The sequence below is a fragment of the Oncorhynchus keta genome, chromosome 10, assembly GCF_023373465.1.
Source record: "Oncorhynchus keta strain PuntledgeMale-10-30-2019 chromosome 10, Oket_V2, whole genome shotgun sequence".
In the NCBI taxonomy this organism is placed as follows: Eukaryota; Metazoa; Chordata; class Actinopteri; order Salmoniformes; family Salmonidae; genus Oncorhynchus; species Oncorhynchus keta.
In genome coordinates, this window is record NC_068430.1 from 77,100,159 (window position 1) to 77,172,247 (window position 72,089).

Sequence of the window (72,089 nt, forward strand, 5' to 3'; positions counted from 1 at the left end):
GTCTAAAACGGAACCTTGAGGAACACCGAAATTTACAGTTGATTTGTCAGAGGACAAACCATTCACAGAGACAAACTGATATCTTTCCGACAGATAAGATCTAAACCAGGCCAGAAGTTGTCCGTGTAGACCAATTTGGGTTTCCAATCTCTCCAAAAGAATGTGGTGATCGATGGTATCGAAAGCAGCACTAAGGTCTAAGAGCACGAAGACAGATGTAGAGCCTCGGTCTGACGCCATTAAAAGGTTTTTACCACCATCACAAGTGCAGTCTCAGTGCTATGATGGGGTCTAAAATCAGACTGAAGCATTTCGTATACATTGTTTGTCTTCAGGAAGGCAGTGAGTTGCTGCGCAACAGCTTTTTCTAACATTTTTGAGAGGAATGGAAGATTTGATATAGGCCGATAGTTTTTTATATTTTCTGGGTCAAGGTTTGGCTTTTTCAAGAGAGGCTTTATTACTGCCACTTTTAGTGAGTTTGGTACACATCCGGTGGATAGAGAGCCGTTTATTATGTTCAACATAGGAGGGTCAAGAACAGGAAGCAGCTAATTCAGTAGTGTAGTTGGAATAGGGTCCAGTATGCAGCTTGAAGGTTTAAGGCCATGATTATTTTCATCATTGTGTCAAGAGATATAGTACTAAAACACTTGAGTGTCTCTCTTGATCCTAGGTCCTGGCAGAGTTGTGCAGACTCAGGACTACTGAGCTTTGGAGGAATACGCAGATTTAAAGAGGAGTCTGTAATTTGCTTTCTAATGATCATGATCTTTTTCTCAAAGAAGTTCATGAATGTATTACTGCTGAAGTGAAAGCCATCCTCTCTTGGGGAATGCTGTTTTTTAGTTAGCCTTGTGACAGTATCAAAAATACATTTTGGATTGTTCTTATTTTCCTCAATTAAATCTTCACTTGAGGCCGCTGCATCCCAAATCACACCCTATTCCCTGCACCCTTTTCCCTACACCCAATTCCCATATGGGCCCTGGTCAAAATAGTGCACTATGTAGGAAATAGGGTCCCATTCAGCCATAGGCTACTGTTTTGTTACAGTCTACATGTACCTACAGTAGTCTGTCTGTAGGTTCAGCTCCTTCAGGGAGGATCTGTGTCCCAAATGGCATCCTCTTCTCTTCATAGTTCACTACTTTTGACCTGAGCCCTATGCAAAAGTAGTGCACTATATAGGGATTGGGGTGCCATTTGGGATTCAGCCTTCTGAATACTTTTTTTATTTAACCTTTATTTAACTTGGGAAGTCAGTTAAGAATAAATTCTTATTTTACAATGACGGTCTACCCCGGGAAAAAAACCCTCCCCTAACCCGGACGATGCTGGGCCAATTGTGCGCTGCCCTATGGGATTCCCGATCACGGCTGGTTGCGATACAGCCCGGGATCGAACCAGGGTCTGTAGTGATGCCTCCAGCACTGAGATGCAGTGCCTTAGACCGCTGCACCACTCAGGAGCCCTAACTGAAGTGGAACAGAACCAGGGTCTGTAGTGATGCCTCTAGCACTGAGATGCGGTGCCTTAGACCGCTGCACCACTCAGGAGCCCTAACTGAAGTGGAACAGAACCAGGGTCTGTAGTGATGCCTCCAGCACTGAGATGCAGTGCCTTAGACCGCTGCACCACTCAGGAGCCCTAACTGAAGTGGAACAGAACCAGGGTCTGTAGTGATGCCTCTAGCACTGAGATGCGGTGCCTTAGACCGCTGCACCACTCAGGAGCCCTAACTGAAGTGGAACAGAACCAGGGTCTGTAGTGATGCCTCTAGCACTGAGATGCGGTGCCTTAGACCGCTGCACCACTCAGGAGCCCTAACTGAAGTGGAACAGAACCAGGGTCTGTAGTGATGCCTCTAGCACTGAGATGCGGTGCCTTAGACCGCTGCACCACTCAGGAGCCCTAACTGAAGTGGAACAGAACCAGGGTCTGTAGTGATGCCTCTAGCACTGAGATGCAGTGCCTTAGACCGCTGCACCACTCAGGAGCCCTAACTGAAGTGGAACAGAACCAGGGTCTGTAGTGATGCCTCTAGCACTGAGATGCGGTGCCTTAGACCGCTGCACCACTCAGGAGCCCTAACTGAAGTGGAACAGAACCAGGGTCTGTAGTGATGCCTCTAGCACTGAGATGCAGTGCCTTAGACCGCTGCACCACTCAGGAGCCCTAACTGAAGTGGAACAGAACCAGGGTCTGTAGTGATGCCTCTAGCACTGAGATGCGGTGCCTTAGACCGCTGCACCACTCAGGAGCCCTAACTGAAGTGGAACAGAACCAGGGTCTGTAGTGATGCCTCCAGCACTGAGATGCAGGTGCCTTAGACCGCTGCACCACTCGGGAGCCCTAACTGAAGTGGAACAGAACCAGGGTCTGTAGTGATGCCTCCAGCACTGAGATGCGGTGCCTTAGACCGCTGCACCACTCAGGAGCCCTAACTGAAGTGGAACAGAACCAGGGTCTGTAGTGATGCCTCTAGCACTGAGATGCGGTGCCTTAGACCGCTGCACCACTCAGGAGCCCTAACTGAAGTGGAACAGAACCAGGGTCTGTAGTGATGCCTCTAGCACTGAGATGCGGTGCCTTAGACCGCTGCACCACTCAGGAGCCCTAACTGAAGTGGAACAGAACCAGGGTCTGTAGTGATGCCTCTAGCACTGAGATGCAGTGCCTTAGACCGCTGCACCACTCAGGAGCCCTAACTGAAGTGGAACAGAACCAGGGTCTGTAGTGATGCCTCTAGCACTGAGATGCGGTGCCTTAGACCGCTGCACCACTCAGGAGCCCTAACTGAAGTGGAACAGAACCAGGGTCTGTAGTGATGCCTCTAGCACTGAGATGCGGTGCCTTAGACCGCTGCACCACTCAGGAGCCCTAACTGAAGTGGAACAGAACCAGGGTCTGTAGTGATGCCTCCAGCACTGAGATGCAGTGCCTTAGACCGCTGCACCACTCAGGAGCCCTAACTGAAGTGGAACAGAACCAGGGTCTGTAGTGATGCCTCTAGCACTGAGATGCGGTGCCTTAGACCGCTGCACCACTCAGGAGCCCTAACTGAAGTGGAACAGAACCAGGGTCTGTAGTGATGCCTCCAGCACTGAGATGCGGTGCCTTAGACCGCTGCACCACTCAGGAGCCCTAACTGAAGTGGAACAGAACCAGGGTCTGTAGTGATGCCTCTAGCACTGAGATGCGGTGCCTTAGACCGCTGCACCACTCAGGAGCCCTAACTGAAGTGGAACAGAACCAGGGTCTGTAGTGATGCCTCTAGCACTGAGATGCGGTGCCTTAGACCGCTGCACCACTCAGGAGCCCTAACTGAAGTGGAACAGAACCAGGGTCTGTAGTGATGCCTCTAGCACTGAGATGCGGTGCCTTAGACCGCTGCACCACTCAGGAGCCCTAACTGAAGTGGAACAGAACCAGGGTCTGTAGTGATGCCTCTAGCACTGAGATGCGGTGCCTTAGACCGCTGCACCACTCAGGAGCCCTAACTGAAGTGGAACAGAACCAGGGTCTGTAGTGATGCCTCCAGCACTGAGATGCGGTGCCTTAGACCGCTGCACCACTCAGGAGCCCTAACTGAAGTGGAACAGAACCAGGGTCTGTAGTGATGCCTCTAGCACTGAGATGCGGTGCCTTAGACCGCTGCACCACTCAGGAGCCCTAACTGAAGTGGAACAGAACCAGGGTCTGTAGTGATGCCTCTAGCACTGAGATGCGGTGCCTTAGACCGCTGCACCACTCAGGAGCCCTAACTGAAGTGGAACAGAACCAGGGTCTGTAGTGATGCCTCTAGCACTGAGATGCGGTGCCTTAGACCGCTGCACCACTCAGGAGCCCTAACTGAAGTGGAACAGAACCAGGGTCTGTAGTGATGCCTCTAGCACTGAGATGCGGTGCCTTAGACCGCTGCACCACTCAGGAGCCCTAACTGAAGTGGAACAGAACCAGGGTCTGTAGTGATGCCTCTAGCACTGAGATGCGGTGCCTTAGACCGCTGCACCACTCAGGAGCCCTAACTGAAGTGGAACAGAACCAGGGTCTGTAGTGATGCCTCTAGCACTGAGATGCGGTGCCTTAGACCGCTGCACCACTCAGGAGCCCTAACTGAAGTGGAACAGAACCAGGGTCTGTAGTGATGCCTCTAGCACTGAGATGCGGTGCCTTAGACCGCTGCACCACTCAGGAGCCCTAACTGAAGTGGAACAGAACCAGGGTCTGTAGTGATGCCTCTAGCACTGAGATGCAGTGCCTTAGACCGCTGCACCACTCAGGAGCCCTAACTGAAGTGGAACAGAACCAGGGTCTGTAGTGATGCCTCTAGCACTGAGATGCGGTGCCTTAGACCGCTGCACCACTCAGGAGCCCTAACTGAAGTGGAACAGAACCAGGGTCTGTAGTGATGCCTCTAGCACTGAGATGCGGTGCCTTAGACCGCTGCACCACTCAGGAGCCCTAACTGAAGTGGAACAGAACCAGGGTCTGTAGTGATGCCTCTAGCACTGAGATGCGGTGCCTTAGACCGCTGCACCACTCAGGAGCCCTAACTGAAGTGGAACAGAACCAGGGTCTGTAGTGATGCCTCTAGCACTGAGATGCGGTGCCTTAGACCGCTGCACCACTCAGGAGCCCTAACTGAAGTGGAACAGAACCAGGGTCTGTAGTGATGCCTCTAGCACTGAGATGCGGTGCCTTAGACCGCTGCACCACTCAGGAGCCCTAACTGAAGTGGAACAGAACCAGGGTCTGTAGTGATGCCTCTAGCACTGAGATGCGGTGCCTTAGACCGCTGCACCACTCAGGAGCCCTAACTGAAGTGGAACAGAACCAGGGTCTGTAGTGATGCCTCTAGCACTGAGATGCGGTGCCTTAGACCGCTGCACCACTCAGGAGCCCTAACTGAAGTGGAACAGAACCAGGGTCTGTAGTGATGCCTCTAGCACTGAGATGCGGTGCCTTAGACCGCTGCACCACTCAGGAGCCCTAACTGAAGTGGAACAGAACCAGGGTCTGTAGTGATGCCTCTAGCACTGAGATGCGGTGCCTTAGACCGCTGCACCACTCAGGAGCCCTAACTGAAGTGGAACAGAACCAGGGTCTGTAGTGATGCCTCTAGCACTGAGATGCGGTGCCTTAGACCGCTGCACCACTCAGGAGCCCTAACTGAAGTGGAACAGAACCAGGGTCTGTAGTGATGCCTCTAGCACTGAGATGCGGTGCCTTAGACCGCTGCACCACTCAGGAGCCCTAACTGAAGTGGAACAGAACCAGGGTCTGTAGTGATGCCTCTAGCACTGAGATGCAGTGCCTTAGACCGCTGCACCACTCAGGAGCCCTAACTGAAGTGGAACAGAACCAGGGTCTGTAGTGATGCCTCTAGCACTGAGATGCGGTGCCTTAGACCGCTGCACCACTCAGGAGCCCTAACTGAAGTGGAACAGAACCAGGGTCTGTAGTGATGCCTCCAGCACTGAGATGCAGTGCCTTAGACCGCTGCACCACTCAGGAGCCCTAACTGAAGTGGAACAGAACCAGGGTCTGTAGTGATGCCTCTAGCACTGAGATGCGGTGCCTTAGACCGCTGCACCACTCAGGAGCCCTAACTGAAGTGGAACAGAACCAGGGTCTGTAGTGATGCCTCTAGCACTGAGATGCGGTGCCTTAGACCGCTGCACCACTCAGGAGCCCTAACTGAAGTGGAACAGAACCAGGGTCTGTAGTGATGCCTCTAGCACTGAGATGCGGTGCCTTAGACCGCTGCACCACTCAGGAGCCCTAACTGAAGTGGAACAGAACCAGGGTCTGTAGTGATGCCTCCAGCACTGAGATGCGGTGCCTTAGACCGCTGCACCACTCAGGAGCCCTAACTGAAGTGGAACAGAACCAGGGTCTGTAGTGATGCCTCTAGCACTGAGATGCAGTGCCTTAGACCGCTGCACCACTCAGGAGCCCTAACTGAAGTGGAACAGAACCAGGGTCTGTAGTGATGCCTCCAGCACTGAGATGCAGTGCCTTAGACCGCTGCACCACTCAGGAGCCCTAACTGAAGTGGAACAGAACCAGGGTCTGTAGTGATGCCTCTAGCACTGAGATGCAGTGCCTTAGACCGCTGCACCACTCAGGAGCCCTAACTGAAGTGGAACAGAACCAGGGTCTGTAGTGATGCCTCCAGCACTGAGATGCAGTGCCTTAGACCGCTGCACCACTCAGGAGCCCTAACTGAAGTGGAACAGAACCAGGGTCTGTAGTGATGCCTCCAGCACTGAGATGCAGTGCCTTAGACCGCTGCACCACTCAGGAGCCCTAACTGAAGTGGAACAGAACCAGGGTCTGTAGTGATGCCTCCAGCACTGAGATGCAGTGCCTTAGACCGCTGCACCACTCAGGAGCCCTAACTGAAGTGGAACAGAACCAGGGTCTGTAGTGATGCCTCCAGCACTGAGATGCGGTGCCTTAGACCGCTGCACCACTCAGGAGCCCTAACTGAAGTGGAACAGAACCAGGGTCTGTAGTGATGCCTCTAGCACTGAGATGCGGTGCCTTAGACCGCTGCACCACTCAGGAGCCCTAACTGAAGTGGAACAGAACCAGGGTCTGTAGTGATGCCTCCAGCACTGAGATGCGGTGCCTTAGACCGCTGCACCACTCAGGAGCCCTAACTGAAGTGGAACAGAACCAGGGTCTGTAGTGATGCCTCCAGCACTGAGATGCAGTGCCTTAGACCGCTGCACCACTCAGGAGCCCTAACTGAAGTGGAACAGAACCAGGGTCTGTAGTGATGCCTCCAGCACTGAGATGCGGTGCCTTAGACCGCTGCACCACTCAGGAGCCCTAACTGAAGTGGAACAGAACCAGGGTCTGTAGTGATGCCTCCAGCACTGAGATGCGGTGCCTTAGACCGCTGCACCACTCAGGAGCCCTAACTGAAGTGGAACAGAACCAGGGTCTGTAGTGATGCCTCCAGCACTGAGATGCAGTGCCTTAGACCGCTGCACCACTCAGGAGCCCTAACTGAAGTGGAACAGAACCAGGGTCTGTAGTGATGCCTCCAGCACTGAGATGCGGTGCCTTAGACCGCTGCACCACTCAGGAGCCCTAACTGAAGTGGAACAGAACCAGGGTCTGTAGTGATGCCTCTAGCACTGAGATGCGGTGCCTTAGACCGCTGCACCACTCAGGAGCCCTAACTGAAGTGGAACAGAACCAGGGTCTGTAGTGATGCCTCCAGCACTGAGATGCGGTGCCTTAGACCGCTGCACCACTCAGGAGCCCTAACTGAAGTGGAACAGAACCAGGGTCTGTAGTGATGCCTCCAGCACTGAGATGCGGTGCCTTAGACCGCTGCACCACTCAGGAGCCCTAACTGAAGTGGAACAGAACCAGGGTCTGTAGTGATGCCTCTAGCACTGAGATGCGGTGCCTTAGACCGCTGCACCACTCAGGAGCCCTAACTGAAGTGGAACAGAACCAGGGTCTGTAGTGATGCCTCTAGCACTGAGATGCGGTGCCTTAGACCGCTGCACCACTCAGGAGCCCTAACTGAAGTGGAACAGAACCAGGGTCTGTAGTGATGCCTCTAGCAACTAGCCTGAGATGCAGTGCCTTAGACCGCTGCACCACTCAGGAGCCCTAACTGAAGTGGAACAGAACCAGGGTCTGTAGTGATGCCTCTAGCACTGAGATGCAGTGCCTTAGACCGCTGCACCACTCAGGAGCCCTAACTGAAGTGGAACAGAACCAGGGTCTGTAGTGATGCCTCTAGCACTGAGATGCAGTGCCTTAGACCGCTGCACCACTCAGGAGCCCTAACTGAAGTGGAACAGAACCAGGGTCTGTAGTGATGCCTCTAGCACTGAGATGCAGTGCCTTAGACCGCTGCACCACTCAGGAGCCCTAACTGAAGTGGAACAGAACCAGGGTCTGTAGTGATGCCTCTAGCACTGAGATGCAGTGCCTTAGACCGCTGCACCACTCAGGAGCCCTAACTGAAGTGGAACAGAACCAGGGTCTGTAGTGATGCCTCTAGCACTGAGATGCGGTGCCTTAGACCGCTGCACCACTCAGGAGCCCTAACTGAAGTGGAACAGAACCAGGGTCTGTAGTGATGCCTCTAGCACTGAGATGCAGTGCCTTAGACCGCTGCACCACTCAGGAGCCCTAACTGAAGTGGAACAGAACCAGGGTCTGTAGTGATGCCTCTAGCACTGAGATGCAGTGCCTTAGACCGCTGCACCACTCAGGAGCCCTAACTGAAGTGGAACAGAACCAGGGTCTGTAGTGATGCCTCTAGCACTGAGATGCGGTGCCTTAGACCGCTGCACCACTCAGGAGCCCTAACTGAAGTGGAACAGAACCAGGGTCTGTAGTGATGCCTCTAGCACTGAGATGCGGTGCCTTAGACCGCTGCACCACTCAGGAGCCCTAACTGAAGTGGAACAGAACCAGGGTCTGTAGTGATGCCTCTAGCACTGAGATGCAGTGCCTTAGACCGCTGCACCACTCAGGAGCCCTAACTGAAGTGGAACAGAACCAGGGTCTGTAGTGATGCCTCTAGCACTGAGATGCAGTGCCTTAGACCGCTGCACCACTCAGGAGCCCTAACTGAAGTGGAACAGAACCAGGGTCTGTAGTGATGCCTCTAGCACTGAGATGCGGTGCCTTAGACCGCTGCACCACTCAGGAGCCCTAACTGAAGTGGAACAGAACCAGGGTCTGTAGTGATGCCTCTAGCACTGAGATGCGGTGCCTTAGACCGCTGCACCACTCAGGAGCCCTAACTGAAGTGGAACAGAACCAGGGTCTGTAGTGATGCCTCTAGCACTGAGATGCGGTGCCTTAGACCGCTGCACCACTCAGGAGCCCTAACTGAAGTGGAACAGAACCAGGGTCTGTAGTGATGCCTCTAGCACTGAGATGCGGTGCCTTAGACCGCTGCACCACTCAGGAGCCCTAACTGAAGTGGAACAGAACCAGGGTCTGTAGTGATGCCTCTAGCACTGAGATGCAGTGCCTTAGACCGCTGCACCACTCAGGAGCCCTAACTGAAGTGGAACAGAACCAGGGTCTGTAGTGATGCCTCTAGCACTGAGATGCAGGTGCCTTAGACCGCTGCACCACTCAGGAGCCCTAACTGAAGTGGAACAGAACCAGGGTCTGTAGTGATGCCTCTAGCACTGAGATGCGGTGCCTTAGACCGCTGCACCACTCAGGAGCCCTAACTGAAGTGGAACAGAACCAGGGTCTGTAGTGATGCCTCTAGCACTGAGATGCAGTGCCTTAGACCGCTGCACCACTCAGGAGCCCTAACTGAAGTGGAACAGAACCAGGGTCTGTAGTGATGCCTCTAGCACTGAGATGCAGTGCCTTAGACCGCTGCACCACTCAGGAGCCCTAACTGAAGTGGAACAGAACCAGGGTCTGTAGTGATGCCTCTAGCACTGAGATGCAGTGCCTTAGACCGCTGCACCACTCAGGAGCCCTAACTGAAGTGGAACAGAACCAGGGTCTGTAGTGATGCCTCTAGCACTGAGATGCGGTGCCTTAGACCGCTGCACCACTCAGGAGCCCTAACTGAAGTGGAACAGAACCGGGTCTGTAGTGATGCCTCTAGCACTGAGATGCAGTGCCTTAGACCGCTGCACCACTCAGGAGCCCTAACTGAAGTGGAACAGAACCAGGGTCTGTAGTGATGCCTCTAGCACTGAGATGCGGTGCCTTAGACCGCTGCACCACTCAGGAGCCCTAACTGAAGTGGAACAGAACCAGGGTCTGTAGTGATGCCTCTAGCACTGAGATGCAGTGCCTTAGACCGCTGCACCACTCAGGAGCCCTAACTGAAGTGGAACAGAACCAGGGTCTGTAGTGATGCCTCTAGCACTGAGATGCGGTGCCTTAGACCGCTGCACCACTCAGGAGCCCTAACTGAAGTGGAACAGAACCAGGGTCTGTAGTGATGCCTCTAGCACTGAGATGCGGTGCCTTAGACCGCTGCACCACTCAGGAGCCCTAACTGAAGTGGAACAGAACCAGGGTCTGTAGTGATGCCTCTAGCACTGAGATGCGGTGCCTTAGACCGCTGCACCACTCAGGAGCCCTAACTGAAGTGGAACAGAACCAGGGTCTGTAGTGATGCCTCTAGCACTGAGATGCAGTGCCTTAGACCGCTGCACCACTCAGGAGCCCTAACTGAAGTGGAACAGAACCAGGGTCTGTAGTGATGCCTCTAGCACTGAGATGCGGTGCCTTAGACCGCTGCACCACTCAGGAGCCCTAACTGAAGTGGAACAGAACCAGGGTCTGTAGTGATGCCTCTAGCACTGAGATGCGGTGCCTTAGACCGCTGCACCACTCAGGAGCCCTAACTGAAGTGGAACAGAACCAGGGTCTGTAGTGATGCCTCTAGCACTGAGATGCAGTGCCTTAGACCGCTGCACCACTCAGGAGCCCTAACTGAAGTGGAACAGAACCAGGGTCTGTAGTGATGCCTCTAGCACTGAGATGCAGTGCCTTAGACCGCTGCACCACTCAGGAGCCCTAACTGAAGTGGAACAGAACCAGGGTCTGTAGTGATGCCTCTAGCACTGAGATGCAGTGCCTTAGACCGCTGCACCACTCAGGAGCCCTAACTGAAGTGGAACAGAACCAGGGTCTGTAGTGATGCCTCCAGCACTGAGATGTGGTGCCTTAGACCGCTGCACCACTCAGGAGCCCTAACTGAAGTGGAACAGAACCAGGGTCTGTAGTGATGCCTCTAGCACTGAGATGCGGTGCCTTAGACCGCTGCACCACTCAGGAGCCCTAACTGAAGTGGAACAGAACCAGGGTCTGTAGTGATGCCTCTAGCACTGAGATGCGGTGCCTTAGACCGCTGCACCACTCAGGAGCCCTAACTGAAGTGGAACAGAACCAGGGTCTGTAGTGATGCCTCTAGCACTGAGATGCGGTGCCTTAGACCGCTGCACCACTCAGGAGCCCTAACTGAAGTGGAACAGAACCAGGGTCTGTAGTGATGCCTCTAGCACTGAGATGTGGTGCCTTAGACCGCTGCACCACTCGGGAGCCCTAACTGAAGTGGAACAGAACCAGGGTCTGTAGTGATGCCTCTAGCACTGAGATGCGGTGCCTTAGACCGCTGCACCACTCAGGAGCCCTAACTGAAGTGGAACAGAACCAGGGTCTGTAGTGATGCCTCTAGCACTGAGATGCGGTGCCTTAGACCGCTGCACCACTCGGGAGCCCTAAAGGAAACGTTAAAGTCCTCGAGCGTCTCAACAGGTGGCTGTTCTCTTTTTCTAATCACGTGATATATTTCAACACCCTGAACCCGTGAACCGTGTGAACTAGGAAGTGCATCCATATCCTACATACGCTGCCCTCCACCCCCATGTTACAAATGCTTAGGGCCTGATTCACCAGAAACAGACAGGAAAAGAGGACCACTCCCAGATGTAATTTCCTTTATAGAATTCAAAGCCAATGATGATAGCAGTGTTTGTTTTTTAATGTCTTAAACCAGGCAACACAGGCTGATTTTGTATTCTTATAGTCAAGTTTATTGGTGCCATTCTCTGCTCAGTAACAGTGTTTCTCTGTGTGTCTCTGCAGTAGCAGGTCCTATCAATCTGTGGTTTGCAGTTCCACACTAACACGCTTCAAAGCTTTTGGGAGTCTGTGAAGGGTGTGTGTGTGAGAGGGTGCTTGCCGTGAAGCTTGGCTGATAAGATAACAAAGAGCTTTCTTTAAAACACACACAAGTGTGAAATAGACTGAAGGGGTAAATCTGTCCCAATGGAAGAAAAAACAATAACCACCAAGAAAATGAATAAACTAACCCCCCCCCACACACACACACACACACACACATTCTAGTGTTGAAGGATTCATTTATTTTAGTCAGGGAACAAAAGACAACACACACGCACACAGACATGCACACGCACACAGACATGCACACGCACACAGACATGCACACGCATACAGACACGCACAACCGTGTTTCTTCCTTCAACTGACACTTCTGCACTTGTCAGGTAAAGACGTCTGTAGTGAACGGCCCGAAAAGCAGAGTAAACAATATTTAAATATTTTGCCATGGCAACAAGCTGTATGATTACGGTGGCAGGCAGGCAGCACTTGGGATTCAGATGATACAAATTAAGGGAACTCTGAACGGTTACCAAGGAGACGGAACAGGCGGGGGGTTAAAGTCCAACCTAAACACACCTTAAAGCTATTTTAGTTGACAGGAGGGGGAGAGAGAGAACGAGAAGGATGGCTGTAGGGCTGTCTGTCAGGAGGGGGAGGGAGAGAACAGGAGGAGAAGGAGGATGGCTGTAGGGCTGTCTGTCAGGAAGGGGGAGGGAGAGAACAGGAGGAGAAGGAGGATGGCTGTAGGGCTGTCTGTCAGGAAGGGGGAGGGAGAGAACAGGAGGAGAAGGAGGATGGCTGTAGGGCTGTCTGTCAGGAAGGGGAGGGAGAGAACAGGAGGAGAAGGAGGATGGCTGTAGGGCTGTCTGTCAGGAGGGGGAGGGAGAGAACAGGAGGAGAAGGAGGATGGCTGTAGGGCTGTCTGTCAGGAAGGGGGGGGGGAGGGAGAGAACAGGAGGAGAAGGAGGATGGCTGTAGGGCTGTCTGTCAGGAAGGGGGAGGGAGAGAACAGGAGGAGAAGGAGGATGGCTGTAGGGCTGTCTGTCAGGAGGGGGAGGGAGAGAACAGGAGGAGAAGGAGGATGGCTGTAGGGCTGTCTGTCAGGAGGGGGGAGGGAGAGAACAGGAGGAGAAGGAGGATGGCTGTAGGGCTGTCTGTCAGGAGGGGGGGGGGAGAGAACAGGAGGAGAAGGAGGATGGCTGTAGGGCTGTCTGTCAGGAAGGGGGAGGGAGAGAACAGGAGGAGAAGGAGGATGGCTGTAGGGCTGTCTGTCAGGAAGGGGAGGGAGAGAACAGGAGGAGAAGGAGGATGGCTGTAGGGCTGTCTGTCAGGAGGGGGAGGGAGAGAACAGGAGGAGAAGGAGGATGACAGTCTGTCAGGAAGGGGAGGGAGAGAACAGGAGGAGAAGGAGGATGGCTGTAGGGCTGTCTGTCAGGAAGAGGGAGGGAGAGAACAGGAGGAGAAGGAGGATGGCTGTAGGGCTGTCTGTCAGGAAGGGGGAGGGAGAGAACAGGAGGAGAAGGAGGATGGCTGTAGGGCTGTCTGTCAGGAAGGGGGAGGGAGAGAACAGGAGGAGAAGGAGGATGGCTGTAGGGCTGTCTGTCAGGAGGGGGAGGGAGAGAACAGGAGGAGAAGGAGGATGGCTGTAGGGCTGTCTGTCAGGAAGGGGAAGGGAGGGAGAGAACAGGAGGAGAAGGAGGATGGCTGTAGGGCTGTCTGTCAGGAAGGGGAAGGGAGGGAGAGAACAGGAGGAGAAGGAGGATGGCTGTAGGGCTGTCTGTCAGGAGGGGGGAGGGAGAGAACAGGAGGAGAAGGAGGATGGCTGTAGGGCTGTCTGTCAGGAAGGGGAGGGGGAGAGAACTGGAGGAGAAGGAGGATGTCTGTCTGTCAGGAAGGGGGGAGGGGGAGGAGGAGGAGGATGGCTGTAGGGCTGTCTGTCAGGAGGGGGGGAGAGAACAGGAGGAGAAGGAGGATGGCTGTAGGGCTGTCTGTCAGGAAGGGGAGGGAGAGGAACTGGAGGAGAGAGGAGGATGTCTGTCAGGAAGGGGGGAGAGAGGAGGAGGATGGCTGTAGGGCTGTCTGGAGGGGGGGAGAGAACAGGAGGAGAAGGAGGATCAGGAAGGGGGGGGAGAACCGGAGGAGGATGGCTGTAGGGCTGTCTGTCAGGAAGGGGGGAGAACTGGCTGTAGGGCTGTCAGGAAGGGGGGAGAGAACCGGAGGAGGATGGCTGTAGGGCTGTCTGTCAGGAAGGGGGGAGAGAACCGGAGGAGGATGGCTGTAGGGCTGTCTGTCAGGAGGGGGGATGGCTGTAGGGCTGTCTGTCAGATAGCTACTCCTGGGAATTATGGGATCAGAGTCCAAAATACTGCTCATAGTGTGTGGGTGTGTTTTGGTTTAGTGTGTGTGTGTATTTTGGTTTAGGGCATGCAAGTGTGTGTGTGTGTATTTTGGTTTAGGGACGTGTGTGTGGGGTGGTTGTGTTTTGCTGACATACCATCCAGAGGTTTCTAACCCAGTCTATTAAGGACCACCACAAAGAGACCCAACGACACTTTATTAAAATCAATGCTCTTTTCACCTCCTAACATTTGTAAAAATAAAATTTAATTAGCAAGTTAAAAATCGTTTTCTCTTTACTTAATGATCTTAAATGTTAATTTTAATGCCAAGTACTTTTGTCTTCATATACATATATGTAGAATATGCCTTTTGAAATCCCCATAGAGAACACAACGATCAATTGGCTCCGATGACATCACAGTTTTTCAGTTTCCCTGAAATCGCAACACGTTTATCTCCCGCTTTATTTGTTTGTTTCTTTCTCTCTGTCGCTCTCCTCCCTATCTCCCATCTCTCTCTGTCGCTCTCCTCCCTATCTCCCATCTCTCTCTGTCGCTCTCCTCCCTATCTCCCATCTCTCTCTGTCGCTCTCCTCCCTATCTCCCATCTCTCTCTGTCGCTCTCCTCCCTATCTCCCATCTCTCTCTGTCGCTCTCCTCCCTATCTCCCATCTCTCTCTGTCGCTCTCCTCCCTGTCGCTCTCCTCCCTATCTCCCATCTCTCTCTGTCGCTCTCCTCCCTATCTCCCATCTCTCTCTGTCGCTCTCCTCCCTATCTCCCATCTCTCTCTCGCTCTCCTCCCTCTCTCCCCCCTCTCTCTCTGTCGCTCTCCTCCCTATCTCCCATCTCTCTCTGTCGCTCTCCTCCCTATCTCCCATCTCTCTCTGTCGCTCTCCTCCCTATCTCCCATCTCTCTCTGTCGTCGCTATCTCCCATCCCTATCTCCCATCTCTCTCTGTCGCTCTCCTCCCTATCTCCCATCTCTCTCTCTCCTCCCTATCTCCCATCTCTCTCTGTCGCTCTCCTCCCTGTCGCTCTCCTCCCTATCTCCCATCTCTCTCTGTCGCTCTCCTCCCTATCTCCCATCTCTCTCTGTCGCTCTCCTCCCTATCTCCCATCTCTCTCTGTCGCTCTCCTCCCTATCTCCCATCTCTCTCTGTCGCTCTCCTCCCTATCTCCCATCTCTCTCTGTCGCTCTCCTCCCTATCTCCCATCTCTCTCTGTCGCTCTCCTCCCTATCTCCCATCTCTCTCTGTCGCTCTCCTCCCTATCTCCCATCTCTCTCTGTCGCTCTCCTCCCTATCTCCCATCTCTCTCTGTCGCTCTCCTCCCTATCTCCCATCTCTCTCTGTCGCTCTCCTCCCTATCTCCCATCTCTCTCTGTCGCTCTCCTCCCTATCTCCCATCTCCCATCTCTCTCTGTCGCTCTCCTCCCTATCTCCCATCTCTCTCTGTCGCTCTCCCTATCTCCCTATCTCCCATCTCTCTCTGTCGCTCTCCTCCCTATCTCCCATCTCTCTCTGTCGCTCTCCTCCCTATCTCCCATCTCTCTCTGTCGCTCTCCTCCCTCCCTATCTCCCATCTCTCTCTGTCGCTCTCCTCCCTATCTCCCATCTCTCTCTGTCGCTCTCCTCCCTATCTCCCATCTCTCTCTGTCGCTCTCCTCCCTATCTCCCATCTCTCTCTGTCGCTCTCCTCCCTATCTCCCATCTCTCTCTGTCGCTCTCCTATCTCCCATCTCTCTCTGTCTCCCATCTCTCTCTGTCGCTCTCCTCCCCTATCTCCCATCTCTCTCTGTCGCTCTCCTCCCTATCTCCCATCTCTCTCTGTCCCCCTATCTCCCATCTCTCTCTGTCGCTCTCCTCCCTATCTCCCATCTCTCTCTGTCGCTCTCCTCCCTATCTCCCATCTCCCATCTCTCTCTGTCGCTCTCCTCCCTATCTCCCATCTCTCTCTGTCGCTCTCCTCCCTATCTCCCATCTCTCTCTGTCGCTCTCCTCCCTATCTCCCATCTCTCTCTCGCTCTCCTCCCTATCTCCCATCTCTCTCTGTCGCTCTCCTCCCTATCTCCCATCTCTCTCTCGTCGCTCCCATCTCTCCCTATCTCCCATCTCTCTCTGTCGCTCTCCTCCCTATCTCCCATCTCTCTCTGTCGCTCTCCTCCCTATCTCCCCTCTCTCTCTGTCGCTTCTCCCTATCTCCCATCTCTCTCTGTCGCTCTCCTCCCTATCTCCCATCTCTCTCTGTCGCTCTCCTCCCTATCTCCCATCTCTCTCTGTCGCTCTCCTCCCTATCTCCCATCTCTCTCTGTCGCTCTCCTCCCTATCTCCCATCTCTCTCTGTCGCTCTCCTCCCTATCTCCCATCTCTCTCTGTCGCTCTCCTCCCTATCTCCCATCTCTCCCATCTGTCGCTCTCCTCCCTATCTCCCATCTCTCTCTGTCGCTCTCCTCCCTATCTCCCATCTCTCTCTGTCGCTCTCCTCCCTATCTCCCATCTCTCTCTGTCGCTCTCCTCCCTATCTCCCATCTCTCTCTGTCGCTCTCCTCCCTATCTCCCATCTCTCTCTGTCGCTCTCCTCCCTATCTCCCATCTCTCTCTGTCGCTCTCCTCCCTATCTCCCATCTCTCTCTGTCGCTCTCCTCCCCATCTCCCGCTCTCCCTCCCATCTCTCTGTCGCTCTCCTCCCTATCTCCCATCTCTCTCTGTCGCTCTCCTCCCTATCTCCCATCTCTCTCTGTCGCTCTCCTCCCTATCTCCCATCTCTCTCTGTCGCTCTCCTCCCTATCTCCCATCTCTCTCTGTCGCTCTCCTCCCTATCTCCCATCTCTCTCTGTCGCTCTCCTCCCTATCTCCCATCTCTCTCTGTCGCTCTCCTCCTCCCTATCTCCCATCTCTCTCTGTCGCTCTCCTCCCTATCTCCCATCTCTCTCTGTCGCTCTCCTCCCTATCTCCCATCTCTCTCTGTCGCTCTCCTCCCTATCTCCCATCTCTCTCTGTCGCTCTCCTCCCTATCTCCCATCTCTCTCTGTCGCTCTCCTCCCCATCTCCCATCTCTCTCTGTCGCTCTCCTCCCTATCTCCCATCTCTCTCTGTCGCTCTCCTCCCTATCTCCCATCTCTCTCTGTCGCTCTCCTCCCTATCTCCCATCTCTCTCTGTCGCTCTCCTCCCTATCTCCCATCTCTCTCTGTCGCTCTCCTCCCTATCTCCCATCTCTCTCTGTCGCTCTCCTCCCTATCTCCCATCTCTCTCTGTCGCTCTCCTCCCTATCTCCCATCTCTCTCTGTCGCTCTCCTCCCTATCTCCCATCTCTCTCTGTCGCTCTCCTCCCTATCTCCCATCTCTCTCTGTCGCTCTCCTCCCTATCTCCCATCTCTCTCTGTCGCTCTCCTCCCTATCTCCCATCTCTCTCTGTCGCTCTCCTCCCTATCTCCCATCTCTCTCTGTCGCTCTCCCATCTCTCTCTGTCGCTCCTCCCTATCTCCCATCTCTCTGTCGCTCTCTCCCTCCCTATCTCCCATCTATCTCCCATCTCCCATCTCTCTCTGTCGCTCTCCCCTATCTCCCATCTCTCCCATCTCCCATCTCTCTGTCGCTCTCCTCCCTATCTCCCATCTCTCTCTGTCGCTCCCTCCCTATCTCCCATCTCTCTCTGTCTCTCCTCCCTATCTCCCATCTCTCTATCTCCCTCCCTATCTCTCTCTGTCGCTCGCTCTCCCTATCTCCCATCTCTCTCTGTCGCTCTCCTCCCTATCTCCCATCTCTCTCTGTCGCTCTCCTCCCTATCTCCCATCTCTCTCTGTCGCTCTCCTCCCTATCTCCCATCTCTCTCTGTCGCTCTCCTCCCTGTCGCTCTCCTCCCTATCTCCCATCTCTCTCTGTCGCTCTCCTCCCTATCTCCCATCTCTCTCACACACAAACACACACATACACACTCCCAAAACCCCAAACAGAGAACAACAGCACAGGAAAGCTATTCTGAGAAGGCCTTAGTGATTAGCTTTAATAGACTATCTCCCTGTACACTATAACACTGGTGGTGCCCACTGTGTAAAGTTGAACTCCAACAGGGTCAAATTCATTAGTGCACACTGTAGCACAACAGTGCAAAAACACTTTGCAACAGGAAACAAAAACAAGCTTTTCTTTTCAGGTTAGTCCGTTTCTGCCCCTTGCTGCCGTTTGGTGCCAAGTGAACACGACCCCAGGCCTCTGGTTGACTGGCTCTTTCCTTCATTAGCAGGGAAAAGATAAACAAACAAGCCAACCTGAAAAACCCTCAAACTGTAATAGTCATTATGGATGGATTGAAAACACAGTGTTCCATGGGTTCAATGCAGGCACACAGATGTTCTGTCCCTTTGATTGGTGTGTTTTCGGTGGGTGTGTTTTCTTAGACATGGTGGCTGTAGTTAGTAAGTAGCCTTGCGGGTGCCAAGGCTTCATAGGAGCCGTGAGGCAGCTTGATGTACAAGTACACCCCCCGGACAGGAGTCTCTCAGGGCCTGGTATGATGGACCAATAGACTTTCTGTACTTATGAGGACAATAGTTCAACAGTTTGTTTGCGTCGTGTCTGTTATGCCGACGCGCAACAAACGGTGTGTGTAAGTGTCCATGTAATGAAAGCATTGCGTTGACTTTTTATAGTCCTGCTAAATGTGGATTACACAAGAGTCTCTAGTACAGCACCACAACACTTAAGATACAACAGTAAAAACAATGGAGAACAGCGTTGTGTTTCAGCTCCCAGAGATTTCACTACAATAGAGCGTGTAGAAGTGAAACATACATTCAACTCAGGACTTCCACTATAGAGAACCAGGAACCTGGTATATTGTAAAGTAAACAGTCATATAGTCTCAATTGAAATATATCAGACACAGATTAAACAAAATAACTCTACACCAAACCAAGCACCTTGACATGAGCTTCTTCTGTTACTCTAACTAACAGGTCATGTAATAAAGACATTAGGTTGTTACTGTAACTAACAGGTCATGTAATAAAGACATTAGGTTGTTACTGTAACTAACGGGTCATGTAATAAAGACATTAGGTTGTTACTGTAACTAACTGGTCATGTAATAAATACATTAGGTTGTTACTGTAACTAACAGGTCATGTAATAAAGACATTAGGTTGTTACTGTAACTAACAGGTCATGTAATAAAGACATTAGGTTGTTACTGTAACTAACAGGTCATGTAATAAAGACATTAGGTTGTTACTGTAACTAACGGGTCATGTAATAAAGACATTAGGTTGTTACTGTAACTAACTGGTCATGTAATAAATACATTAGGTTGTTACTGTAACTAACAGGTCATGTAATAAAGACATTAGGTTGTTACTGTAACTAACAGGTCATGTAATAAAGACATTAGGTTGTTACTGTAACTAACGGGTCATGTAATAAAGACATTAGGTTGTTACTGTAACTAACTGGTCATGTAATAAATACATTAGGTTGTTACTGTAACTAACTGGTCATGTAATAAAGACATTAGGTTGTTCTGTTACTGTAACTAACTGGTCATATAATAAAGACATTAGGTTGTTCTGTTACTGTAACTAACTGGTCATGTAATAAAGACATTAGGTTGTTCTGTTACTGTAACTAACTGGTCATGTAATAAAGACATTAGGTTGTTACTGTAACTAACTGGTCATGTAATAAAGACATTAGGTTGTTACTGTAACTAACTGGTCATGTAATAAAGACATTAGGTTGTTCTGTTACTGTAACTAACTGGTCATGTAATAAAGACATTAGGTTGTTACTGTAACTAACGGGTCATGTAATAAAGACATTAGGTTGTTACTGTAACTAACTGGTCATGTAATAAAGACATTAGGTTGTTCTGTTACTGTAACTAACTGGTCATGTAATAAAGACATTAGGTTGTTCTGTTACTGTAACTAACTGGTCATGTAATAAAGACATTAGGTTGTTACTGTAACTAACTGGTCATGTAATAAAGACATTAGGTTGTTCTGTTACTGTAACTAACTGGTCATGTAATAAAGACATTAGGTTGTTACTGTAACTAACTGGTCATGTAATAAAGACATTAGGTTGTTACTGTAACTAACTGGTCATGTAATAAAGACATTAGGTTGTTACTGTAACTAACTGGTCATGTAATAAAGACATTAGGTTGTTACTGTAACTAACTGGTCATGTAATAAAGACATTAGGTTGTTACTGTAACTAACTGGTCATGTAATAAAGACATTAGGTTGTTCTGTTACTGTAACTAACTGGTCATGTAATAAAGACATTAGGTTGTTACTGTAACTAACGGGTCATGTAATAAAGACATTAGGTTGTTACTGTAACTAACTGGTCATGTAATAAAGACATTAGGTTGTTCTGTTACTGTAACTAACTGGTCATGTAATAAAGACATTGGGTTGTTCTGTTACTGTAACTAACTGGTCATGTAATAAAGACATTAGGTTGTTACTGTAACTAACGGGTCATGTAATAAAGACATTAGGTTGTTACTGTAACTAACTGGTCATGTAATAAAGACATTAGGTTGTTCTGTTACTGTAACTAACTGGTCATGTAATAAAGACATTAGGTGTTCTGTTACTGTAACTAACTGGTCATGTAATAAAGACATTAGGTTGTTACTGTAACTAACTGGTCATGTAATAAAGACATTAGGTTGTTACTGTAACTAACTGGTCATGTAATAAAGACATTAGGTTGTTCTGTTACTGTAACTAACTGGTCATGTAATAAAGACATTAGGTTGTTACTGTAACTAACTGGTCATGTAATAAAGACATTAGGTTGTTACTGTAACTAACTGGTCATGTAATAAAGACATTAGGTTGTTACTGTAACTAACTGGTCATGTAATAAAGACATTAGGTTGTTACTGTAACTAACTGGTCATGTAATAAAGACATTAGGTTGTTCTGTTACTGTAACTAACTGGTCATGTAATAAAGACATTAGGTTGTCCTCAGAATGGTTATAGGCTTGTAAAGGGTTGTAAAATAACGGTAAGTTTCCCAAAATTCCCAAAGGTTTTCCAGAAATCCCAGTTGGATGTGTCCCTGAATCATAAGGGTATACGCAGGAAATCCAGAATCCTCCAACCAGGATTTCTGGAAAACCTTGGAATTTCAGACAAGTTAATGGAGTTTTGCAAACCCTGTAAAGGGTTCAACCCCAGTTCCAGACACCAATCAGTATTCCTCAATCCATTCCTAGGGGATCCTCAGGGGGTGCATGTTTTTGTTCTACCCCAGCACTAGCACATTCAGGTGCTGAACCAGAACAACACCCAAGTGACGCAGCAGGCGCTAACAAACCGGATTAGAAATTATTAGTGTTGGGCTATAACAAAAACCAGTACCCCAGGAATGGCTTGAGCAACACTGTCAGACACATCTAAATGTGTCTCATGATCAAAGCCACATGAGACATTTTCTATAACAGGATGTGTTCCTAGATATAGTGTATATAAACTACTGTTCAAAAGTTTGGGGTCCCTTAGAAATGTCCTTGTTTTTTAAAGAAAAGCACATTTTTTGTCCATTAAAATAACATCAAATAGATCAGAAATACAGTGTTGACATTGTTAATGTTGTAAATGACTATTGTAGCTGGAAACGGCAGATTAAAAAAAGAATGAAATATCTACATTGGATCAGCTAACACAACGTGCCATTGGAACACAGGAGTGATGGTTGCTGATAATGGGCCTCTGTAGATATTCCATTTAAAAAATCTGCCGTTTCCAGCTACAATAGTCATTTACAACATGAACAATGTCTACACTGTATTTCTGATCAATTTGATGTTATTTTAATGGACAACACATATGCTTTTCTTTCAAAAACAAGTGACCCCAAACTTTTGAACAGTAGTGTACATTTGAACAGTAGTGTACATTTGAACAGTAGTGTACATTTGAACAGTAGTGTACATTTGAACAGTAGTGTACATTTGAACAGTAGTGTACATTTGAACAGTAGTGTACATTTGAACGGTAGTGTACATTTGAACAGTAGTGTACATTTGAACAGTAGTGTACATTTGAACAGTAGTGTACATTTGAACAGTAGTGTACATTTGAACAGTAGTGTACATTTGAACAGTAGTGTACATTTGAACAGTAGTGTACATTTGAACAGTAGTGTACATTTGAACAGTAGTGTACATTTGAACAGTAGTGTACATTTGAACGGTAGTGTACATTTGAACAGTAGTGTACATTTGAACAGTAGTGTACATTTGAACAGTAGTGTACATTTGAACAGTAGTGTACATTTGAACAGTAGTGTACATTTGAACAGTAGTGTACATTTGAACAGTAGTGTACATTTGAACGGTAGTGTACATTTGAACAGTAGTGTACATTTGAACAGTAGTGTACATTTGAACAGTAGTGTACATTTGAACAGTAGTGTACATTTGAACGGTAGTGTACATTTGAACGGTAGAACCAAGAACAGGTGGAAGGTGATTCAATACACAAAAGTGAAAGGACAAGTCATAATTCAAAAGGACAAGTCATAATTCAAAAGGACAAGTCATAATTCAAAAGGACAAGTCATAATTCAAAAGGACAAGTCATAATTCAAAAGGACAAGTCATAATTCAAAAGGACAAGTCATAATTCAAAAGGACAAGTCATAATTCACACAGACAACTCTCCCCTAATGCCCCCTCCCCCTGCACACTACATATACAAACAGACACCTCTCCCCTAATGCCTAATGCCCCCTCCCCCTGCACACTACATATACACACAGACACCTCTCCCCTAATGCCCCCTCCCCCTGCACACTACATATACACACAGACACCTCTCCCCTAATGCCCCCTCCCCCTGCACACTACATATACACACAGACAACTCTCCCCTAATGCCCCCTCCCCCTGCACACTACATATACACACAGACACCTCTCCCTAATGCCCCCTCCCCTGCACACTACATATACACACAGACACCTCTCCCCTAATGCCCCTCCCCCTGCACACTACATATACACACAGACAACTCTCCCTAATGCCCCCTCCCCTGCACACTACATATACACACAGACACCTCTCCCCTAATGCCCCCTCCCCTGCACACTACATATACACACAGACACCTCTCCCCTAATGCCCCCTCCCCTGCACACTACATATACACACAGACACTACTCTCCCAGACACCTAATGCCCCCTCCCCTGCACACTACATATACACACAGACACCTCTCCCCTAATGCCCCCTCCCCCTGCACACTACATATACACACAGACACCTCTCCCCTAATGCCCCCTCCCCTGCACACTACATATACACACAGACACCTCTCCCCTAATGCCCCCTCCCCCCTGCACACTACATATACACACAGACACCTCTCCCCTAATGCCCCCTCCCCCTGCACACTACATATACACACAGACACCTCTCCCCTAATGCCCCCTCCCCTGCACACTACATATACACACAGACACCTCTCCCCCCCTCCCCTGCACACTACATATACACACAGACACCTCTCCCCTAATGCCCCCTCCCCTGCACACTACATATACACACAGACACCTCTCCCTAATGCCCCCTCCCCCTGCACACTACATATACACACAGACACCTCTCCCCTAATGCCCCTCCCCTGCACACTACATATACACACAGACACCTCTCCCCTAATGCCCCCTCCCCTGCACACTACATATACACACAGACAACTCTCCCCTAATGCCCCCTCCCCTGCACACTACATATACACACAGACACCTCTCCCTAATGCCCCCTCCCCTGCACACTACATATACACACAGACACCTCTCCCCTAATGCCCCCCCCCTGCACACTACATATACACACAGACAACTCTCCCCTAATGCCCCCTCCCCTGCACACTACATATACACACAGACACCTCTCCCCTAATGCCCCCTCCCCTGCACACTACATATACACACAGACACCTCTCCCCTAATGCCCCCTCCCCCTGCACACTACATATACACACAGACAACTCTCCCCTAATGCCCCCTCCCCTGCACACTACATATACACACAGACACCTCTCCCCTAATGCCCCACCCCTGCACACTACATATACACACAGACACCTCTCCCTAATGCCCCTCCCCTGCACACTACATATACACACAGACACCTCTCCCCTAATGCCCCCTCCCCTGCACACTACATATACACACAGACACCTCTCCCTAATGCCCCCTCCCCTGCACACTACATATACACACAGACACCTCTCCCCTAATGCCCCCTCCCCCTGCACACTACATATACACACAGACACCTCTCCCCTAATGCCCCCTCCCCTGCACACTACATATACACACAGACACCTCTCCCCTAATGCCCCTCCCCTGCACACTACATATACACACAGACACCTCTCCCCTAATGCCCCCTCCCCTGCACACTACATATACACACAGACACCTCTCCCCACCTAATGCCCCCTCCCCTGCACACTACATATACACACAGACACCTCTCCCTAATGCCCCCTCCCCCTGCACACTACATATACACACAGACACCTCTCCCTAATGCCCCCTCCCCTGCACACTACATATACACACAGACACCTCTCCCTAATGCCCCCTCCCCTGCACACTACATATACACACAGACACCTCTCCCCTAATGCCCCTCCCCTGCACACTACATATACACACAGACACCTCTCCCTAATGCCCCTCCCCCTGCACACTACATATACACACAGACACCTCTCCCCTAATGCCCCCCCCTGCACACTACATATACACACAGACAACTCTCCCACTAATGCCCCCTCCCCCTGCACACTACATATACACACAGACACCTCTCCCTAATGCCCCCTCCCCTGCACACTACATATACACACAGACAACTCTCCCCTAATGCCCCCTCCCCTGCACACTACATATACACACAGACACCTCTCCCCTAATGCCCCTCCCCTGCACACTACATATACACACAGACACCTCTCCCTAATGCCCCCTCCCCTGCACACTACATATACACACAGACAACTCTCCCCTAATGCCCCCTCCCCTGCACACTACATATACACACAGACACCTCTCCCCTAATGCCCCCTCCCCTGCACACTACATATACACACAGACACCTCTCCCCTAATGCCCCTCCCCTGCACACTACATATACACACAGACAACTCTCCCCTAATGCCCCCTCCCCCTGCACACTACATATACACACAGACACCTCTCCCCTAATGCCCCCTCCCCCTGCACACTACATATACACACAGACAACTCTCCCCTAATGCCCCCTCCCCCTGCACACTACATATACACACAGACACCTCTCCCCTAATGCCCCCTCCCCCTGCACACTACATATACACACAGACACCTCTCCCCTAATGCCCCCTCCCCCTGCACACTACATATACACACAGACAACTCTCCCCTAATGCCCCCTCCCCCTGCACACTACATATACACACAGACACCTCTCCCTAATGCCCCCTCCCCCTGCACACTACATATACACACAGACACCTCTCCCCTAATGCCCCCTCCCCCCCTGCACACTACATATACACACAGACACCTCTCCCCTAATGCCCCCTCCCCCTGCACACTACATATACACACAGACACCTCTCCCCTAATGCCCCCTCCCCTGCACACTACATATACACACAGACACCTCTCCCCTAATGCCCCTCCCCTGCACACTACATATACACACAGACACCTCTCCCCTAATGCCCCTCCCCTGCACACTACATATACACACAGACACCTCTCCCTAATGCCCCCTCCCCTGCACACTACATATACACACAGACACCTCTCTCCTAATGCCCCCTCCCCTGCACACTACATATACACACAGACACCTCTCCCCTAATGCCCCCTCCCCCTGCACACTACATATACACACAGACACCTCTCTCCTAATGCCCCTCCCCTGCACACTACATATACACACAGACACCTCTCCCCTAATGCCCCCTCCCCTGCACACTACATATACACACAGACAACTCTCCCACTACATATACACACAGACACTAATGCCCCCTCCCCTGCACACTACATATACACACAGACACCTCTCCCTAATGCCCCTCCCCCCTGCACACTACATATACACACAGACACCTCTCCCTAATGCCCCCCCCCTGCACACTACATATACACACAGACAACTCTCCCCTAATGCCTAATGCCCCCTCCCCCTGCACACTACATATACACACAGACACCTCTCCCCTAATGCCCCCTCCCCCTGCACACTACATATACACACAGACAACTCTCGCTTAACAGGCACAATGTCACATCATCATACCACATGTGAAATGTGTGTTAGTCACTAGCATGACTGTTCACAAAACTTGAGATTAGTTAGTTCAAAACTTTTTTTCTGTAAAAATACACACTGACATTAAACATTTAATCTTATTCATCGTAAAAAATAGATGACATATTTGTCAGATACAGGAAGTGAACAGCTGTACAGGAAGTGAACAGCTATACAGGAAGGGAACAGCTGTACAGGAAGGGAACAGTTATACAGGAAGGGAACAGCTATACAGGAAGTGAATCTGTGTGTTCTTGTAATGGTGGTTTTCTTCTGTGTGATGAAGTTGTTGACAAATCAAAACCTGTGCTCCACTGTCCGACTTTATCCCCATGGCACCCTATTCCCTATATAGTGCACTACATTTGACCAGGGCCCTTAACCCTATGACAGACACAGCAGTAGTTCAGTATTCTCCTCTCTGTATCTAAACCCTTATTTAAGGACGATTGCATCCCAAAGTTAAAGTGCTAAATATCTTTATCAAATTGCACTAGTGTCATCTTAATGCAGACATACTTGTCATTTGTCCCAATATGGCCACCATCCCTTACCACCCAATGAAAATACTCCCCCTACCATCATCCCTACCTACACATCAATAGTCCTTCCCAACCTCCCAACACAGTAGCTATAACCAGGGACAGGAGCTTTCCCTAACCATGTGACCGGACCAGTAGGGACTTAGACAACAATAATTCAAGCCTGGAGATTTTGGGCAGATCACATGATCAGGGAAAATATTCTGTCTTGCTTGCTACCAGGGGAGTACTCCAGTCCCTAGTGAGGCATCTATTGAGATCCACTGATCTGGAATCAGATCCAGGTCCTGCTCCAGTCTCTTGGCACAGTATGGTTGGTTGGCATTAAGATAATGGCGTTTCAGTCAGCTGACCCCAGAACAGATTGAGCCATGTTATGTGGCACAGAGTATGACTTCTTCTAATGCTGGCCTCTAATACTGAGTCTCTGGCCTCTTAATACTGAGTCTCTGGCCTCTTAAGCTGCTTTTCCACAGGGACACTGGTGTAAAGTCTGAGTCTTTAGGCCAAGCACCGGTGTAAAGTCTGAGTCTTTAGGCCAAGCACCGGTGTAAAGTCTGAGTCTTTAGGCCAAGCACCGGTGTAAAGTCTGAGTCTTTAGGCCAAGCACCGGTGTAAAGTCTGAGTCTTTAGGCCAAGCACCGGTGTAAAACCCCGTGGTGGAAATGTGACAGATCCAAACATGGTCTCTGCCTGCTTGGACACTAGTTTCAACTCCTGAGTAGTTGCTGTTGGTGTCGGTTAGAGCTGATCTGGGAACATATTTAGCAGTAGGTAGGTAGCACCGTATGTTGAATGAATGGTTAGGAACGAGGAGGAGGTGTGGGTTTTGGCTCAGCAGATCCTGGATCAGATTCAGTAGCTCGTTGGTTGACTGTGATGTGGAGGGTAAAGTCTAATGACATGTAAGCGCACCAAGCAGGCACAACCAGAGGGGAAAACACATGATGTAGACGTAGAGAGGAATGGAAAGACGTGGATAGAGGAGGATGTGGATACAAAGAGGGGTGAGGAAAAAACACAGATCAAGATAAAGAAAGAAAAGAGAGAGAAAGAAAAGAAGGGAATATACACTGAGTGGGGCCTTGGCGGTCATCACATTTCGTCAGCTGGTGATTGTCATGCAGATAACTGCCGATCTCACGGTAATTGACCGCTGATTAGCATAAACATGTTTAGCATCTCCGGCTTCAATGCACAGCCTACAAGCCACTGATGCGGACCTTTTGGAAAGTCTACATTTATAAAGTATAATACATCCACGTAATATAGCCCACACCATCACAATACATCTATTATTCATTTTAGGCAGGTCTAAAGAAACATGTTGACATGAAGAACATGGTGCCTATTTTAGAAGAACAGAAGAACTGAATAACACTCTGAGTTGTCCTTATGATAAGGCTCTGATCTGGCTATGCCATATGGCTGTGGGCGACACTAGTTCATTTTGCAGACTGGATTAGTTTATCATTCCCGTGGCATTATTTTATATTATTTTACATGAAGAACAATACAATTGAACACAGCTAAATAAAATAGAAAGGATATTTTTTCCAAACTGTTTTCGAGGGACTGAGCCCATACGGCTATTCTGTGTTGAGCGGTTAACAAAGGAACAGGACTTCCTGTATGCTTCATTTATTTATTCATGCAACTTTAGCTGTGATACAAACGTTGGGCTATATGTTTAGAATTTGAATGCATTCTAAGGCCGTATGATGCGACAAATGATGATCTGAAAAAAGCTGAATGAAAGGGAAGCACTCTGCTGTGTTTCTTACGCAGGCTACACACACTTCATCAGTCTCTCATTCATTACTCGACAAGCGCTGGATAATGAAAGGGAAGCACTCTGCTGTGTTTCTTACGCAGGCTGCACACACTTCATCAGTCTCTCATTCATTACTCGACAAGCGCTGGATAATGAAAGGGAAGCACTCTGCTGTGTTTCTTACGCAGGCTGCACACACTTCATCAGTCTCTCATTCATTACTCGACAAGCGCTGGATAATGAAAGGGAAGCACTCTGCTGTGTTTCTTACGCAGGCAGTACACACTTCATCAGTCTCTCATTCACTACTCGACAAGCGCTGGATAATGAAAGGGAAGCACTCTGCTGTGTTTCTTATGCAGGCAGCACACACTTCATCAGTCTCTCATTCACTACTCGACAAGCGCTGGATAATGAAAGGGAAGCACTCTGCTGTGTTTCTTAAGCAGGCTGCACAGACTTCATCAGTCTCTCATTCACTACTCGACAAGCGCTGGATAATGAAAGGGAATTACTCTGCTGTGTTTCTTACGCAGGCTGCACACACTTCATCAGTCTCTCATTCACTACTCGACAAGCGCTGGATAATGAAAGGGAAGCACTCTGCTGTGTTTCTTATGCAGGCAGCACACACTTCATCAGTCTCTCATTCACTACTCGACAAGCGCTGGATAATGAAAGGGAAGCACTCTGCTGTGTTTCTTAAGCAGGCTGCACAGACTTCATCAGTCTCTCATTCACTACTCGACAAGCGCTGGATAATGAAAGGGAAGTACTCTGCTGTGTTTCTTACGCAGGCTGCACACACTTCATCAGTCTCTCATTCACTACTCGACAAGCGCTGGATAATATTCTCACCCATCAGACTATTCTCAATTTAATCTGGTCTTTACATATAGCCTATTAATATATGTGTGGAATTATTTAGTAGGGTACACTGTTTATAAAGCGGATTAATGAACTTAATTTGAAGAATTAAGCAATAAATATAGCAGTAAGAGAAAGCTGGGATCTTCTTTTAAATGGTGTCCAGTCAAAACTGTTTTCACACGAGATCGCACAATGATGGCTTATAAGAACAGGTTTCACTAGGCTCTGTAGGCTATGGGCACTACAACCATGTTCCAGGGGTCTTGGGCTTAGAGGCTACTTTTGGAGTTATTTGGACACTTTAGTTGTGATTACAAACCTTATAAAAACATATAGGCCTATGGGCTAGACCACACAATGCATGCGACTATAATCTAATAAAAGTCCCCCACTGTTTCTTGCCTTAGATTGCACACACTGGGCATCATTCACAAGGGATAATAGTGTCACCCATCAGACTATTCTCAATTTAATCTTGCCTTTACATATGCTAAATAATATTTGAGTGAGATTAATTTTGGTTTAGAATGGGCCATTATCATGTACCTCTCAGCCATATGCACTTGAATAGCGAACGGAAGGCACTTTTCCCGCGGTTCATTTTCATGCCAGCTAGGTAGGCTACTCCGATTGTAAAGCGAAGCAATATGCTTAATATTAGCAGAGTTGAGAAATAAATATAGTTAGCCTACAGATAGCTGATGGGATCCTCCTCTTTTTAATAGAGACAATCAAAAGTCTGAGTCTGCCAGGCGCACCGGTTTGCGTGTGTCAAGAACTGCATCGCTGCTGGGGTTTTCACGCTCAACAGTTTCCTGTGTGTATCAAGAATGGTCCACCACCTGAAGGACATCCAGTCAACTTGACACAACTGTGGGAAGCATTTGCAGTCATCATGGGCCAGCATCCCTGTGGAACGCTTTCGACACCTTGTAGAATCCAGGCCCCCAACGAACTGAGGCTCTTCAGGGCGTTCTTAATGTTTTGTACACTGTGTACAGAGGAGTACAACCGTAAAGACAGAGAACAGAATGAGATGAATGAAGAAAAAGAAGGGTGTGAGTATGATAGTGAAGTGCTCCCTGAGTAGCGCACCCTAGCTGCAGGTCACATGGAGAGAGCCCGTGCCTTGGCGGCTGCCCCCTGTGCCCGCTGCACCGTGCCCTGGCACCCCTCTCTGCCCACCAGCTGGCCTCTTTCAAACAGACCCTCGTGACTCGTCCCTCCTCTTCCTCCTCCTCTTCCTCCTCCTCCTCCCCCTCTTTCCGGACCTCCGTCAGCGAACGTCAGCATACCTGCAAAGGTCATGTTTTAGTTCAAGTCTTAAGGATCCACCCCTTTTTTCAATTTTTGCCTAAAATGACATACCCAAATCTAACTGCCTGTAGCTCAGGACCTGAAGCAAGGATATGCATATTTTTGATACCATTTGAAAGGAAACACTTGGCAGTTTGTGTAAATGTGAAATGTGAAATCAATGTATAATAGATCATCTATATATTTACATCTATAATAGATGTAAAAGAACACATTAGATCCGGTAAAAACATGCATTTTTTTTGTATTTGTTTTGTACAATCATATTGGAAATGCAAGAGAAAGGCCATATTGTATTATTCCAGCCCAGATGCATTTTAGATTGCAGTGTATTTTCAAAGTTTTAGACTGAATCAATGAACCATTGCATTTCTGTTCAAAATGTTAACAAGAATTTAGGCTTTCTGACAATATCAGATATGTCTATGTCCTGGGAAATGTTGTTGTTACTTACAACTTCATGCTAATCGCATTAGACTTCGTTAGCTCCACCGATCCCGTAGAGGTTTTAAACTGAAACCTAACCTTACTGCTACACATTAAACCTCCCTCTAAATATACAGAATACTTGAAAAAGACCCTGCTACAGATTCCTTTTACAAATTGAGTTGTGTCATTTAACAGTGAGAGAGAGAGCGAGAATGAACTTGTTTAGTTATAAGTTATAAGTCTAAAGAGAGTGTTGCTGAGATTCTACTGTTTACCGTATCCCTGCACACATCCACTCTTGAACTCTCCTTCGAACTTCATCCCGTCAAAACGACTGAAGACGCCTGCGCCTTGGAACTTCCCCTGAATGAAGTCTCCTTCGTACCTGCAAGAGACACACAGATGCACAAACAGTGGGGTGTGTTCATTAGGCACCAAACGGAAGAACACAGATGGAAACAGGGAGGAACTAACTGGGTTTGTCCAATAAGAAATTCTCAGGTCTGTGGACTATGCTGTCAACATTTACATTTTAGTCATTTAGCAGACCCTCTTATCGAGAGCGACTTGCTCAAGGTGACATCGACAGATGTTTCACCTAGTCGGCTCAGGGATTTGAACCAGAGACCTTTTGGTTACTGGCCAAGCGATGTTAAAACTCCTTGACGCACCCATCCCGTTAGCGGGATCATTTTCAGCATCATCCGCTGAATTGCAGAGCGCCAAATTCAAATTAAATTACTAAAATATTTAATTTTCATGAAATCACAAGTGCAATATAGCAACAACACAGCTTAGCTTGTTGTTAGTCCACCTGCCGTGTCCAATTTCGAAAAAGCTTTTCGGCGAAAGCATACCAAACATTTATGTAAGGACATCTCTCTCAGCAGACAAAACATTACAAACAGCTAGCAGCAAAGTAGATTGGTCACAAAAGTCAGAAAAGCAATAAAATTAATCGCTTACCTTTGATGATCTTCAGATGTTTGCACTCACGAGACTCCCAGTTACACAATAAATGTTCCTTTTGTTCCATAAAGATTATATTTATATCCAAAATACCTACATTTGGTTGGCGCGTTATGTTCGGAAATCCACAGGCTCGAGCGGTCACAACGGGCCAGACGAAAATTCCAAATAGTATCCGTAAAGTTCGTAGAAATATGTCAAACGTTTTTTATAATCAATCCTCAGGTTGTTTTTACAATATATAATCAATAATATTTCAACCGGACTGTAGCTTCTTCAATAGGAGAGAGAGAGAAAATGTCTGCTCCACTCTGTTGGCGCATGCAAAACGCTGCTGGCACCCAGCTATCCAATAACGTGATGTGATCATTCTCGCTAATTTTTCAGAATAAAAGCCTGAAACTATGTCTAAAGACTGTTCACACCATGTGGAAGCCATAAAGAAATGAATCTGGTTGATATCCCTTTAAATGGACGGAAGGCATGCAATGGAACAGGGAGATTAGTTTCTCTTAGGCACTTCCTTGTTAGATTTTCCTTAGGTTTTTGCCTGCAATATCAGTTTGGTTATACTCACAGACAATATTTTGACAGTTTTGGAAACTTTAGAGTGTTTTCTATCCTAATCTGACAATTATATGCACATTCTAGATTTGGGGCCTGGGAAATAGGCAGTTTCATTTGGGTACGTTTTTCATCCAAACAAAATACTGCCCCCTACACTCAACAAGTTAACTGCTAGGCTACCTCACACAACATGGGCCTATGCTACATAATCAAACATCTGGATAACCCAAAGACAAATGCAGTGATATTGTTTGTGGACTATGTTGTCTTTCACCAGCAGCACCATATCACCAAGTAACATTCTGCCTATTTTGTCTTTCACCTGCAGAACCATATCACCAGGGAACATTCTGACTATGTTGTCTTTCACTAGCAGCACCATATCACCAAGTAACATTCTGACTATGTTGTCTTTCACTAGCAGAACCATATCACCAAGTAACATTCTGACTATGTTGTCTTTCACTAGCAGCACCATATCACCAAGTAACATTCTGACTATGTTGTCTTTCACTAGCAGCACCATATCACCAAGTAACATTCTGACTATGTTGTCTTTCACTAGCAGCACCATATCACCAAGTAACATTCTGACTATGTTGTCATTCACTAGCAGCACCATATCACCAGGGAACATTCTGACTATGTTGTCTTTCACTAGCAGCACCATATCACCAGGTAACATTCTGACTATGTTGTCTTTCACTAGCAGCACCATATCACCAAACATTCTGTAACATTCTGACTATGTTGTCTTTCACTAGCAGCACCATATCACCAGGGAACATTCTGACTATGTTGTCTTTCACTAGCAGCACCATATCACCAGGGAACATTCTGACTATGTTGTCTTTCACTAGCAGCACCATATCACCAGGGAACATTCTGACTATGTTGTCTTTCACTAGCAGCACCATATCACCAAGTAACATTCTGACTATGTTGTCTTTCACTAGCAGCACCATATCACCAAGTAACATTCTGACTATGTTGTCTTTCACTAGCAGCACCATATCACCAAGTAACATTCTGACTATGTTGTCTTTCACTAGCAGCACCATATCACCAGGGAACATTCTGACTATGTTGTCTTTCACTAGCAGCACCATATCACCAAGTAACATTCTGACTATGTTGTCTTTCACTAGCAGCACCATATCACCAGGGAACATTCTGACTATGTTGTCTTTCACTAGCAGCACCATATCACCAAGTAACATTCTGACTATGTTGTCTTTCACTAGCAGCACCATATCACCAGGGAACATTCTGACTATGTTGTCTTTCACTAGCAGCACCATATCACCAGGGAACATTCTGACTATGTTGTCTTTCACTAGCAGCACCATATCACCAGGGAACATTCTGACTATGTTGTCTTTCACTAGCAGCACCATATCACCAGGGAACATTCTGACTATGTTGTCTTTCACTAGCAGCACCATATCACCAGGGAACATTCTGACTATGTTGTCTTTCACTAGCAGCACCATATCACCAGGTAACATTCTGACTATGTTGTCTTTCACTAGCAGCACCATATCACCAGGGAACATTCTGACTATGTTGTCTTTCACTAGCAGAACCATATCACCAAGTAGCATTCTGACTATGTTGTCTTTCTCTAGCAGCACCATATCACCAGGGAACATTCTGACTATGTTGTCTTTCACTAGCAGCACCATATCACCAAGTAACATTCTGACTATGTTGTCTTTCACTAGCAGCACCATATCACCAGGGAACATTCTGACTATGTTGTCTTTCACTAGCAGCACCATATCACCAGGGAACATTCTGACTATGTTGTCTTTCACTAGCAGCACCATATCACCAGGTAACATTCTGACTATGTTGTCTTTCACTAGCAGCACCATATCACCAGGGAACATTCTGACTATGTTGTCTTTCACTAGCAGCACCATATCACCAAGTAACATTCTGACTATGTTGTCTTTCACTAGCAGCACCATATCACCAGGGAACATTCTGACTATGTTGTCTTTCACTAGCAGCACCATATCACCAGGTAACATTCTGACTATGTTGTCTTTCACTAGCAGCACCATATCACCAAGTAACATTCTGACTATGTTGTCTTTCACTAGCAGCACCATATCACCAGGGAACATTCTGACTATGTTGTCTTTCACTAGCAGAACCATATCACCAAGTAACATTCTGACTATGTTGTCTTTCACTAGCAGCACCATATCACCAAGTAACATTCTGACTATGTTGTCTTTCACTAGCAGCACCATATCACCAGGTAACATTCTGCCTATGTTGTCTTTCACTAGCAGCACCATATCACCAGGTAACATTCTGACTATGTTGTCTTTCACTAGCAGAACCATATCACCAGGTAACATTCTGACTATGTTGTCTTTCACTAGCAGCACCATATCACCAGGGAACATTCTGACTATGTTGTCTTTCACTAGCAGCACCATATCACCAGGTAACATTCTGACTATGTTGTCTTTTACTAGCAGCACCATATCACCAGGTAACATTCTGACTATGTTGTCTTTCACTAGCAGAACCATATCACCAGGGAACATTCTGACTATGTTGTCTTTTACTAGCAGCACCATATCACCAGGTAACATTCTGACTATGTTGTCTTTCACTAGCAGAACCATATCACCAGGTAACATTCTGACTATGTTGTCTTTCACTAGCAGCACCATATCACCAAGTAACATTCTGACTATGTTGTCTTTTACTAGCAGCACCATATCACCAAGTAACATTCTGACTATGTTGTCTTTCACTAGCAGCACCATATCACCAGGGAACATTCTGACTATGGTGTCTTTCACTAGCAGCACTATATCACCAGGGAACATTCTGACTATGTTGTCTTTCACTAGCAGCACCATATCACCAAGTAACATTTTGACTATGTTGTCTTTCAATAGCAGCACCATATCACCAGGGAACATTCTGACTATGTTGTCTTTCACTAGCAGCACCATATCACCAAGTAACATTCTGACTATGGTGTCGTTCACTAGCAGCACCATATCACCAGGTAACATTCTGACTATGTTGTCTTTCACTAGCAGCACCATATCACCAGGGAACATTCTGACTATGTTGTCTTTCACTAGCAGCACCATATCACCAGGGAACATTCTGACTATGGTGTCTTTTACTAGCAGCACCATATCACCAGGGAACATTCTGACTATGGTGTCTTTTACTAGCAGCACCATATCACCAGGGAACATTCTGACTATGTTGTCTTTCACTAGCAGCACCATATCACCAGGGAACATTCTGACTATGGTGTCTTTTACTAGCAGCACCATATCACCAGGGAACATTCTGACTATGGTGTCTTTTACTAGCAGCACCATATCACCAGGGAACATTCTGACTATGTTGTCTTTCACTAGCAGCACCATATCACCAGGGAACATTCTGACTATGGTGTCTTTCACTAGCAGCACCATATCACCAGGGAACATTCTGACTATGTGTCTTTTACTAGCAGAACCATATCACCAAGTAACATTCTGACTATGTTGTCTTTCACTAGCAGCACCATATCACCAGGGAACATTCTGACTATGTTGTCTTTCACTAGCAGCACCATATCACCAGGGAACATTCTGACTATGGTGTCTTTTACTAGCAGCACCATATCACCAGGGAACATTCTGACTATGGTGTCTTTTACTAGCAGCACCATATCACCAGGGAACATTCTGACTATGTTGTCTTTCACTAGCAGCACCATATCACCAGGGAACATTCTGACTATGGTGTCATTCACTAGCAGCACCATATCACCAAGTAACATTCTGACTATGGTGTCATTCACTAGCAGAACCATATCACCAAGTAACATTCTGACTATGTTGTCTTTCACTAGCAGCACCATATCACCAAGTAACATTCTGACTATGTTGTCTTTCACTAGCAGCACCATATCACCAAGTAACATTCTGACTATGTTGTCTTTCACTAGCAGCACCATATCACCAGGTAACATTCTGACTATGTTGTCTTTCACTAGCAGCACCATATCACCAAGGAACATTCTGACTATGTTGTCTTTCACTAGCAGCACCATATCACCAGGGAACATTCTGACTATGTTGTCTTTTACTAGCAGCACCATATCACCAGGTAACATTCTGACTATGTTGTCTTTCTTTATCACTAGCAGCACCATATCAGCACCAAGTAACATTCTGACTATGTTGTCTTTCACTAGCAGCACCATATCACCAAGGAACATTCTGACTATGTTGTCTTTCACAGCAGCACCATATCACCAAGTAACATTCTGACTATGTTGTCTTTCACTAGCAGCACCATATCACCAGGGAACATTCTGACTATGTTGTCTTTCACTAGCAGCACCATATCACCAGGGAACATTCTGACTATGTTGTCTTTCACTAGCAGCACCATATCACCAGGGAACATTCTGACTATGTTGTCTTTCACTATCAGCACCATATCACCAGGGAACATTCTGACTATGTTGTCTTTCACTAGCAGAACCATATCACCAAGTAGCATTCTGACTATGTTGTCTTTCTCTAGCAGCACCATATCACCAGGAACATTCTGACTATGTTGTCTTTCACTAGCAGCACCATATCACCAAGTAACATTCTGACTATGTTGTCTTTCACTAGCAGAACCATATCACCAAGTAACATTCTGACTATGTTGTCTTTCACTAGCAGCACCATATCACCAAGTAACATTCTGACTATGTTGTCTTTCACTAGCAGCACCATATCACCAAGTAACATTATGATTCTGATTTTAGTTTTCTGTAGCAAAGCGTTTAAAAGTTTTTTTCACTGCTTACCATAATGAATAGGACCCCAATGTCAAGGAGTTTGTTTCTGCACACTGATTGTGTTAAATTTGTTTTGAGTGGATTCTCAAAAATGTATTTGTTAGGCAGTTGTCTGGTGCATAACTATTTAGTGAGCTATGCTGTCATATAATAGATATCATTCAGCTGAGAAATGTCACCAAGAACAGAATGCTGTCAGAACACAGACAAATATAAGCAGAGAACGTTGACCTGAGGTGGGTGGAATCTTCACTGATGGACTGATCCATTCTCCTGTTCTCACAACCCAGGTCTGCTTGGTGCTCTGTCACACGGAATACAATACACAGCAAAACAAAGTCCATTTGTGTAGTGATTAGTTTTACTTTAGCCGCGCAGTGTGTGACGTTGCCGAGATCCTCGTTAAAGCAAAAGACACTTCATTATCTCAATCAAGCTCTGCTCTCAAGGTGAAGGAGGTTGGTTATAATTACAATGCAAGCAACACAAATTGCATGACTTTGTGTGACATCGGAGTCGAGTTGGATCTAGAGGAAAGCGTTGCCTGTTGCTTCTAACATCACAAGACTTTGTGTGACATCGGAGTAGAGTTGGATCTAGAGGAAAGCGTTGCCTGTTGCTTCTAACATCACAAGACTTTGTGTGACATCGGAGTAGAGTTGGATCTAGAGGAAAGCGTTGCCTGTTGCTTCTAACATCACATGACTTTGTGTGACATCGGAGTAGAGTTGGATCTAGAGGAAAGCGTTGCCTGTTGCTTCTAACATCACATGACTTTGTGTGACATCGGAGTAGAGTTGGATCTAGAGGAAAGCGTTGCCTGTTGCTTCTAACATCACATGACTTTGTGTGACATCGGAGTAGAGTTGGATCTAGAGGAAAGCGTTGCCTGTTGCTTCTAACATCACATGACTTTGTGTGACATCGGAGTAGAGTTGGATCTAGAGGAAAGCGTTGCCTGTTGCTTCTAACATCACATGACTTTGTGTGACATCGGAGTAGAGTTGGATCTAGAGGAAAGCGTTGCCTGTTGCTTCTAACATCACATGACTTTGTGTGACATCGGAGTAGAGTTGGATCTAGAGGAAAGCGTTGCCTGTTGCTTCTAACATCACATGACTTTGTGTGACATCGGAGTAGAGTTGGATCTAGAGGAAAGCGTTGCCTGTTGCTTCTAACATCACATGACTTTGTGTGACATCGGAGTAGAGTTGGATCTAGAGGAAAGCGTTGCCTGTTGCTTCTAACATCACATGACTTTGTGTGACATCGGAGTAGAGTTGGATCTAGAGGAAAGCGTTGCCTGTTGCTTCTAACATCACATGACTTTGTGTGACATCGGAGTAGAGTTGGATCTAGAGGAAAGCGTTGCCTGTTGCTTCTAACATCACATGACTTTGTGTGACATCGGAGTAGAGTTGGATCTAGAGGAAAGCGTTGCCTGTTGCTTCTAACATCACATGACTTTGTGTGACATCGGAGTAGAGTTGGATCTAGAGGAAAGCGTTGCCTGTTGCTTCTAACATCACATGACTTTGTGTGACATCGGAGTAGAGTTGGATCTAGAGGAAAGCGTTGTCTGTTGCTTCTAACATCACATGACTTTGTGACATCGGAGTAGAGTTGGATCTAAAGGAAAGCGTTGCCTGTTGCTTCTAACATCACATGACTTTGTGACATCGGAGTAGAGTTGGATCTAAAGGAAAGCGTTGCCTGTTGCTTCTAACATCACATGACTTTGTGTGACATCGGAGTAGAGTTGGATCTAGAGGAAAGCGTTGCCTGTTGCTTCTAACATCACATGACTTTGTGTGACATCGGAGTAGAGTTGGATCTAGAGGAAAGCGTTGCCTGTTGCTTCTAACATCACATGACTTTGTGACATCGGAGTAGAGTTGGATCTAGAGGAAAGCGTTGCCTGTTGCTTCTAAAGTCACATGACTTTGTGTGACATCGGAGTAGAGTTGGATCTAAAGGAAAGCGTTGCCTGTTGCTTCTAACATCACATGACTTTGTGACATCGGAGTAGAGTTGGATCTAAAGGAAAGCGTTGCCTGTTGCTTCTAACATCACATGACTTTGTGTGACATCGGAGTAGAGTTGGATCTAAAGGAAAGCGTTGCCTGTTGCTTCTAACATCACATGACTTTGTGTGACATCGGAGTAGAGTTGGATCTAAAGGAAAGCGTTGCCTGTTGCTTCTAACATCACATGACTTTGTGTGACATCGGAGTAGAGTTGGATCTAAAGGAAAGCGTTGCCTGTTGCTTCTAACATCACAACACTAAGAGAACATCTGTTTGCAGAACCACATGGACGCGGTAAGGAATTCAACTTCCAGTTAGAAGTAACACAAATGAAGACAATGAACAGGGGAGATCTAAATGCAACACGTTGCCTCAGGGCATCGGTCAATATAAATGTGCTATAAGGGGGAAGACGTCAGACAGTTTTAATCATTAGCAGGGTCAAAGGTGAAATAGGAATGGTGAGACATTGTTACCTGGATCCATCAGGGAAGACCAGCATCCCACAGCCGTTGAAGAGTCCGTTCTCGAACTGACCCGTGTAACAAGTCCCATCACATAACGTCAGCTGGCCTAGACCATGTCTCAGACCTGGGGGACAGACAAACCAGTTAGTTACTGACCTAGACCATGTCTCAGACCTGGGGGACAGACAAACCAGTTAGTTACTGGCCTAGACCGTGTCTCAGACCTGGGGGACAGACAAACCAGTTAGTTACTGGCCTAGACCATGTCTCAGACCTGGGGGACAGACAAACCAGTTAGTTACTGGCCTAGACCTTGTCTCAGACCTGGGGGACAGACAAACCAGTTAGTTACTGGCCTAGACCATGTCTCAGACCTGGGGGACAGACAAACCAGTTAGTTACTGGCCTAGACCATGTCTCAGACCTGGGGGACAGACAAACCAGTTAGTTACTGGCCTAGACCATGTCTCAGACCTGGGGGACAGACAATACCAGTTAGTTACTGGCCTAGACCATGTCTCAGACCTGGGGGACAGACAAACCAGTTAGTTACTGGCCTAGACCATGTCTCAGACCTGGGGGACAGACAATACCAGTTAGTTACTGGCCTAGACCATGTCTCAGACCTGGGGGACAGACAAACCAGTTAGTTACTGGCCTAGACCATGTCTCAGACCTGGGGGACAGACAAACCAGTTAGTTACTGGCCTATTCCATGTCTCAGACCTGGGGGACAGACAATACCAGTTAGTTACTGGCCTATTCCATGTCTCAGACCTGGGGGACAGACAATACCAGTTAGTTACTGGCCTAGTCCATGTCTCAGACCTGGGGGACAGACAAACCAGTTAGTTATGTCTATTGGGGGACAATAGCCATTTATTGAATAAATGTCTAAATAGACAATACCAGTTAGTTCTGGCCTAGTTGTCTCAGACCTGGGGGACAGACAAACCAGTTAGTTACTCCTAGCTGTCTCAGTCCTGGGGGACAGACAAACCAGTTAGTTACTGTTATCCATGTCTCAGACCTGGGGACAGACAAACCAGTTAGTTACTGGCCTATTAGCTGTCTCAGACCTGAACTGGGGACAGAAATAAAAACCAGTCAGTTACTGGCTTCCATGTCGTGAATGAAAGACATCAAAAGAGCACCTTATGGCTTTATAATAACTGTCTCAGACCTGGGGGACAATCAAACCAGTTAGTTACTGGCCTAGACCATGTCTCAGACCTGGTCTGTCTGAAGTTAGTTACTGGCCTATTCCATGTCTCTACCTGGGGGACAGACTAACTGTTAGTTACTGGCTGGCTGTTGTCTCAGACCTGTCAGACAAACCAGTTAAAACTGCCTGTCCATGTCTCAGACCTGGGGGACAGACAACAGTTATTACTGTACATAGACCATGTCTTGTTGGGGGACAGACAAACCAGTTAGTTACTGGCTATTCTGTCTCAGAGTGGGTCTGTCTTGTGAAGTACCAGTTATTACTTGTGTCTCATAGGGGACAGAACATTCAATTGCTCCAAATTCCTTACAACCGGAGTCCGGCTCTTTGTCAGTACTTAGAGCTTCAAAATAGTCTGTCTAGCTGTCTGTCTAGCTGTCTATCTTAGCTGTCTGTCTAGCTGTCTGTCTAGCTGTCTGTCTAGCTGTCTATCTGGCTGTCTGTCTTAGCTGTCTATCTAGCTGTCTGTCTAGCTGTCTATCTAGCTGTCTATCTATCTAGCTGTCTGTCTAGCTGTCTATCTTAGCTGTCTGTCTAGCTGTCTGTCTAGCTGTCTGTCTAGCTGTCTATCTTAGCTGTCTGTCTAGCTGTCTGTCTAGCTGTCTATCTAGCTGTCTATCTTAGCTGTCTGTCTAGCTGTCTGTCTAGCTGTCTGTCTTCTGTCTATCTTGCTGTCTGTCTTAGCTGTCTGTCTAGCTGTCTGTCTAGCTGTCTATCTAGCTGTCTATCTAGCTGTCTATCTTGCTGTCTATCTAGCTGTCTGTCTAGCTGTCTATCTTAGCTGTCTGTCTAGCTGTCTGTCTAGCTGTCTATCTAGCTGTCTATCTAGCTGTCTATCTTAGCTGTCTGTCTAGCTGTCTGTCTAGCTGTCTATCTAGCTGTCTATCTAGCTGTCTATCTTGCTGTCTATCTTAGCTGTCTGTCTAGCTGTCTGTCTAACTTAGCTGTCTGTCTAGCTGTCTATCTAGCTGTCTATCTAGCTGTCTATCTAGCTGTCTATCTAGCTGTCTGTCTAGCTGTCTGTCTAGCTGTCTATCTAGCTGTCTATCTAGCTGTCTATCTAGCTGTATGTCTAGCTGTCTAAAAGCTGTCTGTCTAGCTGTCTGTCAGCTGTCTATCTAGCTGTCTGTCTAGCTGTCTGACTAGCTGTCTGGCTAGCTCTTCTAGCTGTCTGACTAGCTGTCTGTCTAGCTGTCTGTCTATCTTAGCTGTCTGTATAGCTGTCTGTCTAGCTGTCTGACTAGCTGTCTATCTAGCTGTATGTCTATCTAGCTGTCTGACTAGCTGTCTGTCTATCTTAGCTGTCTGTCTATCTAGCTGTCTATCTAGCTGTCTATATAGCTGTATGTTTAGCTGTCTGTCTAGCTGTCTATCTAGCTGTATGTCTAGTTGTCTGACTAGCTGTCTATCTAGCTGTCTGTCTATCTAGCTGTCTGACTAGCTGTATGTCTATCTTAGCTGTCTGTGTAGCTGTCTGTCTAGCTGTCTGACTAGCTGTCTATCTAGCTGTCTGTCTATCTTAGCTGTCTGTCTAGCTGTCTGTCTAGCTGTCTGACTAGCTGTCTATCTAGCTGTCTGTCTAGCTGTTTATCTAGCTGTGTGTCTATCTAGCTGTCTGTCTAGCTGTCTGTCTAGCTGTCTATCTAGCTGTCTGTCTAGCTGTCTGTCTAGCTGTCTGACTAGCTGTCTATCTAGCTGTCTATCTTAGCTGTCTGTCTAGCTTTCTGTCTAGCTGTCTATCTAGCTGTCTATCTAGCTGCTGTCTTGCTGTCTATCTAGCTGTCTGTCTATCTGTCTGTCTATCTAGGGCTATCTGTCTAGCTGTCTCTCAGGGCTTCTGTCTACTGTCTGTCTGTCTGTCTGTCTGTCTGTCTGTCTGTCTGTCTGTCTAGGGCTGTCTACTGTCTGTCTGTCTACACCTCTAGGGCTTCTATCTATCTGTCTATCTACTATCTATCTAGGGCTTCTAAATCTGTCTGTCTGTCTGTCTGTCTGTCTGTCTGTCTGTCTGTCTGTCTGTCTGTCTGTCTGTCTGTCTGGCTGGCTGTCTGGCTGGCTGGCTGGCTGGCTGGCTGTCTATCTGTCCGTCTTTCTCACTTTTGTCCTTGTTCTTTAGACTATACATGTAGCTTATTTAGAAGTTCCAGGTCTGTCTACTCAAACCCACATTACTTGTCATGGGGTGGTTGGGTCAGGAAAAAAAATGTATTGCTCCAAATACACCTCTCAGGGCTTCCAAATACACCTCTCAGGGCTTCCAAATACACCTCTCAGGGCTTCCAAATACACCTCTCAGGGCTTCCAAATACACCTCTCAGGGCTTCCAAATACACCTCTCAGGGCTTCCAAATACACCTCTCAGGGCTTCCAAATACACCTCTCAGGGCTTCCAAATACACCTCTCAGGGCTTCCAAATACACCTCTCAGGGCTTCCAAATACACTCTCAGGGCTTCCAAATACAAATACAAATACACCTCTCAGGGCTTCCAAATACACCTCTCAGGGCTTCCAAATACACCTCTCAGGGCTTCCAAATACAACTCTCAGGGCTTCCAAATACACCTCTCAGGGCTTCCAAATACACCTCTCAGGGCTTCCAAATACACCTCTCAGGGCTTCCAAATACACCTCTCAGGGCTTCCAAATACACCTCTCAGGGCTTCCAAATACAGGGCTTCCTCACCTCAGGGCTTCCAAATACACCTCTCAGGGCTTCCAAATACACCTCTCAGGGCTTCCAAATACACCTCTCAGGGCTTCCAAATACACCTCTCAGGGCTTCCAAATACAACTCTCAGGGCTTCCAAATACACCTCTCAGGGCTTCCAAATACACCTCTCAGGGCTTCCAAATACACCTCTCAGGGCTTCCAAATACAACTCTCAGGGCTTCCAAATACACCTCTCAGGGCTTCCAAATACACCTCTCAGGGCTTCCAAATACACCTCTCAGGGCTTCCAAATACACCTCTCAGGGCTTCCAAATACACCTCTCAGGGCTTCCAAATACACCTCTCAGGGCTTCCAAATACACCTCTCAGGGCTTCCAAATACAACTCTCAGGGCTTCCAAATACACCTCTCAGGGCTTCCAAATACACCTCTCAGGGCTTCCAAATACACCTCTCAGGGCTTCCAAATACACCTCTCAGGGCTTCCAAATACACCTCTCAGGGCTTCCAAATACACCTCTCAGGGCTTCCAAATACACCTCTCAGGGCTTCCAAATACACCTCTCAGGGCTTCCAAATACACCTCTCAGGGCTTCCAAATACACCTCTCAGGGCTTCCAAATACACCTCTCAGGGCTTCCAAATACACCTCTCAGGGCTTCCAAATACACCTCTCAGGGCTTCCAAATACACCTCTCAGGGCTTCCAAATACACCTCTCAGGGCTTCCAAATACAACTCTCAGGGCTTCCAAATTTTCTTGGTAGTTGAAAAGAGGCTGCCTGTCTTTCCTTGGTCCTTGTTAACTTCTATACTGTTGTGTCTTTGGGAGTTCTGGGCATGTTCTATTCAAACACACATCTCAGGGCCTCTGTAACCTATATAGTTAAAGAAAATGACACTTTTCATGGGCAGTTGGATCGAAAGTAATTTAACAGTGAAGTGGGACTAAAATATGTTCTTGCTCTAAGACATACCAATCTCAGGGTCTCTGAATGTTCTTGCTCTAAGACATACCAATCTCAGGGTCTCTGAATGTTCTTGGAACTTAACAAACAGGCTGCCTTGTCACTTCTAGTCAAGAATGTGAGTAAAAAAATATAGCCAGTAAAAAAATAAAGAATTCTAATGTAGATGTTTTGTCCTGTCAGTCGACGTAGATTCAAGGCATTCAAGCCATGTCTCAACACACTGTATTTTACACCTGTGTGTATTGTAGGCTACAGCATTCTCCCAATTGTAGCCCACTGAATGAGGTCCATTGCATGGGGTCCACTGAATGAGGTCCACTGCATGGGGTCCACTGCATGGGTCCACTGAATGGGGTCCACTGAATGAGGTCCACTGCATGGAGTCCACTGAATGGGGTCCACTGAATGAGGTCCACTGCATGGAGTCCACTGAATGGGGTCCACTGAATGAGGTCCACTGCATGGAGTCCACTGCATGGAGTCCACTGCATGGGGTCCACTGAATGAGGTCCACTGCATGGAGTCCACTGCATGGAGTCCACTGAATGGGGTCCACTGAATGAGGTCCACTGAATGGGGTCCACTGAATGGGGTCCACTGAATGAGGTCCACTGCATGGAGTCCACTGAATGGGGTCCACTGAATGAGGTCCACTGCATGGAGTCCACTGCATGGGGTCCACTGAATGAGGTCCACTGCATGGGGTCCACTGAATGGGGTCCACTGAATGAGGTCCACTGCATGGGGTCCACTGCATGGAGTCCACTGCATGGGGTCCACTGAATGAGGTCCACTGCATGGAGTCCACTGAATGAGGTCCACTGCATGGAGTCCACTGAATGGGGTCCACTGAATGAGGTCCACTGAATGGGGTCCACTGAATGGGGTCCACTGAATGAGGTCCACTGAATGGGGTCCACTGAATGAGGTCCACTGCATGGAGTCCACTGCATGAGGTCCACTGAATGGGGTCCACTGCATGGAGTCCACTGAATGGGGTCCACTGAATGGGGTCCACTGAATGGGGTCCACTGAATGAGGTCCACTGAATGGGGTCCACTGAATGAGGTCCACTGCATGGAGTCCACTGCATGAGGTCCACTGAATGGGGTCCACTGAATGGGGTCCACTGAATGGGGTCCACTGAATGAGGTCCACTGAATGGGGTCCACTGAATGAGGTCCACTGAATGGGTCCACTGAATGGGGTCCACTGAATGAGGTCCACTGCATGGAGTCCACTGAATGGGGTCCACTGAATGGGGTCCACTGCATGGGGTCCACTGAATGGGGTCCACTGAATGGGGTCCACTGAATGGGGTCCACTGAATGGAGTCCACTGAATGGGGTCCACTGAATGAGGTCCACTGAATGGAGGTCCACTGAATGGGGTCCACTGAATGAGGTCCACTGAATGGGGTCCACTGAATGAGGTCCACTGAATGAGTCCACTGAATGGGGTCCACTGAATGGGGTCCACTGAATGGAGTCCACTGAATGAGGTCAGGTGAAATGTTCTGAGCTTCTCGTTGCTCCGTAGGTATTTGGGCAGCAATACGTTTGAACGTAAAGTATCGGAGCACACAAGTGAACACAGTGGATTAGGATTTAGGAAGGGGGAGGTGAGAGAGAGATAGGGAGAGGAAGGGGGAGGGTGGAGGGAGGGGGAGGTGAGAATGAGAGAGGAGGGGGAGGGTGGAGGGAGGTGAGGGTGAGTGAGAGAGATGAGGGTGGTTTTCTGCTGCCAGATACTATTGTACTAAATTAGTATAACACAGTATTAGGATTTAGGAAGGGGGTGAGGGAGGAGGGGTGAGAGGAGTGGAGGGAGGAGGGGTGAGAGGAGTGGAGGGAGGAGGGGTGAGAGGAGTCGAGGGAGGAGGGTTGAGAGGAGTGGAGGGAGGAGGGGTGAGAGGAGTGGAGGGAGGAGGGGTGAGAGGACTGGAGGGAGGAGGGGTGAGAGAGGGGTGAGGGAGGAGGGGAGCGGAGGAAGGGAGGAGGGGTGAGAGAGGGGTGAGGGAGGGGTGAGGGGGGTGAGGAGAGGGGGTGAGGGAGGAGGGTGAGGGGGACATATTCGAGGGAGGGGGTGAGAGGAAAACTGGAGGCCCTTTGCCCTTGTGAGAGGGTGAGGGAGGGAGGAGAGAGGGAGAGGAAAGGGTGAGGGAGGGAGGGGTGAGAGAGGGAGAGGAAAGGGTGAGGGAGGGAGGGGTGAGAGAGGGAGAGGAAAGGGTGAGGGAGGAGGGGTGAGAGAGGGAGAGGAAAGGGGGAGGGAGGGGTGAGCGGAGTGAAGGGAGGAGGGGTGAGAGAGGGGTGAGGGAAGAGGGGTGAGGGAGGAGGGGTGTGAGAGGGGGGAGGGAGGAGGGATGAGAGAAGAGGGGGTGAGGGAGGAGGGATGAGAGAGGGAGAGGAAAGGGTGAGGGAGGGAGGGGTGAGAGAGGGAGAGGAGAGGGTGAGGGAGGAGAGGTGAGAGAGGGAGAGGAAAGGGTGAGGGAAGGAGGGGTGAGAGAGGGAGAGGAAAGGGTGAGGGAGGGAGGGGATGAAAGAGCACAGGGCTGCCAGCTAGTGGTGTAGATTGACTAAATTAGATGTGCCATCTGTCACTATGACTACGCAAACCTCCTCTCTCTAATCTCAGTTGAGTTTTTTAAAATTTTTGTTGAGATTTGGACGGCGAGGTAAAACTAAACTGACTGTTAGACGAAATACAGTCAAGAGCCTTCTGGAATCAAATCAAATTGTATTTGTCACATGCACCGAATACAACAGGTGCTTACTTATAAGCCCTTAATGTGTGTGTCTGTGTGTGTATCTGCACGTGCGTGTGTATGTGTGTGTGTGGGCCGTACGGTGTTGACATGGGATTTGTGTCGAAGCCAAGTAGAGTTAAGTAAGAGGCGGTGGCTGAGATTTCACAAGGCTTCCTTCCACTGACTGAGGTCCACTGAATGTTGGTTAGATAGTAGGTTTTGTTGTGGAATTGTTAGATATTACCTGTTAGATACGGCCTCACTGTCGGATCTAGAAGCATAAGCATTTCCCTACACTCACAATAACATCTGCTAACCATGTGTATGTGACCAATAACATTTGATTTGATTTGCCAAGCAGGGGCGTCAGTCGTCTTACACGAGGCACGAGGGTTGAAATAGCAACCATTTAAAACTTAAAGGACACGAGAAAGTGCATTTCTATCCCATGTTTCTCTAACTCACGTGATCAAGGTCAAATTCCTGAACTGTCAAAAACATTCTGAACCAAAATGTATGGGAACTGACTTGACAGTTTGACAGAACTATTATCAAAGCCACAAGTTGTGTCCAAGCAAGATATGTATAACACACAAACATCTCCCCATACTAATACAACTCATTCATTTCCCCCTGTATTACAACACACAAACATCTCCCCATACTAATACAACTCATTCATTTGCCCCTGTATTACAACACACAAACATCTCCCCATACTAATACAACTCATTATTTGCCCCTGTATTACAACACACAAACATCTCCCCATACTAATACAACTCATTCATTTCCCCTGTATTACAACACACAAACATCTCCCCATACTAATACAACTCATTCATTTCCCCCTGTATTACAACAATTCATTTCCCCCTACTAATACAACTCATTCATTTGCCCCTGTATTACAACACACAAACATCTCCCCATACTAATACAACTCATTAATTTCCCCCTGTATTACAACACACAAACATCTCCCCATACTAATACAACTCATTCATTTCCCCCTGTATTACAACTAATTCATTTCCCCCTACTATTACAACTAATTCATTTCCCCCTAGTATTACAACTAATTAATTTCCCCCTGTATTACAACTAATTCATTTCCCCCTAGTATTACAACTAATTCATTTCCCCCTAGTATTACAACTAATTAATTTCCCCCTGTATTACAACTAATTCATTTCCCCCTACTATTACAACTAATTCATTTCCCCTACTATTACAACTAATTCATTTCCCCCAGTATTACAACTAATTCATTTCCCCCTAGTATTACAACTAATTAATTTCCCCCTGTATTACAACTAATTCATTTCCCCTACTATTACAACTAATTCATTTCCCCCTAGTATTACAACTAATTCATTTCCCCCAGTATTACAACTAATTCATTTCCCCCTACTATTACAACTAATTCATTTCCCCTAGTATTACAACTAATTCATTTCCCCCCAGTATTACAACTAATTCATTTCCCCCAGTATTACAACTAATTCATTTCCCCCCAGTATTACAACTAATTCATTTCCCCTTAGTATTACAACTAATTCATTTCCCCTAGTATTACAACTAATTCATTTCCCCTATTGTACAGAGTAATTAGCCTTACTAGTTTAGCTAAAGCAGTAGTGCTACTGGATCAAATATAATCCAATTAAAATTGTATTTAAAGTGCATTAAAAATAGCAACACACTTAACATTAAAACAATACAATGAAAAAAATGATAAGCAAACAAGAAGCCGTAAAATGTAGAAAATAAAAAGTACACAGTGTAAAATATTAAAAGCACTAATTAAAGGCCTGGCTTCGGACCAGCTAATAGACTGTGTTCACTACTGTACTTACAAACTGCCCGTCTCTCCTTTCGTCTAGTTTGATTCCAGAAATCAGTTCAGAGTTTAATCTGGTGAACGGTTCTTAGCATCGCGTCGTCGGGGCCAATCTTGTCGTTAGGTCACGGTTGCCACGGTTGCCATGCTAATTTAGCTTCAGCTGAATTTGTCTGCTTTTATATCAATCAATAGTCCTAGTGCACTGACCCCCCACACACACACAAACATCTCTCTCAAAGTTGTCTTTCTTAGCTAATAACAGACTTGAACGGTGAATAATAAGATGCTAAAAGATATGCCATCAGTCAGGCTGTCTCCTGTGTGTCCCACTTCAACCTGTTAGCTATACCTGTCAACACAAACAATCACCCTTACAACAAGGGAACTAAACAACACACCAGACACACCAAATGACCTCTGACCTCTCTGAAGCCACCATATGTTATCAGTTAAACAGAACGGTTTTCTAAAATAGCTCCAAACTTGTTCTCTAGTTATTATGGCATCCTTTATCTCTGGGGCTACCGTGACGTCTCGTGTTTTTGTCAAACTGCAAATACTGGTTTGGTCAGTGTAGCGTTAATGTGGATATTACGCGGCTGTGTGTGTGTGTGTGTATTTGTTTGCTTGTGTATTTGTATGTGTGTTGTCGCTATGACAGCAGATGGTATATAGTCTGTAGAGAATTGCCGGTGGATACAGATTCTGTTTGTGACCTAGAATTAGTACAGACGACACACCCTTAGGCTCCAGCCTACCACTCCTCTCTGCTGTTTACTCAGAAGCAACAATCTGGACTGAGTTGAGACTTTTGATTCGTTTGAAACCTCCAGACACCTGAGGCTGACACAGTGAGAAATACATCCAGAGGGGGAATGGAGCATGTAAAGTACCTGCTAACTTTACTTTCATGTCTGACGTGTACGGTTGGACTACATAAATGTTGTATTTATACCGAGTAAAAATAGAAACGCAACATGCAAAGTGTTGGTCCCATGTTTCATGAGCTGAAATAAAATATCCCAGAAATTTTCCATACACAAAAAGCTTATTTCTCTCAAAATGTGTTTATGTCCCTGTAAGTGAGCATTTCTCCTCTGCCAAGATAATCCATCCTGCCTGACAGGTGTTGCATATCAAGAAGCTGATTATACAGCATGATCATTACACAGGTGATACACAGGTGCTCCTTGTGCTAGGGACAATAAAAGGCCACTCTAAAATGTGCCTTTTTGTCACACAACATAACACCATAGATGTCTCAAGTTTTGAGGGAGTGTGCAATTGGCATGCTGACTTCAGGAATGTCCACCAGAACTATTGCCAGAGGATTTAATGTTCATTTCTCTATCATAAACCGCCTCCAACATCCTTTTAGAGAATTTGGCAGTATGTGTAACCGTGTAACCATGCCAGCCCAGGACCCCCACACCGGCTTCTTCACCTGCAGGATTGTCTGAGACCAGCTATAAGGGATAGAGGGATGAGTAAAGTGATAGAGGGATAAGTAGAGTGATAGAGGGATTAGTAAAGTGATAGAGGGATTATTAAAGTGATAGAGGGATTAGTAAAGGGATAGAGGGATTAGTAAAGGGATAGAGGGATTAGTAAAGTGATAGAGGAATAGAGGGATGAGTAAAGTGATAGAGGGATAGAGGGATGAGTAAAGTGATAGAGGGATTAGTAAAGTGATAGAGGGATAGAGGGATGAGTAAAGTGATAGAGGGATGAGTAAAGTGATAGAGGGATAGAGGGATGAGTAAAGTGATAGAGGGATGAGTAAAGTGATAGAGGGATGAGTAAAGTGATAGAGGGATAGAGGGATGAGTAAAGTGATAGAGGGATGAGTAAAGTGATAGAGGGATGAGTAAAGGGATAGAGGGATGAGTAAAGTGATAGAGGGATGAGTAAAGTGATAGAGGGATGAGTAAAGTGATAGAGGGATAGAGGGATGAGTAAGGTGATAGAGGGATAGAGGGATTAGTAAAGTGATAGAGGCATAGAGGGATGAGTAAAGTGATAGAGGAATAGAGAGATGAGTAAAGTGATAGAGGGATAGAGGGATTAGTAAAGTGATAGAGGGATAGAGGGATGAGTAAAGTGATAGAGGGATAGAGGGATGAGTAAAGTGATAGAGGGATTAGTAAAGGGATAGAGGGATTAGTAAAGGGATAGAGGGATTAGTAAAGTGATAGAGGAATAGAGGGATGAGTAAAGTGATAGAGGGATAGAGGGATGAGTAAAGTGATAGAGGGATGAGTAAAGTGATAGAGGGATTAGTAAAGTGATAGAGGGATGAGTAAAGAGTAAAGTGATAGAGGGATGAGTAAAGTGATAGAGGGATGAGTAAAGTGATAGAGGGATGAGTAAAGTGATAGAGGGATGAGTAAAGTGATAGAGGGATAGAGGGATGAGTAAAGTGATAGAGGGATGAGTAAAGTGATAGAGGGATGAGTAAAGGGATAGAGGGATGAGTAAAGTGATAGAGGGATGAGTAAAGTGATAGAGGGATGAGTAAAGTGATAGAGGGATAGAGGGATTAGTAAAGTGATAGAGGCATAGAGGGATGAGTAAAGTGATAGAGGGATGAGTAAAGTGATAGAGGGATAGAGGGATGAGTAAAGTGATAGAGGGATAGAGGGATGAGTAAAGTGATTGAGGGATAGAGGGATGAGTAAAGTGATCGAGGGATAGAGGGATGAGTAAAGTGATAGAGGGATAGAGGGATGAGTAAAGTGATAGAGGGACGAGTAAAGTGATAGAGGGTTTAGTAAAGTGATAGAGGGATGAGTAAAGTGATAGAGGGATTAGTAAAGTGATAGAGGGATAGAGGGATTAATAAAGTGATAGAGGGATTAGTAGAGTGATAGAGGGATGAGTAAAGTGATAGAGGGATTAGTAAAGTGATAGAGGGATTAGTAAAGTGATAGAGGGATAGAGGGATTAGTAAAGTGATAGAGGGATTAGTAAAGTGATAGAGGTTTGAGTAAAGTGATAGAGGGATTAGTAAAGTGATAGAGGGATTAGTAAAGTGATAGAGGTTTGAGTAAAGTGATAGAGGGATGAGTAAAGTGATAGAGGGATAGAGGGATTAGTAAAGTGATAGAGGGATGAGTAAATTGATAGAGGGATGAGTAAATTGATAGAGGGATAGAGGGATTAGTAAAGTGATAGAGGGATGAGTAAATTGATAGAGGGATGAGTAAAGTGATAGAGGGATAGAGGGATGAGTAAAGTGATAGAGGGATGAGTAAAGTGATAGAGGGATGAGTAAAGTTATAGAGGGATGAGTAAAGTGATAGAGGTTTGAGTAAAGTGATAGAGGGATTAGTAAAGTGATAGAGGGATTAGTAGAGTGATAGACGGATTAGTAAAGTGATAGAGGGATTAGTAAAGTGATAGAGGGATAGAGGGATTAGTAAAGTGATAGAGGGATAGAGGGATTATTAGAGTGATAGAGGGATGAGTAAAGTGATAGAGGGATTAGTAAAGTGATAGAGGGATTAGTAGAGTGATAGAGGGATTAGTAAAGTGATAGAGGGATTAGTAAAGTGATAGAGGGATAGAGGGATTAATAAACTGATAGAGGGATGAGTAAAGTGATAGAGGGATGAGTAAAGTTATAGAGGGATAGAGGGATGAGTAAAGTGATAGAGGGATGAGTAAAGTGATAGAGGGATTAGTAAAGTGATAGAGGGATTAGTAAAGTGATAGAGGGATTACTAAAGTGATAGAGGGATTAGTAAAGTGATAGAGGGATGAGTAAAGTGATAGAGGGATTAGTAAAGTGATAGAGTGATGAGTAAAGTGATAGAGGGATTAGTAAAGTGATAGAGGGATGAGTAAAGTGATAGAGGGATTAGTAAAGTGATAGAGGGATGAGTAAAGTGATAGAGGGATGAGTAAAATGATAGAGGGATTAGTAAAGTGATAGAGGGATTAGTAAAGTGATAGAGGGATGAGTAAAGTGATAGAGGGATGAGTAAAGTGATAGAGGGATGAGTAAAGTGATAGAAGGATTAGTAATGTGATAGAGGGATTAGTAAAGTGATAGAGGGATGAGTAAAGTGATAGAGGGATGAGTAAAGTGATAGAGGGATGAGTAAAGTGATAGAGGGATTAGTAAAGTGATAGAAGGATAGAGGGATCTTGCCTTCCCTCCACTCCCCATGGTACTCTTCACCGTTGGAATAGGTGAAGGATCCTCTTGTCAGGGTCATATCACACAGGTCCTGTTGTACACACACACACACACACACACACACACACACACACACACACACACACACACACACACACACACACACACACACACACACACACACAACACACAATTATTATTGCGTTATGATACTATATACCACGATGGGTTATGATACTATATACCACGATGGGTTATGATACTATATACCATGATGGGTTATGATACCCATGATGGGTTATGATACTATATACCATGATGGGTTATGATTATGATACTATATACCATGATGGGTTATGATACTATATACCATGATGGGTTATGATACTATATACCATGATGGGTTATGATACTATATACCATGATGGGTTATGTTATATACCATGATGATACTATATACCATGATGGGTTATGATACTATATACCATGATGGTTATGATACTATATACCATGATGGGTTATGATACTATATACCATGATGGGTTATGATACTATATACCATGATGGGTTATGATACTATATACCATGATGATGGGTTATGATACTATATACCATGATGGGTTATGATACTATATACATGATGGGTTACCATGATACCATGATGGGTTATGATACTATATACCATGATGGGTTATGATACTACATACCATGATGGGTTATGATACTATATACCATGATGGGTTATGATACTATATACCATGATGGGTTATGATACTACATACCATGATGGGTTATGATACTATATACCATGATGGGTTATGATACTATATACCATGATGGGTTATGGGTTATGATACTATATACCATGATGGGTTATGATACTACATACCATGATGGGTTATGATACTATATACCATGATGGGTTATGATACTATATACCATGATGGGTTATGATACTATATACCATGATGGGTTATGATACTACATACCATGATGGGTTATGATACTATATACCATGATGGGTTATACTATATACCATGATACTATATACCATGATTATGGGTTATGATGGGTTATGATACTATATACCATGATGGGTTATGATACTATATACCATGATGGGTTATGATACTATATACCATGATGGGTTATGATACTATATACCATGATGGGTTATGATACTATATACCATGATGGGTTATGATACTACATACCATGATGGGTTATGATACTATATACCATGATGGGTTATGGGTTATGATACTATATACCATGATGGGTTATGATACTATATACCATGATGGGTTATGATACTATATACCATGATGGGTTATGATACTATATACCATGATGGGTTATGATACTATATACCATGATGGGTTATGATACTATATACCATGATGGGTTATGATACTATATACCATGATGGGTTATGATACTATATACCATGATGGGTTATGATACTATATACCATGATGGGTTATGATACTATATACCATGATGGGTTATGATACTATATACCATGATGGGTTATGATACTATATACCATGATGGGTTATGATACTATATACCATGATGGGTTATGATACTATATACCATGATGGGTTATGATACATACCATACCATGATGGGTTATGATACTATATACCATGATGGGTTATGATACTATATACCATGATGGGTTATGATACTATATACCATGATGGGTTATGATGGGTGATGATACTACATACCATGATGGGTTATATATACCATGATGGGTTATGATACTATATACCATGATGGGTTATGATACTATATACCATGATGGGTTATGATACTACCATATGGGTTATGATACCATGATGGGTTATGATACTATATACCATGATGGGTTATGATACTATATACCATGATGGGTTATGATACTATATACCATGATGGGTTATGATACTATATACCATGATGGGTTATGATACTATATACCATGATGGGTTATGATACTATATACCATGATGGGTTATGATACTACATACCATGATGGGTTATGATACTATATACCATGATGGGTTATGATACTATATACCATGATGGGTTATGATACTATATACCATGATGGGTTATGATACTATATACCATGATGGGTTATGATACTATATACCATGATGGGTTATGATACTATATACCATGATGGGTTATGATACTATATACCATGATGGGTTATGATACTATATACCATGATGGGTTATGATACATGATGATGGTTATGATACTATATACCATGATGGGTTATGATACTATATACCATGATGGGTTATGATACTATATACCATGATGGGTTATGATACTATATACCATGATGGGTTATGATACTATATACCATGATGGGTTATGATACTATATACCATGATGGGTTATGATACTATATACCATGATGGGTTATGATACTATATACCATGATGGGTTATGATACTATATACCATGATGGGTTATGATACTATATACCATGATGGGTTATGATACTATATACCATGATGGGTTATGATATTATAAACCTCCCACCCAAAGTCCTTCGTGCCCGTCTAAATGAATGGGTGCATGACTCTTCTGCAAACACCCACAGAGCGCTAACCTGATTGAGACACATTTTGACGCACAGTTTGGAGCGCTCGCCCAGACAACCCGTGGTTTAACTCACACAGAGAGCTGATCTCTGCATTATTTTTGCGGTAGGCAGTACAGAGACCGTAAAATATTCATATGAGCGTCATGACGTTAGGCTTCTTAATGATGTGATCTTTATTCTATTTGCAACTAATGAAAATGAATGATCAGGCTATAGCCTACTGAACGAACGAATGGCCTACCCGAACTATAGCTGTGATTTCAGGTCAGGGCGAGATAATATGACCAAGAACACAGTTATAGCCTAAGAATGGAAAGTCCATCGAGATATTCCATTGCTCATTGTTGTAAACTAGGCTGTGTCTCTGACACCGGGACGTTTGAAGGATTCTCATCCGATGTTTTCTCCTCTGGATATAATGCTGTTACATCAGTACATTTGAATAAAACCAAAACACTTTTATATATTTAACAATAAGAAAAGGAATCCAATAATTCATAGATATTATTATTCTCTTAATGCAGCCCATGAATCAATACAATAGAGGATGTATATGCCCCGTCTAAAATGTTGCCACAGTAACGGTGCGATTTTCCCTTTCACGTTGCCGGCAGATAGCATTGAGAAAATCATCATTGCCACGGCGATTAAACAATCAAATCATTTACCTGGTAGGTATTTTACACCAAGAGAATCCACCTTCCCTACATCACTGACAGAAAACCGGTTGGTGGATGATTGTACACCTTCCAGTGAAAATTAGCTTTCCGTAGCCTCGCATCTCCTGGCAAGAGGCTTCAGCATTATTCCAAGGTGGCGCGGTCCTATTGAGCATCTTTCACTTGACCTTGATTCAAACACTCATCCGATTGGCTGTCTGCTCCTCGTCCAGTGCATCTATGGAAGACATGTTTGTGAAGGGCAACCCCTCCCTCTATTCAACAGAGCTCGCCGATATAATTAGCCGGAGTGCTCCTTGTTAAACCGTTTGCCCTTGCCTCTTTATGTGCCGTCCACGTCTCTGAAGAGGTATAAACCACAATTGAGGCTGCTTTTTAATGATATTATGTAACTTTGGTTTATCAATTTGGTGATTATACTTTGGTGGCGGGTTTCATTGAAAACTCTGATTTATTTGACCCTATATCGCAAAAGAACAGCTGTGAGGGATGGCGAGGGTTTTGTCACCAAGCAGATGATATCTAAACCAATATGGCAAAGTAGAGGGGACATTCTTTTATTCCTGAAACATACCACATGGCAAACAGGAAGTCATAAAGATCGCAATTGAATTAATGTGATTAAGTTGTAGGAAACCTGACGAAGAAAAAAAACACTGATGTGAAAATGGACCCGTCTTTGTCAAGAAGCTCTAACGGGGTTTGACAAACTCCTTCTGGGTTTAGAATTTAGAAACCCCCTTTCTTTCCCCTTTGACTGAGGTCGAATAGTATTACAGTAATATAGAATTAGAAATAATATAATACATTGGAATGAAATATAATTGAAATATAATTGGAATCAAATGTAATTGAATAGAATGTTAAAGAATTGGAAAAGATTAGAATAGGATGAAAGAACAGAATAGAACCAAAGCCAAGCAGTCTCTCAAATATCGGTAGGAACAGTGTAATTTCGATTCAGTATAAAGTTGATGATACTTATCATACAACAACACACACAGCCAGAAATATGAATAATAATCTCTGTTCATACCGTCATACAAAGGTCTCTTCCCTGCATATCCCTTGTATATGTTAATGGTGAATTATCATTATCTCCTGTTTACATGTATTAAATATATGGTAATCATTGGCCTTTCTTTCATTATGACGATTATATGGAAAAACATTGGCTGTACACTATCTATCTAAATACCACTGCAATGTATAGGCTACCCACTGCGCGTTATTACAACTCATAACGCACTGATGCCCGCACTGACACAGATTTGACCAATTTAGACCACAGCCTACACACTGTCAATTCAATCTATACGTTTCTTTATTGATCCATATTCCTTTGTTGCGGGTTTAAATTCCATCACTGACGTTCATTCTCTCAACAGAACTGAGATGTTGGGGGGACTATCGGGTGGGTGGTGGTGGTGGGTGGGACCGTGAGCGGATGCTGCAGCTATAAGTCCCCCCTACATTTTGTACTCCACCCATAACCCTCAAAAAGTATTGGTGACGTATGCGCACAAGCACCTAGCAGAATGTGCGCGTCCGCGGGAGGGCCCGGTAGAAAATGGCGAGTCTGTGCAAAAGGCAGCAATGCACGATCGAGAGGCGCGGCTTTCGGCAGGAACTTGACTCGTGGCGACACAAACTCATTCACTGTGTAGGTAAGCTCGTTTCGCCTTGCATGGAGGTTCGGCTGGAGAGCCAGGGTGCGCGTGGTTTGGGGAGAAAACACTTAAATGGCTTGGCTGTTGTGTCCTGGGGAAAAACGGACGCTGCTGCTGCGGTCCGCAAGCCAGGGTGCTGAGCGGAGCGAGCTGTCATTTTTTTGCTGCCTCGCGTCTCAACACCGACCGCCTCCCCCGGACTTGCCCAAATATATAGTTAAAGTTTTTTAAAGCTTTGGATCTTATTGCCATATGTTTCAGCGATATGGACGTTATGTTGTTATTGTATGTGGATGTGATAACGGTGTTTTGCTCGGGTATTAGTGATTTGAAAGTGAGGAAACAATTTTTGTCATTTTTTTTTCTGTTTATTTATTGTAAAGCAGGGCGTGTCACGTGTCCAGATGGAATTGTAGCTCGGCAAATGAGAAAGGGTTTTCTGTGCCTGTGTGCGCGCTGCTCATTTTATTGTAGGCATACTATATTATTGTTGGGGGAGGGCAGTGCGCGTTCCACCTTCAGAATTGAAACCTGGATTGGTGTTGCGCGTTACCTTGTTGCCCTGGACGTCGGCACCAGGGAACGCGCATTGCTGCATTGGGGAAATGTCACAGAAAATAATTTTAGTATTTTAGGGAAGGTGGGGGATGACAAAGAAAATGACACTGCGTTTCATCTCACTGGCCACGGTTGAAAACATGGACTGTTCGTTCCTGTTGTAGTACTTGTTGAAATCATTCGTTACAATGTAACTGATGCTGTACAACTCTGCAGTTTAGATTTTGTTTTGTAGCAGTTTACAGCAAACGATTGTTTCGGGAAAATGTTTTTGTCATTTCGGTATAGCTTGTTGTTGTAATGTAAACCGATGCAGTGGACATTACGTTGTTTTGGAAAGCTGCGTTATCCCACGCAATGCAATGCATTCTATTTTCATCTTTGATAATCGGTCCAACGTTTCTTCAATAGACTAACATTAATAGGCAACAGCATAATGACATTATTTTAATAACAATATGGATATTTTGGATTTCCCTATTTCCCCTCCCCCAATATTATCTCGTTTCATTAGCTTTGTTTAATCCGGTTAAATCGGTAGATCCGGTGTCATTGGGAGATTATGATCAACTTCGTTCTGATCTTTAAAACTACAGGTTTCCTCTTTTTCAAACCCCAGTTTGTAATCTCCCTTTTATCAGTAGCATATATCTATATATCCATCCCTCTGCAACACTCCTGCCCTTGGCAGTATACTGTATCAGGTGTTAGGCTACAGACCTACCTACAGCCTGTGTCAGGTGTTAGGCTACAGACCTACCTACAGCCTGTATCAGGTGTTAGGCTACAGACCTACCTACAGCCTGTATCAGGTGTTAGGCTACAGACCTACCTACAGCCTGTATCAGGTGTTAGGCTACAGACCTACCTACAGCCTGTATCAGGTGTTAGGCTACAGACCTACCTACAGCCTGTATCAGGTGTTAGGCTACCTGTATCAGGTGTTAGGCTACAGACAGCTGTATCAGGTGTTACCTACAGCCTGTATCAGGTGTTAGGCTACAGACCTACCTACAGCCTGTATCATCAGGTGTTAGGCTACAGACCTACCTACAGCCTGTATCAGGTGTTAGGCTACAGACCTACCTACAGCCTGTAGCCTGTATCAGGTGTTAGGCTACAGACCTACCTACAGCCTGTATCAGGTGTTAGGCTACAGACCTACCTACAGCCTGTATCAGGTGTTAGGCTACAGACCTACCTACAGCCTGTATCAGGTGTTAGGCTACAGACCTACCTACAGCCTGTATCAGGTGTTAGGCTACAGACCTACCTACAGCCTGTATCAGGTGTTAGGCTACAGACCTACCTACAGCCTGTATCAGGTGTTAGGCTACAGACCTACCTACAGCCTGTATCAGGTGTTAGGCTACAGACCTACCTACAGCCTGTATCAGGTGTTAGGCTACAGACCTACCTACAGCCTGTATCAGGTGTTAGGCTACCTACCTACAGCCTGTATCAGGTGTTAGGCTACAGACCTACCTACAGCCTGTATCAGGTGTTAGGCTACAGACCTACCTACAGCCTGTATCAGGTGTTAGGCTACAGACCTACCTACAGCCTGTATCAGGTGTTAGGCTACCTACCTACAGCCTGTATCAGGTGTTATCAGGTGTTAGGCTACAGACCTACCTACAGCCTGTATCAGGTGTTAGGCTACAGACCTACCTACAGCCTGTATCAGGTGTTAGGCTACAGACCTACCTACAGCCTGTATCAGGTGTTAGGCTACAGACCTACCTACAGCCTGTATCAGGTGTTAGGCTACAGACCTACCTACAGCCTGTATCAGGTGTTAGGCTACAGACCTACAGGTGTTAGGCTACAGCCTGCCTGTATCAGGTGTTAGGCTACAGACCTACCTACAGCCTGTATCAGGTGTTAGGCTACCTACAGCCTGTATCAGGTGTTAGAGACCTACCTACAGCCTGTATCAGGTGTTAGGCTACAGACCTACCTACAGCCTGTATCAGGTGTTAGGCTACAGACCTACCTACAGCCTGTATCAGGTGTTAGGCTACAGACCTACCTACAGCCTGTATCAGGTGTTAGGCTACAGACCTACCTACAGCCTGTATCAGGTGTTAGGCTACAGACCTACCTACAGCCTGTATCAGGTGTTAGGCTGCCTGTATCAGGTGTTAGGCTACAGACCTACCTACAGCCTGTATCAGGTGTTAGGCTACAGACCTGTATCAGGTGTTAGGCTACAGACCTACCTACAGCCTGTATCAGGTGTTAGGCTACAGACCTACCTACAGCCTGTATCAGGTGTTAGGCTACAGACCTACCTACAGCCTGTATCAGGTGTTAGGCTACCTAGACCTACCTACAGCCTGTACAGCCTGTATCAGGTGTTAGGCAGACCTAGAGCCTGTACCTACAGCCTGTGTATCAGGTGTTAGGCTACAGACCTACCTACAGCCTGTATCAGGTGTTAGGCTACAGACCTACCTACAGCCTGTATCAGGTGTTAGGCTACAGACCTACCTACAGCCTGTATCAGGTGTTAGGCTACAGACCTACCTACAGCCTGTATCAGGTGTTAGGCTACAGACCTACCTACAGCCTGTATCAGGTGTTAGGCTACAGACCTACCTACAGCCTGTATCAGGTGTTAGGCTACAGACCTACCTACAGCCTGTATCAGGTGTTAGGCTACAGACCTACCTATCAGCCTGTGTATCAGGTGTTAGGCTTACCTACAGCCTGTATCAGGTGTTAGGCTACAGACCTACCTACAGCCTGTATCAGGTGTTAGGCTACAGACCTACCTACAGCCTGTATCAGGTGTTAGGCTACAGACCTACCTACAGCCTGTATCAGGTGTTAGGCTACAGACCTACCTACAGCCTGTATCAGGTGTTAGGCTACAGACCTACCTACAGCCTGTATCAGGTGTTAGGCTACAGACCTACCTACAGCCTGTATCAGGTGTGTTAGGCTACAGACCTACCTACAGCCTGTATCAGGTGTTAGGCTACAGACCTACCTACAGCCTGTATCAGGTGTTAGGCTGTATCAGGTGTTACTACAGACCTACCTACAGCCTGTATCAGGTGTTAGGCTACAGACCTACCTGTATCAGGTGTTAGGCCTGCCTGTATCAGGTGTTAGGCTACAGACCTACCTACAGCCTGTATCAGGTGTTAGGCTACAGACCTACCTACAGCCTGTATCAGGTGTTAGGCTACAGACCTACCTACAGCCTGTATCAGGTGTTAGGCTACAGACCTACCTACAGCCTGTATCAGGTGTTAGGCTACAGACCTACCTACAGCCTGTATCAGGTGTTAGGCTACAGACCTACCTACAGCTTGATCTTGTTCTGTGTGAGAATCTTCCTGGCCCCTGACCTGCGCCTTGACCGTTTCATCTCAATTTAGGATCTTTTTTTCCAAAATAATAATTGAACCAGTAGGTACCATCGAAAGACACATCTAGACACATTTTCTCTTGCCGGGCTCACTTGAGAAACAAGAACAAACGTTTATTTTCAATTTAAGAGTAGGCCTAAGTGTTTTATTGTCTCCTTTCCAAATAATAGTTGAACATTTCACTGTGGACATTGAACCACGTCTGCTTCTGTCACAGCAGACATGTTCTTCAGGGATGTCAGGCAGTGTATCTATTGAGGCTTTATATCGTGTTGTTGCATGTCAATAAACTCACTGGACTGTTTTTAGGAGGTTGGATTGGGTGTAGTGATCTTTATCCCACATATCCCACGTATGTAATGTAGGTTTCATGCAGTATGTTCAATATCAGCCTCCCACCACGTTTCCATGGTGAATCTAACTGTATGCATATTTGCCTTAGGGCTTATTGATGTCAGTGAACAGCACAGGTCTTCTGTATCCTAGAGCACAAAGGTTGATGTCATCAGCTGCTGTGTCTTTTTCCTGCTCCACTGTAATTGATTTGGCACATGTGTAATAGTGTCTATATAACCGCTTGGCTGAGAAAGGGAGAGACGTGGAGACTTAGACTTCATAGTTAATGGGGATTTTTCTACAGTTGGTCAGAGGAACACATTTAGTCTCTAACACTTTAAAATCCATCTCTGTCTCTCTCTCTCTTTCCCTTTCCATCCCTCAGTGTTTCTCTCCCTCCATCCCTCTCTCTAGTTTCCAGATATCTGGTCATTCAGTATTACAGATGGGTTCCCCAGAGATTTGCCTCCTACTTTCTCATCTAGTTAATTCTCTCGTGGGGGTTTTTGAAAAACATGTGTTGTCATTTATCAGGTGTACCTTCGCCCCGCAGTCTGCCTCCACTAACCCGACACACACACACACACACACACACACACACACACAGGGTTATATACATTCAGGGTTAAGTTGAGAACAGACAGTACAGAGTTTAGATGTAGGGATTTAAAGGACTATAGACACACTCGCACACAGACTGCTGAGATTGATAAGCACAATGTGTGTGTGTGCAGTTGTGTGTCTGAGGTGCCATGTGTAGCTACTAGCTAGAACCTGCCCTTTGACTGCACTGACTTGTAATCCCCTGTCCTTTCTGCAGAGACACTGAGCCTCTTCGCCCATCTGTGCTGTATACACACACACACACACACACACACACACACACACACACACACACACACACACACACACACACACACACACACACACACACACACACACACACACACACTCCCTAAAACCAGAGCAAATTACATTTTAAATCTCATTTTTACTCACTTTAAAAAAAACTCTAGACACTATTTAGGAAGATATTTTCCAAAGTTGTATTTGGAGATGCGGTGCTGCTGTTAGGGTGCTGCTGTTAGGGTGCTGCTGTTAGGTGCTGCTGTTAGGGTGCTGCTGTTAGGGTGCTGCTGTGAATGTGCTGCTGTTAGGGTGCTGCTGTTAGGGTGCTGCTGTTAGGGTGCTGCTGTTAGGGTGCTGCTGTTAGGGTGCTGCTGTGAATGTGCTGCTGTTAAGTGGCAGGGTAGCCTAGTGGTTAGAGTGTTGGACTAGTAACCTAAAGGTTGCAAGTTCAGGTGCTGCTGTTAGGGTGCTGCTGTTAGGGTGCTGCTGTTGTGCTGCTGTTAGGGCAGGGTGCTGTGGTTAGAGTGTTGGACTGTTTGCAGGGTGCTGCTGTTAGGTGCTGCTGTTAGGGTGCTGCTGTTAGGGTGCTGCTGTTAGGGTGCTGTTAGGGTGCTGCTGTTAGGTGCTGCTGTTAGGGTGCTGCTGTTAGGGTGCTGCTGTTAGGGTGCTGCTGTTAGGGTGCTGCTGTTAGGGTGCTGCTGTTAACTCAGCTCAGTAAAGCAGTACTAAAGGGTTTGACAAATATGTCATCAATGTATTTGAACTTTGGGTTAAAAATGCCAGTCTTCCTCTCCTCCCTGTTTCAGATCAAAGTCCTTTAAATCTCTAAATCTAAGCTACACTGTACTCAACTTAACCCTACATTTATATAACCCTTTTCTCTGTGTGCTGTGGGTCAAGATAACAGCCTTACATAAGAACCAGCCATTAAACAATCTGGTTGGGCAGGTTAAAAGAGATCAGTATATGGGCCCATGCCGGTCTGTGCTTTCTTAATGTACTGTTAAAGGGAATTTGAACACACACAGAGACGTTGTGAGGATTGATGCATCCGCACACGCAACTCCTTTTTTTGTGAAAAATAATGTTGACTTTGACACAGCTAGAACTCATATTCAAATCCCACAAAGTTGTTCAGTCATTTGTTGTTTTGTGTGAAAGGTGACATTTGAGCAAAAATGTAGTTTGTGTGTGTTTGACTAGCAGCGACAAAGAGAGGGAATTGTTTTGGTTTGGTGTGTTTGACTAGCAGTGACAAAGAGAGGGAATTGTTTTGGTTTGGTGCGTTTGACTAGCAGCGACAAAGAGAGGGAATTGTTTTGGTTTGGTGCGTTTGACTAGCAGCGACAAAGAGAGGGAATTGTTTTGGTTTGGTGCGTTTGACTAGCAGCGACAAAGAGAGGGAATTGTTTTGGTTTGGTGCGTTTGACTAGCAGCGACGAAGAGAGGGAATTGTTTTGGTTTGGTGCGTTTGACTAGCAGCGACGAAGAGAGGGAACGGTTTTGGTTTGGTGTGTGTTTAGTTGTGGAATTAATATTTGACTGTGAGTTTGAAGGAATGCTTTTGTGTTTGTGTATTTGAAGGAATGCGTGTGTGTGTGTGTGTGTGTGTGTGTGTGTGTCTAGCTGTGTATTGGATCAATATTGTAAACCTCAAAAAGTGCTACCAAGGGATGCATAAATCTGTAGTTTACTGGAGCGTGCTGCTCACCTACCCCCTACCGCTCCCCGCCTTTCATTTTAGAAACCCCTGTATGATTCTCAGACCAAAACAGCACATTACAGCACCACACAGTAGGGGATCTAAACCCCAGATACAAAACCATGACTAGATCTTAAAGTGTGTGTGTGTGTGTGTGTGTGTGTGTGTGTGTGTGTGTGTGTGTGTGTGTGTGTGTGTGTGTGTGTGTGTGTGTGTGTGTGTGTGTGTGTGTGTGTGTGTGTGTGTGTGTGTGTGTGTCTTTTTCAAATGTCCAAAATCAACGGCTGTTTCTAATAGAGGTCGACTGATTATGATTTTTCAACACCGATACCGATTATTGGAGGACCAAAAAAAGCCGATGCCGATTTTTATATATACAGTGGGCAGAACAAGTATTTGATACACTGCCGATTTTGCAGGTTTTCCTACTTACAAAGCATGTAGAGGTCTGTAATTTTTTATCATCAGTACACTTCAACTGTGAGAGACGGAATCTAAAACAAAAATCCAGAAAATCACATTGTATGATTTTTAAGTAATTAATTAGCATTTTATTGCATGACATAAGTATTTGATCACCTACCAACCAGTAAGAATTCCGGCTCTCACAGACCAGTTAGTTTTTCTTTAAGAAGCCCTCCTGTTCTCCACTCATTGCCTGTATTAACTGCACCTGTTTGAACTCTTTACCTGTATAAAAGACACCTGTACACACACTCAATCAAACAGACTCCAACCTCTCCACAATGGCCAAGACCAGTGGGCTGTGTAAGGACATCAGGGATAAAATTGTAGACCTGCACAAGAATGGGATGGGCTACAGGACAATAGGCAAGCAGCTTGGTGAGAAGGCAACAACTGTTGGCGCAATTATTAGAAAATGGAAGAAGTTCAAGATGACAGTCAATCACCCTCGGTCTGGGGCTCCATGCAAGATCTCACCTCGTGGGGCATCAATGATCATGAGGAAGATGAGGGATCAGCCCAGAACTACACGGCAGGACCTGGTCAATGACCTGAAGAGAGCTGGGACCACAGTCTCAAAGAAAACCATTAGTAACACACTACGCCGTCATGGATTAAGATCCTGCAGCACATGCAAGGTCCCCCTGCTCAAGCCAGCGCATGTCCAGGCCCGTCTGAAGTTTGCCAATGATCATCTGGATGATCCAGAGGAGGAATGGGAGAAGGTCATGTGGTCTGATGAGACAAAAATATAGTTTTTTGGTCTAAACTCCACTCGCCGTGTTTGGAGGAAGAAGGATGAGTACAACCCCAAGAACACCATCCCAACCGTGAAGCATGGAGGTGGAAACATCATTCTTTGGGGATGCTTGTCTGCAAAGGGGACAGGACGACTGTACCGTATTGAGGGGAGGACAGAACATATGAAAGCTGGTGGTTCAATATTCCCAGTTAAGAAGTTTTAGGTTGTAGTTATTATAGGAATTATGACGCTTGGACTCTTTCTCTCTACCATTTGTATTTCATATACCTTTGGGTATATTGGGTGTTCTAATAAGCATTTCTAATAACATGACTCTGTGTGCAATAAACCCAAGAGAAGTGACACAATTTCCCTAGTCAATATTGCCTGCTAACATGAATTTATTTTAACTAAATATGCATGTTTAAAAATATATATATTGAATATGTATATTGTATAGATTTTAAGAAAGGGATTGTGCTTTTGTTAAATCATCCCCCGTTTGGCGAAGTAGTGATTCGATGATAAATGAACAGGCACCGCATTGATTATATGCAACGCAGGACAAGCTAGTTAACCTGGTAATATCATCAACCATGTGTAGTTAACTAGTGATTATGTGAAGATTGATTGTTTTGTATAAGATGAGTTTAATTCTAGCTAGCAACTTACCGTGGCTCCTTGCTGCACTCGCATAACAGGTGGTCAGCCTGCCACACAGTTTCCTCGTGGAATGCAATGTAATCTGCCATAATCGGTCTCCAAAAATGCCGATTACCGATTTTTTTGTTATGAAAACTCGAAATCGGCCCTAATTAATCGGCCATGCCGACTAATCGGTCGACCTCTAGTTTCTAGTGACCAAGGCTGGTTGTGTGAGTGTGTACCGTGTGTGTGTCTAACACCTGGTCCGTGCGCACGTATGATTCATCTCCCTTACTACACCGATCTAATAGGTCTATATGATGGGATGAGAATACACAGAGGACCGCTGTCTTTCTTTGTTTGATATGGTCATTATTATCTGTGGGACAACTGCTACAGGACACAGGACACTGCTCATCTTCAGCCTATGGGCACTGTAGTGTTCAATGAAGCTGATTTGAATGAACGGTTGAGTGAAGACGCCATCTCTTCTCTGTTCGACAAGAGATAGGCAGTGTTGATGGGTCTTTTGATGGCTTTCATAGCCGTGTGCTCAAGGTCATGAAGACTTGGCCATTCAGCAAACAAAGACCGACCCAAAGACTAGGCTCCTGTGTGTTAATTAGCCCACGACTACACCTTAAGTGTGCTGTGAGATAAGTGAACGTATGTCTGAGTGAAGACAGAGAGCACTCAGGAGTTTTACTGCTTTTGATGCGTTTCAAAGCGATATACTCAAGGACGTGTTTCAGTCCATAAACCCCGTCTGAACATAAAGAGCTCCCAAACACTTTTATTTTCCTTCTAAGACACGACTAGGTCTTTGTAAAGTGTATTAGTGTGATTCTATGTGAGTTCAACATCTATTCAGAGCTGAAGGGACCAGATGATGTTATTCATGGTCAGCTGATAGAAACATGTTCTTCATGTATTCACTCTGGCTGGACGAGGGAAGTTTTTAATAGGAACATCTTTATTTGGACTTATTAACACCAACACAGGTCTGGATCTGGCCTTTATTGGAGAGTTTGTTGGAAGCTGAACACGCTGCCAGAAACACACTCTCTCTCTCTCTCTCCCTGCTACTGGGCCGGTTCTCTCTCTCTTTCCATCTCCCTGCTACCGGGCCGGTTCTCTCTCTCTATCTCTCTCCCTCTCCCCCTGCTACCGGGCCAGTAGGGTGTTGTGTATGAGCGATCAGAGATTGGGGGTTAATGTGAGTGTGTTTGTTTAAGCATGCTGTGCCCACTAGGCATGGCATAACACCAGCCAGGGCTTATTGCCCACTGGAGCATGCTGGGTAATGTAGTCTGGCAGAGAGAGTTCTGCTGTTCACTCCAAATGTACAGTGAGAGAAGATGGAGAGCATGCTGGGTAATGTAGTCTGGCAGAGAGAGTTCTGCTGTTCACTCCAAATGTACAGTGAGAGAAGATGGAGAGCCAGAGAGAGGGCGAGAGGCAGGGGGAGTGAAAGGGAGACAGAGAGAGGGCGAGAGGCAGGGGGAGTGAAAGGGAGACAGAGAGAGGGCGAGAGGCAGGGGGAGTGAAAGGGAGACAGAGAGAGGGCGAGAGGCAGGGGGAGTGAAAGGGAGACAGAGAGAGGGCGAGAGGCAGGGGGAGTGAACGGGAGACAGAGGGCGAGAGGCAGGGGGAGTGAAAGGGAGACAGAGAGGGCGAGAGGCAGGGGGAGTGAACGGGAGACAGAGAGGGCGAGAGGCAGGGGGAGTGAAAGGGAGACAGAGAGAGGGCGAGAGGCAGGGGGAGTGAAAGGGAGACAGAGAGAGGGCGAGAGGCAGGGGGAGTGAAAGGGAGACAGAGAGAGGGCGAGAGGCAGGGGGAGTGAACGGGAGACAGAGAGAGGGCGAGAGGCAGGGGGAGTGAAAGGGAGACAGAGAGAGGGCGAGAGGCAGGGGGAGTGAAAGGGAGACAGAGAGAGGGCGAGAGGCAGGGGGAGTGAAAGGGAGACAGAGAGAGGGCGAGAGGCAGGGGGAGTGAAAGGGAGACAGAGAGAGGGGGACTGAAACAGAGAGGGTGGAGATAAAGAGGCAGTTTATGGATACAATTTTTATTTATTTTATTTCACCTTTATTTAACCATTTAGGCAAGTTGAGAACAAGTTCTCATTTACAACTGCGACCTGGCCAAGATAAAGCAAAGCAGTGCGACACGAACAACAACACAGAGTTACACATGTTATACACAAACATACAGCCAATAATACAATAGAAGAAATGTAAAAAAGTCTACATACTGTGTGTGCAAATGAGGTAGGATAAGGGAGGTAAGGCAATAAATTGGCCATAGTGGTGAAATAATTACAATATAGCAATTAAACACTGGAGTGATATATGCGCAGAAGATGAGTGTGCAAGTAGAAATACTGGGGTGCAAAGGAGCTAAATAAATCAAATAAATAACGGTATAGGGATGAGGTAGTTCGATGGGCTATGTACAGGTGCAGTGATCTGTGAGCTGCTCTGACAGCTGGTGCTTAAAGTTAGTGAGGGAGATCTATGACTCCAGCTTCAGTGATTTTTGCAGTTCGTTTCAGTCATTGGCAGCTGAGAACTGGAAGGAAAGGTGGCCAAATGAGTAATTGGCTTTGGGGATGTGAAATATAGTGAAATATACCTGCTGGAACGCATGCTGCGGGTGGGTGCTGCTATGGCGACCAGTGAGCTGAGATAAGACGGGGCTTTACCTAACATAGACTTATTGATGACCTGGAGCCAGTGGGTTTGGCGACGAGTATGAAGCGAGGGCCAGCCAATGAGAGCATACAGGTCGCAGTGGTGGGTAGTATGTGGGGCTTTGGTGACAAAACGGATGGCACTGTGATAGACTGCATCCAATTTGCTGAGCAGAGTGTGGAGGCTATTTTGTAAATGACATCGCCAAAGTCGAGGATTGGTAGGATGGTCAGTTTTACAAGGGTATGTTTGGCAGCATGAGTGAAGGATGCTTTGTTTGCGAAATAGGAATCCAATTCTAGATTTAATTTTGGATTGGAAATGTTTGATATTGAGTCTGAAAGGAGAGTTTACAATCTAACCAGACACCTAGGAATTTGTAGTTGTCCACGTATAAGTCAGAGCCGCCCAGAGTAGTGATGCTGGACGGGCGAGCAGGTGCGGGCAGCGATCGGTTGAAGAGCATGCATTTAGTTTTACTTGCATTTAAGAGCAGGTGGAGGCCATGGAAGGAGAGTTGTATGGCATTGAAGCTCGTCTGGAGGTTAGTTAACACAGTGTCCAAAGAAGGGCCAGAAGTATACAGAATGGTGTCGTCTGCGTAGAGGTGGATCAGAGAATCACTAGCAGCAAGAGCGACATCACTGATGTATTCAGAGAAAAGAGTCGGCCCAAGAATTTAACCCTGTGGCACCCCCATAGAGATTGCCAGAGGTCCGGACAACAGGCCCTCCGATATAACACACTTAACTCTGTCTGAGAAGTAGTTGGTGAACCAGGTGAGGCAGTCATTTGAGAAACCAAGGCTGTTGAGTCTGCCAATAAGAATGTGGTGATTGACAGAGTCGAAAGCCTTGGCCAGGTCTATGAATACAGCTGCACAGTATTGTCTCCAATCGATTATGATGTCGTTTAGGACCTTGAGCGTGGCTGAGGTGCACCCATGACCAGCTCGTAGAAGGTACGGTGGGATTCGAAATGGTCTGTTTGTTAACTTGGTTTCGAAGACTTTAGAAAGGCAGGGTAGGATAGATATAGGTCTGCAGCAATTCGGGTATAGAGTGTCTCCCCCTTTGAAGAGGGGGGATGACCACGGCAGCTTTTCAATCTTTTGGGATCTCAGACGATACGAAAGAGAGGTTGAACAGGCTAGTAATAGGGGCTGCAACAATTTCAGCGCATCATTTTAGAAAGAGATTGTCTAGCCCGGCTGATTTGTAGGGGTCCAGATTTTGCAGCTCTTTCAGAACATCGGCTATCTGGATTTGGGTGAAGGAGAAATGGGGAGGCTTGGGCCAGTTGCTGTGGGTGGTGCAGGGCTGTTGACCAGGGTAGGGGTAGCCAGCTGGAAAGCATGGCCAGCTGTAGAAAATTGCTTTGAAATTCTCAATGATGGTGTATTTATCGGTGGTGACAGTGTTTCCGAGCCTCAGTGCAGTGGGCAGCTGGGAGGAGGTGCTCTTATCGACTGTATGGTGGAGATCTGCAGCGTAGATTGACATTCCTCACAATATCCATGGGAGGAGGTGCTCTCATCGACTGTATGGTGGAGATCTGCAGTGTAGATTGACATTCCTCACAATATCCATCGAGTCTGTGTTGTTACTTTGTTACGCCTGTGGATCTTCTACAAATGGCATGAATACGGTTTGGATGGAATACACAATATGTTCTGAAAGCACAGCCCCGCTCTTACAAGTACTGGAGATGTGGGTTTAAATACATGTATTGTTTGAGTTGGTATTTCTCTATTAGTGGTTGGCCAAGGCCAGTAAACAAGAAAACCTTGTATTTGTCTCTGTTGCAAAATTGATTTGTCCATTACCAGTGTTTTCTTTTTGAAAGTAATGTTTTGGATGTTCATATTTACTTGGCTCTCGATGGTGCAGCCTCAGAAAAAATGTGCTTTCTAGAACCTTAAAGGGTTTTGTCGGCTGTCCCCATAGGAGAACCCTTTGAAGAACCCTTTTTGTTTCTTCAAAGCGGGTTCTACAGAGGGTTCTACATGGAACCCAAAAAGGTTCTACTTGGAACTAAAA

General features: G+C 46.3%; 2 protein-coding genes and 1 long non-coding RNA gene across 53 annotated transcripts in view; 2 read left to right on the forward strand and 1 right to left on the reverse strand.

The window, feature by feature from the left end:
- Positions 1–17,700: 17,700 nt before the first annotated feature.
- LOC127932413 (uncharacterized) lies at positions 17,701–22,734 on the forward strand. 50 transcript variants are annotated; one of them, XR_008145198.1, is made up of 7 exons: positions 17,701–19,645; positions 19,687–19,773; positions 19,856–20,034; positions 20,199–20,459; positions 20,501–20,587; positions 20,674–20,760; positions 20,884–22,732. It is a non-coding gene; the product is annotated as an uncharacterized LOC127932413 (long non-coding RNA). The 50 variants fall into 50 exon arrangements; XR_008145185.1 differs by having other exon boundaries at positions 17,701–19,425; positions 19,467–19,507; positions 19,554–20,034; positions 20,884–22,730; XR_008145214.1 differs by having other exon boundaries at positions 17,701–19,261; positions 19,467–19,507; positions 19,554–20,034; positions 20,884–22,730.
- A 5,774-nt stretch (positions 22,735–28,508) lies between these two features.
- Positions 28,509–57,140, reverse strand: LOC127932414 (MORN repeat-containing protein 4-like). The gene is made up of 5 exons (XM_052528038.1): positions 57,002–57,140; positions 53,741–53,819; positions 40,135–40,249; positions 31,543–31,652; positions 28,509–30,816 (listed from the first exon to the last, which is right to left on the reverse strand). The coding sequence occupies exons 2-5, from the start codon at positions 53,805–53,807 to the stop codon at positions 30,629–30,631; spliced, it is 480 nt and encodes a 159-aa protein (XP_052383998.1). The 5' UTR covers positions 53,808–53,819; positions 57,002–57,140; the 3' UTR covers positions 28,509–30,628.
- A 1,386-nt stretch (positions 57,141–58,526) lies between these two features.
- lcor (ligand dependent nuclear receptor corepressor) overlaps positions 58,527–72,089 on the forward strand; it is a 103,479-nt gene continuing 89,916 nt past the window's right edge. For both annotated transcript variants that reach the window (XM_052528039.1, XM_052528040.1), the window contains exon 1: positions 58,527–58,680. In XM_052528039.1, coding sequence (XP_052383999.1) covers positions 58,584–58,680 — 97 coding nt within the window. In that variant the 5' untranslated portion in view covers positions 58,527–58,583. The remainder of the gene's footprint in view (positions 58,681–72,089) is intronic.

What these genes read in the sequence shown, in the direction of transcription:
- LOC127932414 (XM_052528038.1), bottom strand. Translation starts at nt 53,807, where the DNA reads ATGACCCTGACAAGAGGATCCTTCACCTATTCCAACGGTGAAGAGTAC. An exon ending in CCATGGGGAGTGGAGGGAAG is followed by an intron (nt 40,250 to 53,740) that starts GCAAGATCCCTC and finishes TCTGTCCCCCAG; the next exon opens with GTCTGAGACATGGTCTAGGC. An exon ending in TGGATGTGTGCAGGGATACG is followed by an intron (nt 30,817 to 31,542) that starts GTAAACAGTAGA and finishes TGACCTTTGCAG; the next exon opens with GTATGCTGACGTTCGCTGAC.